General features: G+C 38.1%; 2 protein-coding genes and 1 long non-coding RNA gene across 6 annotated transcripts in view; 2 read left to right on the top strand and 1 right to left on the bottom strand.

Annotated features, from left to right (window-relative positions):
* Positions 1-8,131, top strand: part of LOC135211711 (uncharacterized) — a 21,123-nt gene extending 12,992 nt beyond the window's left edge. The window contains exon 2 of the long non-coding RNA XR_010313723.1: positions 7,584-8,131. This is a non-coding gene — a long non-coding RNA (uncharacterized LOC135211711). The remainder of the gene's footprint in view (positions 1-7,583) is intronic.
* A 28,068-nt stretch (positions 8,132-36,199) lies between these two features.
* Positions 36,200-51,945, top strand: LOC135211077 (uncharacterized). Of its 3 annotated transcripts, none has more exons than XM_064244135.1 (4): positions 36,200-36,267; positions 39,684-39,800; positions 47,373-47,447; positions 51,186-51,945. In XM_064244135.1, exons 1-4 carry the CDS (start codon positions 36,236-36,238, stop codon positions 51,475-51,477), a joined length of 516 nt encoding a protein of 171 aa, XP_064100205.1. In that variant the 5' UTR covers positions 36,200-36,235; the 3' UTR covers positions 51,478-51,945. The 3 variants fall into 3 exon arrangements, with proteins under 3 accessions (XP_064100205.1, XP_064100206.1, XP_064100207.1); XM_064244136.1 differs by lacking the exon at positions 36,200-36,267 and adding an exon at positions 38,492-39,331; XM_064244137.1 differs by lacking the exon at positions 36,200-36,267 and adding an exon at positions 38,494-39,556.
* Positions 51,946-63,086: 11,141 nt separating this feature from the next.
* LOC135211078 (hatching enzyme 1.2-like) overlaps positions 63,087-66,445 on the bottom strand; it is a 141,788-nt gene continuing 138,429 nt past the window's right edge. For both annotated transcript variants that reach the window (XM_064244138.1, XM_064244139.1), the window contains 2 exons: positions 65,614-65,713; positions 63,087-64,573 (listed from right to left, as the gene is read on the bottom strand). In XM_064244138.1, coding sequence (XP_064100208.1) covers positions 64,396-64,573; positions 65,614-65,713 — 278 coding nt within the window. In that variant the 3' untranslated portion in view covers positions 63,087-64,395. The remainder of the gene's footprint in view (positions 64,574-65,613; positions 65,714-66,445) is intronic.

Consider the following 66,445-nt stretch of genomic DNA (forward strand, 5'->3'; position numbering starts at 1 on the left):
ACCTTGGAGTGGTCTCCACTACAACCATTCACGGCCGCTTATGCTGCTCCCCCCGCTGGTCTACACTCCCCATGCTGTGTCGGTGACGCCGTCTGCCGCTTCTAGGGCCGGTCGCCGCCGTACCAAGGAGGGGTATGCCGCCGCCGCCTGTGTTTTCTTCGTGTTGCCTGCCCCAGACCTTCCGCTGTTCCAAGCAGCTCGCCCTGGACCGGCCGCCAGTACCAGGTTCCCGCTGGCTGCCGATGATTCTATGAGGCGATGGCTGGGCCTGCCGTACCTGTCGCTGATGTGGTTCCCGCTACTGGCTTGGCTGTCCCTTCTGTGTTTACCGCTGCCGCTGTTCCTGCCGCTCCTGAGCTGGTTGCTGTTCCTGTCGCTCCTGGTTCCTGCGCCTGTCCATGCTGGTCCTGCCCATGGTGTGTCTTCCCCAGTCCCAGGTCCTTCCGGACAGGTGCAGTCGGGCCGTGTTGCTTCGGCAATAGGCCCGACTCTGGCCTGGATGGAGGACCTGACGACTGTCCTGCGTGAGCTGACGTCACGCAGACGAAGAAGAGGAAGGTGTCATCTTCGTCTTCGTCTGTTGCTGCCTCTTCCCCTTCGACTTCTAAGGCCCATAAGCCGAAGAAGAAGAAGGCTGCCTCCCCCCCCAAGAAGTCTCCTTCGGGAACTTCTAAGGGCCCGTCCCACCTCGGTGGGACGGGGGGGTCCTTCTGCTGGTCCTCCTGCTCCTTCGGGAGCGGGGCCCGTCTCCCCTTCCGTAAGGAAGAGATAGATGGGGACCAGAGGAGTATCGGTTAGCTCTGGTACTTCCTCGCCTGGTGCTAGCGGCGATGCCGCTACGCCAGGTTCCGGCTCGGTCTCTCATTCGCGGGAGATCCCGAGTGTACGCTCTCCCTCGGGAGACCGTGCAGCCAAAGTTTCGGCGCCAGAGTTCGCTCGGCGCCAAGACCACGGCACGGAGCAGAAGGCTGGCGAGAAACCGCGCTCATGGTGACTCTCGCCAGGCCAGCGGCCGCTCTCGCAGCGACCAGCTGGTAACCGGGTTTTTGTTATATTCCCCCTAAGAAGACTCCTTCGGGAACTTCGAAGGGCTCGTCACACTCCGGTGTGACGGGGGGGTTCTTCTGCTGGTCCTCCTGTTCCTTCGGGAACGGGGCCCGTCTCCCCTTCTGAGAAGAAGAAGAAGACTGGGACCAAGGGTGTGCTGGCTACCGCTGGTACACCCTCGCCTGGTCTTGGCAGCTCTGCTGCTAAGCCAGGTACCGGCTCGGTTTCTCGTCCGCGAGAAGTTCCGAGTGTACGGTCTCCTTCGGGTGACCGTGCAGCCAAAGTTAAGACGCCTGAGTTCGCTCAGCGTCATGACCGAGGCACGGAGCAGAAGACTGTCGAGAGCCGCTCAGGTGACTCTCGCCAGGCCAGCGGCCGCTCTCGTAGCGACCAGCCGGTACCTCGGGTGGATGTGACGGTCTCTGACCGGCCACGGGTTGAGGCTGGGAAGAGGTCCCCCAGGTCCCCTCGACCGATGGTACCAGCCTCGGCTGGTACCAGCGGTTTGACGTGCCGCGAGGACGCTCACCGGTCTCACCGCGAAAGTGAGCTCTGCAGGTCACCTGACCGCCGCTCCCACAGGGACCGGGCGGATACGGTGACCAGCAGCAGCTCGTCTGACGCACGGGACCGGGGTCGACGTGCTCAGTCGAGCCGCTCGCCACAGGTGAGCGGCACGGCCAGGCCTGCAGATCGATCCCCACCGCGGGTTGGTGATCGGCTGCAGCCCCCCACGTACGCTGGTCCTGCCAGCAAGCGGGGGGGGAGCGTCAGGTCTGTCTCTCCACTACCTTCAACTTCCTCGGGCTACACCGGGAAGAGCGAGGTAGCTAGGAGTGATCGTGAGAGGTGCGCCGCTCACGATCCCTTCACGACGCCGCACGTGCCACGTATGGTCTTAGGACCAACCAGGACGTACGCGCAAGTGATTGGAGGCGACCGTCAGGGGGGGGTGGGGGGAGGGGGTAGCGTCAGTTCTGTCTCTCCGATACCTTCAACTTCCTCGGCATACGCCAGGAAGAGCGAGGTATATAGGAGTGATCGTGAGAGATGCGCCGCTCACGATCCCGTCACGACGCCACACGTGCCAGGTATGGTCTTAGGACCAACCAGGACGTACGCGCAAGTGATTGGAGGCAACCGTCAGGGATCTGTTGCTGGTCCTTCTTCTGAAGGAGGAGGGTCCTGGGAGCTGCTCTTGTTGGAGGGACTGGATGGTCCTACTCGTCAAGACGCTGTAACTTCCGAGATTCAGAGTAACTTTGCCCAGGTTATTGCACTGATTCGTCAGCACAACGACCTGGGGGAAGGATCGCCGCTCCACCAGCAGAGCCCATGTCTCTGCTCGAGTCGTTTTGGGGCCCGAGAGGGAACCCAAACCGACGGTGGGTTTGCCGCGATCGGAGCTTGCCGATTCTGTCTTGAACCAGAGTCTCTCGTCTCCGGACAAGAAGGCTCTCTCAGTTCTGGCTGGTCGATCAAGCTACTTCCACCTCCTCTACTGCGACAGCGGCGTTTCTACGTGTCTTCGGACACCGTATTTAAATACTCCCTTCGGTCCTCCTGAGAGGTTTCGACCTCGACGAGGACTGGAATGAGTCGGAGGACGGTATCGGCTCTCTCCTGTCAGGTGTCGATCAGCCCCACCCAGACGACGTTCACAGTGGCGGCAGACCCTTACCTACAGTGAGAGTTCGTAACCCTCCTCGGGGAAAACGTTTTCTCCTGACGATACGTTTTCCCAGACTCTGAGAGGCCATCGCCGCAAGGCGATGGCTGCTCCTACTCTTCTCCAACTGCTAGTTCCACTGGGAAGGCGAGCGAGTATCCAATTCCTCCCCCATTCTCTCCTTACGGCTACGAGGGAAAGGGGAGGGATCCTACAGAGATTTCTCTGTAGGATTCCACGTTGGGGACTGCGCTACCGGGGGGACCTTCGGGTCCTACCTGACGTAAGCCCCGGTCGTTGAGGAGGGATCCTGCCCCATTCTCGATTTCTACGGGAAGCGAGGACCACCAGCCGATATCGTTTGACGAATTCGGTGGGGGTTTCGCAGACTGCTTAGAATTCTACGGAATTTCTAGCGCATTCAGAGTGTTAGAGTTTCTTACGATCTCCAAACACTTAGGCGAGACCACGGTCCAAAGTGAGCGAGACGGGAATCCCCGATATGTTACACGATAATCGGGAACCTCGCCTATGCTCAATTCCTGGAATTTCTAGCATTAGGAAGAAGACTGCTGCTGAAAGAAGACTATCTCACAGTAGGCGACCAACCTGGAATAGAGAAGAACGGGCGGGAATATCCAGTTTGGCTTGAACTATCGTCTTAGTATTCTGTTCACCATTGAAGCTTTCCTTCGAGGAAGACTTCTTCACTCTCTTTGATAGAGACCGAAGGTGGTCGATCTCCAATCCTTATTTTGTTTTCTTGAAGGAAAGAATTTAGGATGGAGATCGTTGTTCAGAATCCTACAAATATACTACGTATATTAACCTCGCGACATGATTCTGCTAAGCAGTTGAATGGTCCGAGGGGTAGGCGCATATCCTGGTTATTCTACGGATTGCGACTTAGACGAAAAGTATTCTAATTGAACTGCAACTCGGGTTGCCTGCAACCTCCCAGGAGTTTCCAGTTTCAATTTTATATACTTATGGTGTTGTCACAACAACACCATTTAAGCTTTTATATTTACCGAAATTCGTTTCGCATAAATATAATTGCTCGAGCATATCTTTTTATGCTCGGTGGTTCTAGCCGAACGCATTCCTTCGTGGAAAGGATTACTTGGCAACTCAGGATGACGAGTCAGCGACAGCTACTGCGTATTGAATTGCCCGAGGCATTTCAGTACCAGCTGCCGCTTTGAGTTGGACGGTTGGTTATGTCTTTCTCACCTGCTTTGATTGAATACCAACCGTATCTCTGCCCAACAATCACGGACTTAAGTCTCTGATTAATGGGGATTCTCGCATACATGAATGACCCTCTACTGCTGTGACGCTAGTATTCATCGTCTTCGGTATTGCGAGAATTTTAAACAGAGATATCTATTCGACTCTCATCTTTCTGTTTACCGCACGGTAACAGAATTCTGTAATAGTCTCTTGCTGCATCGTATATCGATAATGCGAATGATTTTTGCGGAATCTGAGTTTGACCTCAAAATATCTTTTATTCGGAGGTGTGCAATTGTTCATTGTTCACCCCGGATTAGCAGATGTATTGAAAGACATCGCCTACTCCCACACCTGCCAGCTCTACTTCCAAACGTTCAGCCCATGAGAAGCAGTTCTTCAGGCGGCACTCCCCTGTGTTTCATTACTGAAGAACCGCCCCGCTTTCATTGCACACCGGACAGCAATGAAATGGCGGTTAGCGTTTTCAGTCATTTGTAAGCACAGGTTTAGAATCTTGAGATTCCTTCTCTCGATTCAGCTGGAAGACGTAGGTTGCATTCATTGCCTACCTTCGTCTTCAACGTCACATAGTGTTGTTTCTCCTTAAGCTGAGATTCAACGTCTATGAGATTTTCTTGCCATCAGGACCTCGGTCTTTTGAAGGCAATTGACTTTCGCCTTTTGAGTTTATGCATTAAGAGAATCATCGCCGCGCCGTCCGGCATCGGTGACTAACAAATATTTTATTTGTTTGGTCTCTCAGCATAACTCTTTAAAGGGCGAAGGTCACGTGACTTACCCGGATGCTTGGACAACTTGCCTCTACTGATTCCGAACCAGTCAGTCGGCAGCTGTCAGAGCGCCCGAGTCAGTTACGAACTATGCTGTGGACTTAGTTCGGTTGTTCCAGAGCAATCATTACTTCGTCTTAATAGCTTGTCAGTATGAGTACTGTACATAACCAAAGTCGAGAAGAGGGATAGGTCATATGACTATCCCCTTCTTTTCGTCTTAGGTAACTGCATGACTTCTCTTGAGAAGTCAAGCACAAAGGGATGGGGATTTGTGACGCTCGATTTCGTACCGATCTTCGTAGCGAAGACTCAGAACCCTTCGGTAACTGACGATTGGTTCGAGTCCTTCACAATACCCTCCCTAATGGACTTCACCGCCTCCGATACGAAGGCTATGCTGCTTTGTCCTGTGAAGGCGCGACGGAGCTGTCTGAAGAAACTCGACACCCAGGATGAGTGTGGACGCCTCTTCATCATTCTCTCGCGTTCCGCAAGAACTTCTCCGTGGCGCAGGTAATGAAGGCAGGCGCCTGGTCCAACCGGACCGCATGCACCTCCTTCTACCTTCGGGATATTGCCCACAGTTCCTTGGATCTTTTTCCTTGGGAACCGTGGTAGTTGCTCAACACGTTGTGTAGTTAACCCAGACCCTCGCAGGCTGAACAGCATCGAGTCCTGGTGTGACCGTAAGAATGGATGAGGAATGAGAGTGTGACTGGCTCCTCTTCCCATCTTTTTCTTCCCTCTACCTCTGGGTAGAGGGACACGGTCGTCACCCTGCTGGGTAAGGACGAGATGCAGGTGAGCTACTCAATAGAGCACCATCCTATCCCTTTCAGTAGGATAGGAGTAAATATCCACCACTTCCTCCACAAGGGGGAGGAAGTGGATGCCAAATTGAGACAAACCCATCATTTTATGATTGTCTCTTGCAAACAGGAAAAAGTTCTTGCTTGCTGGTACGAAGAGATACGCTTGCCTCTCTCTTAGTACTTGGCCCAGAGGTCTGACCATTGATCCTGCGGTGCACACCCGATCAATCGGACAGAGGTTTGGATCCCTCCCTTGCTCTTACGACCAGGGAGGCACTCCAGGGTTGGACGAACACCAGTCTGTTCACCAAAAAGACTCAGATTCCTCCCACCAAGAAGTGAGTCTTCCTATTGTTAAAGGACCGAGGGTTTGTATACGTATCGGAACAAATGACAATTTGTCGAAAATTGCATTTTTCCTAACTATACAAACCTGAGGTCCTTACATATAGTCCCACCTCATGCCACCCCTCACTCTGCAACTTTTTGCATGGGCCTAAAGCAAAAGTGATTCTTCACCTCTCGGGCGCGCGGGCGCGCGCACGATCGGACAAGCAGTTAACTAACCGTTCCCCCCCTTTCACCCTTGTTCGAAGCTTACGACCGTCCCAGCTGCCGCTAGTTACCTTCCTATTGTTAAAGGACCTCAGGTTTGTATAGTTAGGAAAAAATGCAATTTTCGACAAATTGTCATTTCTTACCCAATTTGCAGTACTAGTTATGGTACGTATTACTCGGAACTTGCCAAATCTTGATACCTGTATTATGTTTGCAGTTTTGAGGCCTAAGAGTAATGGAAGCTCCTTTAAATTTTAATCTATTTCTTCAGACTTCCATGATACTAATTAACTTCGTTAATTCTAAGCACTCATTCTGCGGTAAAGTAGACTATGGCAGTTGAAGTTTTCCTAAGTTATTTTACTTACTGACGAGAATTTAAAGTAATATTTATTCGGACGACAGTAATTAACCACCAAGGGCCAGTACTAAACGGCGAAATACATTGGACGCCCCAATCCCTAGTGGATGTCGCGGTTACGTTTCTTGCAGGGTAATTCTAAAGAATAGTTCCGCACGGACTGCAAGGAATGTAACCGCGGATACGACATCCGCTAGGGATTGGGGCATCCAATGTATTTCGCAGTTTTTAGTACTGGCCCCTGGGGGTTAATTACAGTCCGAATAAATATTACTTTAAATTCTCGTCAGTTAGTAAAATAACGTAGGAAAACTTCAACTGCCAGTCTACTTTACCGCGGAATGAGGGCTTAGAATTACCTTAACTTCCAACATTAACCCCATCTGTTGGTTTCATTTTTTTCTAAAACTCTAAGCACTTTATGATCTTTAACCCAGCTTTTATTCTGCATCTCCACATTTAAAAGTACCTTCTTAATTCTTAAAGGTCTCTGTTTGAGGCATACTAGACTAGTTTTTTCCCCTAGTCTTGTTTCGCTTGTTAGAATCCCTATTGCTAGAAAAAAAAATTCCCCATATTAAACTAAATACTTGAGAAATTTGCTTACTCCACTGGTCTTTGAATTAGTTCATTTCTCCATTGATGTAATTAAGTATCTACTACCAGTTTCAAAAAAATTTTCATTCCATAGTTTTACCTTCTTCGCTCATCTACTTAACTTAATCTGTGGTAACTATTGACCTTTTACATTTTTTTTCTCGAAACAATTTGGCATGCGAATAATTTGTGTAGGTCAGATGTAGTACTAGCAGTATCCACGAATGACTTAAGTATTTTTACTATTGTTTCCATTCCTTTTTGGAATGAAATAACGTTTACTCTAGTATTTAAAATTTAGTTTTAAATTAGTTCAATTGTTTATTTAAAACTTATTTCCAGTTACGTCGTCCATTATACGTTTAAAGGAGACTGACGTTGGGTTATCAAAGATTGATTGGAATATTTTTCATTACAGGAATTTGCTTGTTTAATAATTTATTTTCGTGTCAAGAGTTGTAAAGTTAGTGCACTTCAGAAATGCTGTAAGGCAGTATTTTTCATTGCAGGATGTTGATAATGGAGGGATTACCACTCACGATTGGTGTCGAGAAAACTGTTGTTGACCATTTCAAGTACTGATAGCCAAACTTGTGCTTACTGAAAGATCTGTTGAGTGAGGAATTACAAGAAGACTGTAGTTTTACAGGGGCGTTGGTAGAAGATGGCAAATAATAAAGGAAGGTGACAAATGCAAGAATTTTTCAATTGTGTTACAAGAAACACTTGAAAGTTCATTTTTAAGTGGCTTATGAATATTCACACATTTGACTTTTGCATCAGGACTTTTGGTATAATTTATCCTATAATGAATTAAGTTATGACTTGTCTAGACTATAGACTATTATTGTATAATTGCCTGACAGAGACAAATTGTGAATTTATTTGGAAGTTTTCTGCTAAAGGCTTATAAAGCAGCTGAAGCCTTTGATACATTTTTCAGGTAATTTTAATGCAGCATTGATGTTAAAAACGTGTGACTGGCGCAAGTTTAAACAGTACTACCAGTTGGAACAGCCGCATAGAGATAATTGAAAATATACAAATTCTAAAATCCCTTCTAATTTTCATATCCTAAATTAACATTGGTGAATATCTCTTATACGTAAGTAAATTTGGTTTTCAAAATTTATACTGAGGACCAAGTCATTGTCGACTATGCAGAAGTAATTTTTATGCTGCTATTTGCAACTTAAAAAACTAGTGTTACAAATAGAATTTAAAGTGATTTACTGCTGATTAATAAATTCATATTGAGCAATGACTTCAAATTCTCAAATTACAGTTTTGCACTATTCTCCAGATATTGGAAGATGGAGTATGAGAATTGTTCAAGCAAATGAGATTAAGAAGACTGAAATCTGGAGAAAAATGTGACCCTCAGAATTTTCTTTAAATAAATTCTATTAAAGAAAATTGCCAGAGGGAGCCAAGGTGATGATTAGCTGCTCGATTTATTTTTTATGGGATTCAATCAGACTAGTTATTCAAAGAAATGGTATAAAGGATGCTAAGAGAACTAAAATTGTACACCCAGTTACAAAAGCGGTGTCGCCCCGCCAGGCCTGGTTCGGTTAGATCATGCCCTTCTTGCCCTGAAAGTGACCCACTTTCAAATAACCAGTACATAGTTAGAATGGTTCGAAAGGGAGGAGGAGGGCAATTACGGTAATCACGGAAAGAAATGCAATATGGAATTAAATATATATGGAGAGAGAGAGAATCTTTTATACCTGTTTAGTTATTAATCTGACTGATATACTCGAGACCTTCTACTTTAAGAAACATGTTATCATATATCTCTTTTTGAAAATAATTATGAAATCTTATCACATCGTATTGGTTTTTAATCGTTTTCACATTTTCTAAATAAAAATGCCTTAAATTTTGTTGGAACTGACTATTCATATTAATATTATTCAGACGAAAATATCCTTTTAATAATCCTATAAGCATTCTCTCTCTCTCTCTCTCTCGTCGTCTCATCTACTCTCTCTCTCTCTCTCTCTCTCTCTCTCTCTCTCTCTTTCTATCCTCCGTCTTATATCGCCTGGATTGATTATTTGAATAATGGCAGATGTTTGATATATTGGATGTGGCCAAGGATCACAAAACCGTAAATGGCTATCTCCACCAACTTGTGCTAGGCTGTATCTGTTTTTGGCCTAGAATGACTGGGACTATTAATTACCTGTATTACCAATAATATATGAATCTGGCCACAAAGATGTTACACACCAGGTTTTGTAGCCATGGGTTGCATAAGTCATCAAAGCATCAATTTTGCAAGGATATTATTTTATCAATTAATCTATGCTAAGAACACATTACTGGATATGCTAATGTAGTACTAGAGGATTTGTATATATATGGCATAACTTAGTTGAGTTACCAATATTTGAGTGTGATTGGCAACTTGACTCCACCCCTCACAACCATCTAGGCTACTTATAGAAAGTATTTCAATTGCATTTCAATTTGCTGTATTTCTTACATCATAGAATATTTATTATATTATTTCCGAAACTCTTTGTGAAAATAAATTATGTGAAATGAAATGCAGAGAAATGTGTGCATCGGTGCATTAACATAATGATGGTGAGGTATAACGTATGCAGATGTTGCAAAACCGTATACTATTAACATATTATTTAGTGTGTCAAATTATTTGGTGATAGTCTTTAGACCTGGTCAGATTGGTCACGTCTTAGCTAACCATCACCCCACCGCCATCCCACCCCGCCCCCCCAACCCCACCCTCCGGCTCACGTTTGCTCACTTACTCCGCCTCTATTCATGGCTTCAGCTACTAATATCTAACACACCTTGTTGGTGTTCCCCCTCCAAGCTATTCAAGAAACCCACCACTTTCGATATCTCCTGTTCATTAGTCTTTTAAATAGCCATGTTTTTATTTTTTGTAAGAAAATAACTGTAAGCATTTGGAAAATATAATAGTGTACAAAATACTGTCATCTGGGTATTATTTTACCTTCCAAAAAACATCCATCAGAACAATCTCATAATAACCGTGAGACATTGAAATCCCAAACATGAGGAGGTGCGGGGATAAAAGGATATTTATAACAAGGTGGGGGTTGAAGGTGATGGGGGACAGGTGACATTGGGTGACATTAATTTAAATCTTGACGGGTTCGCTATCAACATTTATAGGTAATGATAGTGATACCTTTAATGATAGCTATTAATATCAACGATTCTAAGTCGCCATCACGACTGGCACATAGCTTTATAGGGTTGCTGAGATCATCTTTGTATATCTGGTTAATGTCTGTATCTATCATTTACCTTATGAATCCTGGTTTTCCCACGAGGTAACTTGCCACACACAGCCATGGACAAGCTGTGTAGCGCCAGTGGTCTTGACAGTCGTGTTTGCAGCCTTTGTGGAGGTTTATTTGGTAATTACGATTATCTAAACTTAGGTAAGTGTTAGTCGAGGTCATTGTGTTGATCTATACGTTTGGAAAAACTGTTTTAACATAATCTTGTGCACTATAATCTATGTATTATATACTTATCTATGGCAACGTTTATAGGGATGGCGGCAGCAAACAAAGGCAACTCTGTCGAGCATATCCCTCAAAGGCTGCAAACACGACTGTCAAAACCACTGGCGTTATATACAGCTCGTCCATGGCTGTGTGTGGCACGTTACCTCGTGGGAAAACCAGGATTCATAAGGTAAACGATAGTTACAGACATTAACCAGATATACAAAGATGATCTCAGTAACCCTATAAAGCTATGTGCCAGTCGTGATGGCGACTTAGAATCGTGGATATTAACTGCTATCATTAAAGGTATGACTATCATTAACTTATAAATGTTGATAAGCGAACCCGTCAAGACTTAAATTAAGGTCACCCAATGTCACCTGTCCCCCATCACCTTTAACTCACATCTTGTTATAAATATCTTTTTATTGCCGCACCTCCTCATGTTCGGTTTCAATGTCTTAGTTAATATGAGATTGTTCTAATGGATGTTTTCTGGAAGGTAAAATAATACTCGGATGACAGTATTTCATACGCCATATATTTTATAAATGTTTACAATTTTTCATTACAAAAAATAAAAAGTTATATAAAAGACTAATGAAGAGGAGATATCGAATGTGGTGGGTTTCTTGAATAGCTTGGAGGGGGAACACCAACAAGGTGTGTTAGATATTAGTAGCTGAAGCCACGAATACAGCAAGCGTGAGCCGGAGGGCAGGGAGGGGGTGGCGGTGGGGTGGGGGGAGGATGGTTAGCTAAGACGTGACGATCTGACCTGGCCAAAAGACTGTCCCAAAATAATTTGAGACTAAATATGCTAATAGTGTACAGTTTTGCAACACTTACATAATTTATACCCCACCATCATTATATTAATGCACCGATGCATACATTTCGCTGCATTTCATTTCACGTACTTTATTTTCACAGTCCAGTCAATCTAGGGCAAAAATAGATGCAGTCTAGCACAAGTTGGTAGAGTAGCCATTTACGGTTTGATGATCCTTGGCTACATCCAAATAACATGTCAAACATCTACCATTATATAAATAGTCAATCCAGGGATATAAGACGGAGGAGGACAGAATGAGAGAGAGAGAGAGAGAGAGAGCTACTTATAGGATAATTACAAAGGATATTTTCATCATAATAATATGAAGTAGTCAGTTCCAACCAATATTTACGGCATTTTTTAGTTGAAATGAAAAGTGATAACAATTAAAAACAATAACGATGTGATAAAATTTCATAATAATTATTCTCCAAAAATATATATGATACATGTTTTCTTAAAGTAGGAAGGTCTCAAGTATATCCGTCAGATTAAGAACTAAACAGAAATAAAAGCTCTCTCTCTCTCTCTCTCTCTCTCTCTCTCTCTCTCTCTCTCTCTCTCTTCACATATATTTAATTCAATATTGCATTTCTTTTTGATTACCGTAATTACCCTCCTCCTCCCTTTCGAACCTTAATAACTATGTACTGGTTGTTTGAACTGGGCAACTTTCAGGGCAAGAAGGGCATGATCTCACCGAGCCAGGCCTGGCGGGGCGACACCGCTTTTGTAACTGAGTGTACATGTCAAAATTCACTGGTGTATTGCAACCCCTGGAAGTAGGTGATTCTGAAATCTAGGCGGGCACCCATGAGTTTTCTAGCCAGCACTGTATGTATAGCAATATATTTCATATCTTGCTTTTATACTGTCCCTTCAATTGGTTTAACAGTATACACCACCATCGACAGGGTTTCGGCCATAGTTACGTTTATTTTAACACCTTTTTGAAATGACTGTACCGTCTGCCCCATTTCATTTCCATTTAAATAAAAAAAAAAGGCGAAACTTGGGAGACACTAAGACCTCGTGGAGGTCGCTATGTGGAACTTCTGAGGTATGGTAGTTTCTCTCTCTCTCTCTCTCTCTCTCTCTCTCTCTCCTCTCTCTCTTCTCTCTCCTCTCTCTCTCTCTCTCTCCTCTCTCTCTCTCTCTGTCGGCCGACCCAACACACAACCCGCGATTCATAATTACCCAAGGTCGCTAAATGGGATCCAAAATTATAAGACAATTTGTTACAACAAATTATCAACTAAATAAAGCGCCTCAGTGGCGTGTTTGGTATGGTGATGGCGTCTCACCTCGGTGGTCGCGGGTTCGATTCTCGGCCATTCCATTAAGGAGCGAGAGATGTGTATTTCTGGTGATGGAAGTTCATTCTCGACGTGGTTCGGAAGTCACGTACAAGCCGTTGGTCCCATTGCTGAATAACCACTGGTTCCTTGCAACGTAAAACCACCATACAAACAAAATGAGTCTTGATTTTGAAACTTTAATGTTTCTAAAAGTGATAAACTCAATGATGCATCAACATAAAAATTTTATTTCTAATAGGAAACTGAAATAAAACTGGGGATTGGACAAAAAATTGAAAAATCCTCCATCCCCTTTTCTCCAATATAATTAAACTTTAAACCCTCGTTCTAAATACACAATGAATCCCAAGAATTCTACGCGATCAAAAGGAAAAATATACCATTTACAGTCGTTCCCCCCTCCGTTTGTTTGTTTTTTTTTTTTTTTTTTTTTTAACCAGATTCATCTGAGAAAGAATCCCCCCTAAATTGCAAATCTAAATTCTTCTGGAATAAAAGTCACATATGAAAGACAACACTTTGAAATTCATGTTCAGTAAGTAAAAGACAAGCATGCTAACCCATTTCAGCAGCAAACACGCACACTAGGAAAAAGTCATGCCGATGCAAGTGCCCAACTCTACCTCTTCTCCCTTATGATATATATATATAGTGTGTGTGTGTGTGAGAGAGACGCTCTCTTGTAAGTAAAGTTAATAGTCCCACCTATGAGATCTGGTCGAAACCAGATCGGAAGTTTGTCTACTTCCGCCCCCATGCACAAACACGCGCGATCTCCATATGCACGAGCGAGCAGAGTTTACATTCTTCGGCGATCGCGCCATCTCCAAAAATGATGAGTCCCTTGATCATGAAACCAAAATAATTTTAGTCTCCGTGAGAACCAATGATATTGACCGCAAAAATGTTCCAACCAAATCTCTTTCCTGATCTCCCAAACAGATTCTGCTGTCCTTTCCACAGTGCATCAAAAATCTCCAAATACTGACTCCACATTCTTAACGATGTTCATGTTTTAATTAAATTACCAATTTCAGGTATATTAGGGCTGTGACAAATTAGATATAAAATTTGTACAATATCGGTATGGTCTTGGCCCGATTCTCGGGCATTCCATTGAGGTGAGTGATGTGTATTTCTGGTGATAGAGGTTCACTCTCGACGTGGTTTGGAAGTCTCGTAAACCCGTTGGTCCCGTCGCTGAATAGCCACTGGTTCCATGCAACGTAAAAACATCACGCAAACAATAGCTGAATAGAGAAACCTCGTAGTTAGGACATCGTGTTTTGCAAGCTTTCCCTTAAAATTGTCATTGGCAAAGGTAAGTCCAATCATGGTTTCTAGGCTTGAGCATGGAGCATCCATGGTCGTAATACTAATAGAACAGTTGTTTGGTTAGAACAGCTGTTTGGTCTCCCGGTGCTGTAAGGCAAATTTTGCAGTAATGTTGCCCTTTTCACTATGCGAGAAGTAAGCAATATCCCTTAGATATTTTGTGGTTGTCCCATAAAGTCGTCTTTTTTATCAATGCGATAGATTGTTTGTGGTTAATTTTCTATCTGTCTTCTATAATGTATTGTCTTCGCACCAACCGCTATCGGTATTTTGGTCCAACTTTATGACAAGGAAATTATCAGGAATAACTGTAGGCGAATAAAAACCTGAATTGCACCCCAGATGGTGGTCAAAACTGCCCGAGCTCTTAAAGCATTACATTTTAGACAATACTGAAAGGGGTCTGTCGAGTCCATACGACCCCTAGTTGCACCCAGCTTTTGTTCTATACCCACTGAGTTTCTTCTGTCTTGCGGTCCATCCGATCTATTACTTTTTAGCGCAACTATGGGGTTTTGTCCATACTTTCTCATTAGATCTTTGTACTTCATCTCGTATATTTTATGGATCATTATAATCTATCTTGCTGTCCAACCACCAACTCCCGCTCTAGAATGGTTGGAATTGCCCTCGGTGTTTTCAGCCTGAACTTCCCGATTCATTCATTCACAAACTTTAGCCACAGTTTTTGCCCTTTTACTCGATGCGGCAACCATTCCCTATTATGAATGAAATGTTATGTAAAATCTACTTCGTGTTGTTAAAAAACACAAGTGAATTGTAGGTCACAAGTGAAAAGTGAATAGCAATTGATAATTGCAGTTTTGTGATTCTCATCTGGTTTGCACCTTATATTTCTTTATATTTTAGCCTAATTATTCAAACTGACAGATGTAAGTAGACTGTTGAGTGGTCGTCAGTTCAGTTGGTACTGTCGGCGTCTTTTATATCCTCACTGTAATTGATACTTGACTAGGAAATATATTGCCCTAGAAATTATAATGGATAATGGAGCTTTGTCTTCATTTGTTTCAAAGTAAGAAAGGCTGAATGCCATTCTTGTCAGAAACTGTTATGGAAACTATTATGGAAGCTCTTCTTGCCATCTGAAGTGCACAAATTAGAACAAATTTTCTTGTCCAATCCTTTACAATGCATTCTACTCAGCACTGGCTCCCTTTTCAGGAAGTTCTTGTAGATTACGTTGATCAACGAATTGTGGAAGGGATTTGAAAGTTCCTTTCATTTTTTTGCCTGGTGCAATGGACTTCTAAGACCATTCGCCTGAGTTGGCTTGAATACGATTTCTTGCATAATGCTGAGTGTCTTTGTCTGGGCTGTGTTCAAGGGACAGTTATTTCTATAAAACGAAAAGACCTTAATTTCGGAGCCATGTATCCTATTTCTAGGAATTCCTCGTAGACCTGATAAATGGGAACATTTAGTACCTCCTCTCCAGTCCCTAATTTTGAGATGGAAAAATGTGCACATTCTTAACAAGGAGTTGTTTAGGAGTGATACAGCAGCATTTGACTGGAGTTTCATCTAATGGGCATTCCTCGTAAGAAATGAAAGTTTTTCCTTTTTCTGCTCTCTCTACCAACTTGCAGTGTCAGTTTCATTCGTCTGTAAGGCACCGTTTTTGTTCTCTCTTAGCTGTTTCCCCAGAGTTCTTTGGAACCATTTCGTTATAAAAGTTGACCCTTTAGCACTTTTTGTTTTTTTGTCTTTTTGTCTTCATTGTCTTTTGGGAGCATGACAACAGTTGTGCACATTTCTTCGAAAGCCTTGAAGTAAAGCATGCTCGAAAGCTAACGCTTGGGTGAATGGGTAGTATTTTTAATTTTTTTTTTTTTTTTTTTTTTTTTTTTTTTTTTTTTTTTTTTTTTTTTTTTTTTTTTTTTTTTTTTACAAGTTTGTGTTCCTTTCAAAACATAAAAACTTTCCAGTTAATGCCACCAGCAGAACTTGACAGCTTAGTTCAGGCTACGGTACAGTATTCGTGTGGAAGTTTTGTTTGGGGTCGTCGCATTGAATGAACAAGACTGTTACCTGATAAACTTGACATAGTTTCTTCGTTCCACTGATGAAAGAGGATTAGCATTATGAACTATTGATGAATGTGGTTTAATTTTTTAGCTGACAATGCATCAGTACTATCAGATCTCTGCTGTCATATTCTAAGTGTCCTTATCCCATGGACCCTTCTTGCAATGTCACCTGACCTCTCGTACCAAGATTGCCAGTTTTTTGTCTGAAGTCTTAACAACACATTCAGTGCCCTTGGCTCATAGACATGTCTAATTTTCATTGAGTAGGCCGAGTCCTTCACGTGAACTGTCATGTTAGTGTAGTCGTCGGTGGTCGGTAATAAAGTCACAGAAAAAAAAAAAAAAAAAAAGTCACAATTTGGCTAGGAAAAAATTTTCACTTTCTTGGGAATCACTGTCTTTATGATATTTACAATTTCTTGTGTTTCTACGGTAATACCTAACGGGCTTGTGCTGACACGCCGCAAAGGTGGATAATACCGGGTTAAAACCCTAGGGGGTCACTATTATAGGGAAGATTAGTGTGCCTTTTTTTCCCTGTGAGTTTTTACCTGTGATTTTTTTTTCCGGGATTCGTAATCGTCAAACATCTGATCCACAAGACTAGAAAGCGGAACATATTCGGTTTACAATTTGATCAACCAAAGGATTTTTAGAATGAAAATCTTTTTCATAATTTTATATAATTCTTAACATTAAAAATCCAATGCAATTGTCGTTTGGCACTAGATACCCCACCTTCAAATCCAGCAGAAAGCTTTAGTTGAATTGAAGATATAGAAGAGCTTATATCCAAATGATATGAAATTTATCTACATGTTTGCCTTGGGCCATGTTTTGAACTTTACTATGGATAACTCAGAGCTTGATAATTAGATTAGATAAATTTTTCACGTCCTGATTTTACAAAAATCTTTTCTTCGTGAAATGTTTAGGGTGTTAGAATTGCTAGTTTTAGAACGAGGCAAACAAACTCTCGCATTCATTAACAAAAGAAGAATTCCGATATTTAGAAATTCAATGAATTCTAACCATTTTTGCCAAAATCTTATGTGAATTATTAATTTTCAGTGCAATTTTAATATGGTGGTCAAAGGCAGATTACTCGCCCTAGCTTTTTGTTTTCTTTTTTTTTTTTTTTTTTTTTACAATTGCCACACGTACTGCTGATGATTATTTTGCTCGGATTTGATCCATTCTAATGGTATTAATATCCTCTATTTGATCCATTTACGTGCCATTGGAATGTTTTAGCTGAGAAAGTATTAGAAATATTTATTGTTTATTTACAGTTCTCTTATATACTGATGACATTATTTTAGTTCGTGTTACCTTTACAACTTATATAGAGCTGAGAAATGAATGGATATATCAATTTCTTTCTCTCTAAAAGTAAGAACCCTTCCTTTTAACGAATTCCAGATTAAGAACATTGAGCAAGACAAGAAGATTTATATAAGCCTAATTCCCCAAAGTACAGCCTTCACGGCACACGTTACCTTAGATCTGTGCAAAGAAAGTAAGTACCGTCACATATATATATAATTTATATATATATAAATATATATATATATATATAAATAGATAATATATGTATATATATAGTAGATATATATATATATATTATATATATATATATCTATATATATATATATATATATATATATAATTATTATACATTATACATATATACATATATATTTATATATATATATATATTCATATATACATAATACATGATATATATACATATACATAATATATATATACATATATATATATTATATACAGTACATATATATATATACAGTATACATACATACATATATAACATATATACATATATATATATAAATATATAAATTATATATATAAATAGATATATAAAAATATAGATATAAATCTATAAGTATATATATATGTATATAATACCTATATATATATATATATATATATATATATATATACACTCCCTACACATACACACACGTTCGAGAATAGTATATTTTACTCATTACAGAATTGGTGCATTAGTTTCGCGTAAATTTATTTGGCACCCCCAAATATCTTAGCCCTACCTAGGCCACCCCCCCACTGATGGAATACCAGCTACGCCACTTATTACAATGCTTATTCTATTTTAGTTCACTAAGTTCATGTGGCAAGGAAGGACATTGATGTAAATTTCCTGTTTCTGAGCCAATTTACAAAGACTGACCATTAGTTCCTCTATTCGTGTTCATATAAAATATTTTGACATCTCGGTGGAAAAGTCCGAAGCACAATTGCAATTAAATGTACGACAAGAGTTATTAATTTTGCTAATATCCGCCAGCATAGATCATGGCACAACAGGCGCAGGTGAACCACCTTATTCCCGTAATATCCACAGGTTAATTGAGAAAAACCGTAGAAGATACGAGCCTAAACTGGTTCATTCAGATGAATTTACAAAATTGACAGTTGCGCAAGATATTGTTCCAATATTATGCAATCCGGGGAAGTCATGGCACCGTGATCAAGCACGATTTCTCCAGAATTGCAATTACATTCGTCTATGCTGGTTTGTTTGCGCAGACAATGAGCGAACTTCTTGAACAGTTCTGTCGGAATTCAGGATATGAAGAGAGATTAAAGGCCGTGAAAAGGTAAAATAACAAAAGCACTTCCACAAAGTATAATGTTATGGAATATTTTCTATTCTTGCGATGATATGGTCATGACAGAGTAGAATTTTATGCTAGGAAGAAATAATATGCGAGCGTTTCACAGGAAACCGTTACGAGGAAGTTGGTCAATGATTGGAAGACTGAAACTTCCTGTTCCTAGAGGAAGTTTCATCTTAAAACTACAAATATGTAAAACACACACACTATATATATATATATATATATATATATATATATATATATATATATATATATATATATATATATATATATATACTGTTTCAACCATCACATTGATTACTTTTCATTTTAAGTGTTGTTTTGTGATTTAACAAAAGCAAGAAAGATAAGAAAAAAAACGGTACCGGAATGTCACCGCCGTGTCGAGGTGCTACGAACCGCGACAAACGCGCGCTGGCCTTCAGCATGTATTAAAATCACCAGAAACTAATCATCCAGAACTATCGATTTAAACTTGTTTTACTTGTTCTACCAAACAACGTTTATAGAATCTTTGTAGGTAAACCTGTCAGAACACACATACACACACACACACACACACACACACACACACACCAGGCTATAGTTAAGGTGTATCACGTAATAAGTGGTTAGTTTTAAAAAAATAACAATAGTCACTGTTACGTTCATCTGTAAATTCTGAATCAAGGAGGTTCCTCGTTGGACGAGAGGTATATGTGCTCGCCTACCAATTCGGTAGTCCCGAGTTCAATTCCTCGTTCTACCAACGTTGAATCAGAGGAATTTATTTCTGGTGATTAAAAACTAATTTCTCGAATAATGTGGTTCGGATCCCACAGTAAGCTGTAGGTCCCCTTGCTAGGTAACCAATTGGTTCCTAGCCACGTAAAAATATCTAATCCTTTGGGCCAGCCCTAGGGGAGCTGTTAATCAGCTCAGTGGTCTGGTTAAACTAAGGTATACTTAACTGAATCGAGGATCAGCCGTGTGCGCAGAACACTTCCTACAGCTGCATACTGAACTTATCAGCAGTACGATAAGCGCACTGTTCCTCTTCCGTAGGACTCTGGAAGGCAAAAACAATAGGCAGAACTATGGGGATTCAGTCAATGATGATTTCTCAGTTCTGTAGAGGACGTCTGTCCCTAGGGAGATCAGAAGGAAAAAGCTATGCCAGTAACATGTGTTGACTCAGTTGGAGGGTGAGGTAATCATCTCTGTAAAGTTTTTTGTGGTGGTTGGGTGTCAAAGCATAGGTCAATCCCCTTGAGACGGTAGGATTCAAAGTTAGTCGAAATGAAAAAAAAAGATAAATAAAAAACCAAGTACTTTTTATCTTACCAGGAAGTAAATGGCTATAATCCAGCTAAGGACTAGAAAAGTTATATTTCTTCTCATGTTGTTTAAAGCAGTTTACCAACGAGTCTTCTGTGTAGGTGTGTGTACTCACGCACGCTCGTATTACGTAATCAGGCTGTACCTTTTTTCCTTACAATTGCTGATTCTTTAGGTAGTTGAGGGCTAAACAACTCATTGGGCTTAACAACTCATTTCTTACCACTAAACAGACCATTAATCCTTTTGAGCTATTTCCACTAAAATGAGGACCTAAACAAATAGAAGTCACTAGTTAGTAATCTGCTTGATTTTTTTAAAACCGTGTTATGAAAAGGATCAGTAAAGTTTTACCATTTGTCTGTTATACATACTCTAAAGGGTTGAGCTTCGTTTTGTCAATAGCTAATTTACAGGATCCCGCAGACTTTCATTCTCAGGGGGATTATCCCGACTGGACATGAGACTTTTGCTTAGTAATAAATGATAAAACTGAAATCTAAATTGGAAGTCTCCCACCCCACCTCCCTGGAAGGGGAGAGTGCCGTCAGTGCGCTTTCTGTAGTGCACTGTAGGCATTACTTAGGTTTTTTGCAGCTTCCCTCTGGCCCAAATGCAACCCCTGTCATTCCTTTTACTGTTCCTCCGTTCATATTATTTTTCTTCCATTTTATTTCCTCACATGTTTATTCTCAGTTTCCCTTTCAACACTGAATGACCTCATGGGTCCCAGTGCTTGACCTTTGGTCTAAATTTGATCATTAATTCCATTTAATAAGCCTCCATTCTGTGGTATTTGATATCATAATCCACTAAAAGTAGAGTCTCATTATGTTAACAAACTGAAAGGTAGAGAATCGGAAACTTACATTTTTTTGATAAGCAAGGAGTGATGATAAGGGAATTTGAGTTTTATTCGGCGACTAAAGACACCGATGATGTCGGAAAACCGCAAAATCAGCTGATGATTCTAAGAATGTAAACAAAGCCAAAATGCAAGCGGCACATGATCGCTCTTCATATATTGTAATACGATAATATGACACTGATACGTGTAATATGATTAGATAAAGTAAAACACAGTTTTGTTGAAATAATTATCATTATTCTCAATACAACTATTATTCGACTTTGCAGATCAATATGGTGTAACAACCTACATAACTGGGAAGTAGTCAGTCTCTCTCTCTCTCTCTCTCTCTCTCTCTCTCTCTCTCTCTCTCTCTCTGAATTTCATCGCATCGCCCGCTATACTTAAGATGATGCTCCATCCTCCTATAAGAAAATTCTAGTTTTTAGAATTCCGGATGAAGAATTGCCAATCTGTAGTACCGACATGAACAACCGAATCGAGAAACAGCTGATTGCGATGCCATTTACCGTAACTATCAAGTAGACTAGTTGTTAAAAGTGCCGTTTCTCAATGGTGGCTTCCATAAGTAAAACTAAAAGGCATTTTTATTCATCCTCCATAAAATAAAGCTGCAGGTTATAGCTGAGGCTGAATAAGGCGAATAAAAAGGGCAGTCTGTAAAACGTTTTAGAATAGGCGAAAAGTGATGTCGGGAACTGGCGAAATCGCACGTACTACTTTTATAATAAATAAAGTGATGCTCACGTTTTAAACAAAACTTTGTTAATTTACTAGAAGAAGTATCTTCGAATTCGGTTTCATTTAGCAACTATTGGCAATGAAAGCGCCTTAGCGGCGTGGTTGGTATGGTATTAGCGTCCCACCTTGGTGGTCGCGGGTTCGATTCTCGGCCATTCCATTGAGGAGTGAGAGATGTGTATTTCTGGTGATAGAAGTTCACTCTCGACGTGGTTCGGAAGTCACGTAAAGCCGTTGGTCCCGTTGCTGAATAACCACTGGTTCCAGGCAACGTAAAAACACCATACAAACAAACAAAAACAACTAATGGCAATGAGGCTTTCGGTAGTACCAACACCATCGGTGGTCTTGGTAGTTTTCGATCAGTCGAGATTTTGGGAATGTTGACACTATCAAATGCAAATGGCGCACGGTGGCAATGTTTATATTCTATGATACAGTAACAGTATGATAATAATACATGCAAAATACTGTAATTGGATCCAGCAAACAAAACAACCTTTATTTGAATCATCATTATTATAAAACATAGTTGTCCTGTTTCTTTACAAATGAGCACTTTTCTCCAGAAGATATTTCGGTTTTTAGAATTACGGATAAGAGATCGTAAACATGTATAGCAATTTTGCTGTGTTTACATTAATATTAATATTTTGAAATGAGCAGATCATTGTCATAAGCGTTTTAAGGGTGCATATACTTAAGAGTAACAGTTTATCGAGGGTAATGTAGGATGACTATGGGTGTTTTGGGAGAATCCAGGTAAATAAAAATTCGCAGGTAAAAAAATCGCAATAAAAAAATGTCAGAAAAAAAAGTAACAGGAATAAAAGTCACTATTCTTAACTAGATAGTGACCTCCAAGGATTTTAACCCGGTACGTATCCACCTTTGCTGCGTGTTCAATACGAGCCCGTTGGGGATGACCGTAAAAATATAAACAAAAAACTGTAAATATCCTAAAGATAATGACCCAAGAAAAGTGAATTTTTCCTTGTGGCTTCATATTACGACCACCGTTTTGGGATGATGGTTTGGGGTGTATTTTTGTTTGAGATTTTATTAAATTGTCTTAGTATGATGATTTAAGGTATATATTTTGAATTATCAAATTATTCAGTGAACTGTTAAAGTAGGCAGTTATGAGCGTTTTAGTTTAAGGGGTGCTGAGTATAAATATACTTTATAGCAAAAACGCGCATTCACGTATGTATACAACATCTCGGAGATTCTTGTACTATAACGGTGTAGGCTCGGACGCTTTTATCCGTTATACGTTATATCGGCGAGCTGTTGCTGTTTTTTTTTTTTTTTTTTTTTTTTTTTTTTTTTTTTTTTGTAAAGCTGAGAACGCTTGTGGAAGTGACTGTTGGGGATGCAAGAAAAGCAATGAAGAGGATGAAGAACAGAAAATACAAGGAATGATGGAGTTACAAGTGGGATCCTTCAGTGCAGTGGCGATAGTGTGATTGAGTGCCTGACCATGGATTTTATGATATATCGGGATGAAGGGAAAGTTTGAGAAGAATGGATGGAAGCATTAGTAGTTCCATTCTGTAAAGGTTAAGGTGATGCACGACTGTGAAATCTATAGACAATATTTCTTAGTAAACCAAGGATCTTAATCGAGAAAGCAAGAAGAACTGACAAAGGGAAAACAGTTTGAGTTTAGACAGGGAAGATGGTGCATGGATCAGTTGTTTGATGCGAAACAGTTTTGTGAGTTTTTGGCATACATGGACCCAGATAAAAGCCTACATTACCTGATTTGGTTTACATGAAAATGGTCCTAGGACATGGGTGTGTTTTCTCTGTGATTGTTCAATATTTATTATTCGTCGAGTGATGCAATATGTCAAGAGAAAAGATGGCAGGGTTGATGTTTGCTGATGTAATGGTACTGATCAGAAATAGTGAAGAGGAACTGCAGTTACTAGTAAAATTAATTTGAATGTGTTTGCAAAGGGAGGGGATTGAAAGTAATTGCGAGCTCTTGTGCACATTCACTTTCAGTTCTCTCTTGCAAAAACATTTAAATTCAATTTACTAGTTTCTGCAGTTTCCCATGATGGTCAAAGGAAACCAGAAAAATGGAGCATTGAATGTTGATATGGATGACGTAGACTGCGAGTGGCTGGTATGTTAATGTTTGGGAATAAATGCAACAGGCAATGGCAGGATGAGAGAAGAGGATAGCCATAGGATAGGTTAAGAAAGGAGGGTAGGAGGATGAGTCCAAAATCTAGAAACTTGGGTGGGGATGTATAAGGGTGTAGTTGAGCGAACTCTCTTTTATTGAAGTGAAGTGATGGTGTTGAATGGAAACGAGAGAAAAGGAGCTTTACCTGATGAGATGAAGTGTAAACGTTACATAAACAGGAATGATAGGGTGTGATATGTGGAGATACCCAGAAGTAGTAAAATTGTAGCTAAGACGAACGTGGAGAGGAAGACTTAGAAAGGATTTGATTAAATGGTATGGAAAACGTATTAGAATAAAAGATGGCCTTTCAGAAGCTCGGAGTTCTTGCACGATAGGGGTGAATGACGCAGTGTGTGTAGTGGGGTTCGATACATTGCTGATGAGCATTTTCTGCGCGAATGTGAAGTGGTTGATGTTGAGGGAGTTTTCTTGTACTGGGGATTTCTCCGCGATTCAGCAGTTAAAGGATGACTGTGGCAGTAATTTTTTTTTTCTCTCTCTCTCTTTTTGGTTCCACTCTGTTAGCTGAAACGGCTTAGTTCCATGTATCCATATCACACACACACACACACAGATATATATATATATATAGATATATATATATATATATATATATATATATATAGATATATATATATATATATATATAGATGCCTGATTAGGGCAGTTAAGTATTGTTGAGTCAGGTCAGGTCATAGGTGGGTGTCTGCCAAAATAACCAAATGCCGTTAGAGACATTGTGCTCTTTGTACTTCTGTGGGCCAGTTAACTCGAAAGATGGCACTTCAGTAAATACCTTTATAATCAATTACCATTTGTTATTCTATATAATGGAATATGCCGTAACGTCTTCGCGGTACTCTAAGAGATATTGAGAATAGGGGAGAGGATTATTCGTGCCTCGTAAAACCATAATTATTGCCGTCATGTGATTCATGTAAGAATGTAAACATCCGAGAAGACGCAAAAGAAAAAAAAAAAAAAAAAAAGAGCATAGAAGTCCTATCACGTCTTGGAAACGGCAAACACTAACTGCCTGTTTTGTTCTGAAAATGATAATTGTTTCAGAATAACATTATGTATATTCGTTTTCATTATATCGTTTGTCCGTCGATATGCTTTTGTTTATAAACAATTGAAGGGCAGCTGATGTCGAGCTCCCTTTTCACGACTTTTCAAGAGAGAGAGAGAGAGAGAGAGAGAAGAAAATCGCGGTTAATACGGACTTTATACCGCTTTCCTCCTGACCACAACCCCCAACAATGGCCGAAACTCAACCCCAACCATTTAATACGTGAGGTCTCGTTAATCTCCTGCCAACAATGAGAACCAATCTTTGCGAGAAATTTGGTTCGTGTCTAATCCATTATGGATCGCCCGTCTTCTGTGCCCTTGGAGAATTTTGCCGAGTTGTTGACAACGAATCGAACAAACGAACGAACCCCCAGTCAGCCAAACGACACAGTTTCCAGGCTACACATAATCACAATAGCTATTGTTAAACGCAGTCGGGAGTCTGCGTTTTTCAAACAGGAGATCGCCGGTGGATTTGTATCAAGTGGGTGTGTCAGTCTTCCAGTACCTGAGTTTGATGCTCAAAACATCTGTCAAATTCTCTTAAGTTTATTATTGACTGTTTATTATTGACGATAACACTTTTCAAAAAGAGGAATGGAAAATCGTCTTTGGATAATTATACAACTTATGACAAGTGAGGAGAGGCACTTTTGATGTCTTAGTGGGAAATGCTGACAGCAGCAATAAGTTTACCTCAATAAATGGAAACTGACTTGAATTCCTTCGTGTGCCAAATTAATTTTTTTTATGGAGTTCTTCACGTTTCAAGAACCAGAGTTACTGATGTAAAGCAAAGATCATAAGCCGGGCTTGTGTGCTGTGCATAGGTATAATGCTGAAATGTAACGCTAAGGACATTTAAATTATTTATCGCTGTCAACTTATAGCTTTAGTGTTTTAAAATTGCTTATGATCTAGCAACTAGTATCCATCTTACAATCTATAGTAACCACCAACGGTAGAGCAATGCCTTCCCGTCTTTACACTAATACGTATGATGTTTGAGAAAGCGAGATACTCAATCCAAAAATTCGCCATGGTGCTCGACCGTTCTCTAAAGAACCAGGACTCGACGTTCCTTCTGAAGAATGAGGAGTCCGATGTCCCGAAGGTGAACCCGGCTACTCAGAAGAAAATCAACGCTCTGTATAAGGAGTACCTTCAGGTGAAAAGGGAAAACTTGCCAATACAGAGACTCAAGAAGTTACTGAGCAAAGCCCAGGCTCCTGCTCATGAATTAGGTGCTTCTCGAAGGGAAGTGGGTCATCGTGCTTTCCATCAGCCCCGGGATGACAGTACTGGCGCTCCTAGAAAGAACGGAGGCCTCAGAGGCAAAGCAAATGCATATCGAAAGGCGCTGGAAGCAAGGATCGCCCCCTACAGGCAACTGAAGAGCATTCCGGAGGAGGTGACTGACACACCCACTGATGAAACTTGTCCTCAAGACGCTGAGCTTTACCCTCGGGCAGCTTCATCTGCAGAGGTACATTTGGGCACTGAGGGAAATACGTCGAAGATACTTACACCTGTTACACCTGAGAAATATCGTTCACCTCCAGAGAAACTGGATGGTACAATACACCTGGAAGAGAGAACATTGACCTATGAAGAAATGGACGAATGGGAAAAAGCTGAGTATGACTGGAAGTACAACTTTGACCCCAAGAAAATCAAGTAAGTGGTTAAAGTGAATTAAATCTAAATGAGGCAAAAAGGTACTTCCAATGAAACTTTTTCAGGAACAACATAATGATAAGAATGTTAAAGGGACTTTAATGTCTGAGAGTGACAATATTCTTTTGTCATCAGGAAATCAAAACTGAACACAGAAATGAATTGCTTATTTTGCAAATATTTCTGTTAATGAAAGATGCGATTGGTTTTCTTTCAAATACACCTTATTACCTCTGTGATTCCTCAATTTATTTATAATGACACACACACGCACAAACACACATACATCATACGCATATAAACACACATATATAATGTATGTATGTATTACTTTCGCAAAGTTCAAGATCACACGCCTTAAAAATGTGCCGAAAGTGTAAGGTTAACGGATGTTTGTTTTTTAAGCATTAGTTTATATCCTTCTAAGCAATCTGCTTGAGCCTGTTGAATGAGATCTTTGAAACGATAAACTAAACTATTATAATAAAAGGGAAAATTGTTTATAACCAGCCGAGTTAATTATGCGAAATTTGCACAGTTTTTCGCTTTATTTTTGTTTCCAGAGGGATGCATACCTCGGCATATGCCAAAGAAACGCTTTTATTATTTATAAATATCAAAGACATTGACTTTAAAGCAACGATGCAAGAAATGTAATGCCATTATATCGCATTATTGCGCCAGTATGACACGGAAATTGCATCGGCTTCCAGAGTTGTATAAAACAATTACCAACACGTAAGGACGTGTTGGTCATTTTCTTAAACGTAATGACATAGTCCTTCACAAAATCACTGAGAACCACCAATAATTTTTTTTATGTAGTTGTGGATACATCTCCAGTCTTGAATCATCCAATCATCCCGGTTCTATTTCAAAAGTAAATCAACTTCTCCTTTGTTACTGAACATTATCAATAATTTTCTTTAAAGTTTTTCTTTTGTTTAGACAGACAAAAACTCAGAAGGGTGAATGCCCAACTTCCGTCCGACTTAACAGGATGAGATGACCAGCCGGAAAAAAGCGCGCTGGCAATGGAAAAAAAATCTTAATTTTGCAATGCCCGTTTTCTTAATTACGTTGAAGCAACTATGTACAGTTTTCACCAATTCCAAGGCATTTATACACACTGTAGCGATATTTTTTACCAGAGTAATATCAGCACTACGTGTGAAGTCTACAGGATGACTCGACAGATCTACACACACAGACACATGGCGATTTGCCCTTGCGTTCTGCGGAAGAAGTGTTGTGTAACAGAAGATTAATGACCAGAAAATGAGGCAGTCGAAATCGTCGATAAGCATTTATGAATAATAGAGTTTGGCATGTTGTTTATTGATAAGAAAGATGCATAGAACCAGGAATGAAATGTGTTTAAATAAGTCCCTGTAGAAAGTTGATATTTTGGCCCGGCCGACTTGCGAGCTGTTTCATATTTCTACATCCGAGTGTGGGAAGAGGTAAAAACCATGAGCATTCATTTTCTTTTTTGTCCACTGTATCGGCAGTAGAAGCAATTTTTTTTTTTCAGATGATACATTTGTGGTTTTCCTCATGAGGAAGGGCGTGTTTCATATCGTTATAGGAAATTTGGACCACAAGGTAGTGTTCTATGTGGGAATAACTTATTGATTAACGAAACCAATAACAAGTACTTGTACAAAAGAAGTTTTGCGGAGAACATGAGATTTTAGTACTTTATACTTCCTGTATACACGTTATACTCTGTTTGTCCGGTATTTTGCAAAAATTAAAGCCATTAGGTTCAAACCACTTCCCTAGACGACAAAGCCTGTTTTTCTGAGACAGGTAGCCATACATTGATTCCTTACTGGCGGAAATAGGACCTGAAAGAAGTCTCATCAAATCCTGAGGGAAACATCTAAGCTTTTGATTTCCCAAGCAAGTGACCCTAGGAATCGAGGTAGAACGTAGTATAGACACTTAGATGAGCACGGTGACCACAGATCACCTTGAAGGGTCAGTGTTAATTTCACATAATTATAAACAGTTATTTCTGTAGCAATTTTCGAGAGACAATAATTGATTTTGGAGTCACTCTCACTTCTGTTAATCAACAACTGGAGCAGGTATTTTTAGAAGGGAAACTGTATGAGTCTGCGCCCTAAAGCAGGAGAGTTTATATAGCCGAAAAGAAACCCCAAATAAGGGTGATATATATATTTTTAAGTGCAATGTTGACTTCGTTTCCCATAAAATAGTGATATAAAGCAGAATGATACGAACAAAAAAAAAAACCTGAAACGAGAAAGGAAGAAAATATTCTTTAACGGGAACAATTCAATGTGCGTATGAAGATAAATTCTGAAGGATAAATTGTTGTATGCCTTGTAAATATTAAGGAAAAATAAAGTGCATTCATTCGGGAATTATATAGTAAGCATTATTTTCACGAAACGTATTATAAATAAAAAGATTACCATCATAGTTGCTCTCATCTGTTCATCGACCAGTGAAGAAATGACGCCTTTAGTTACGTACATATTAACGGGGTTCCATGCGATGAACTACGAGGTAGCAAAGAATATTAATTTTGGAAAGCGAAATTATTTCGTACGTCATCAAAATGACAACCGAATTCATTCATGATGTCGGATGATATTAATTCTTCTGATTGACGACTATTCTGTTAAGAACAGCAAATGGACCAAGGCCATTAATGTTTTCACTTCAGTTCGTTGACTCTGAGGAACTAATTGGACAGCCTAAGATTTGTCATTATCTTCTTATAGCTCGCTGGAGATTCTTCAGCCAAGGGATCTATTTCCCTTCGTCATCTGCTCAACTGTTCCATTTGGCGGCAGCTGCGCCAAATGGCTCGCCTGTCATTTTTTTTTTTAATCAGAAATTTCAACTCTGCTGACGTCATGCTATTCTTACTTTCGCTTTCTTCTCGTTCTGTCAGAATTCGGTTTAATTTTCATCTATTCATGGGTTTACCGATATTTAAGTTTGTCGTTATAAATAACTGTATAGTGTATAAGTGTGCTGTATGCATGAATATATGTATGTATGTATGTATGTATGTATGTATGTATGTATGTATGTATGATTCTCCGAAAAATTTGTAGGTATTAATCTTTTATAATTGTGTAATCACTAGTCGATCCGAAAATATTTCTTGGGGGCGCCGCCATTTTTCAAATATGTATATGTGTGTTATATATATATATATATATATATTAATATGTGTATATATATATGATATATATATATATATATATATTATATATACAAAATATACATATTACGTGTCTATATATATATATAATATATATATATATATATATAAATATAATATAATATATAAAGTAGAAATTATGAAGTAGGCTGCAATCGCCTGTTCTATAAGGAAATACCGAATCCATTACTATTACCAATAAGATTAGCATTGCTGTTATTATTATATCTTGTCTCAAAATTTTATTATCTTTATAATAATACCTTTCTTATTTTTTCCCATTTTTGTAGCTCTTATTTATGTTATTACCATAATGTAAATCTTCGATATTATTATTTTGTTGTCATTACTTTCCATTGGGGCACGTGCCCACCTGTACGCGCCCCCCTCCCCCCCCCCCCCCCCCCCCCCCCCCCCCCCCCCCCCCCCCCCCTCCCCCCCCCCCCCCCCCCCGATCCACTAGTGAGCGTAATAGATGATTTGCATAACTTGACTGACTTAATGTCTAGGTCACAGTCTAATTTTCAGCAGATTGAAATAAAATTGAAAATTTCATGTTTTGAACTACATTCTAAAAGCATAATAACATAATCAGTAAATCCAAATTCCATCAATTACTGCTATTTTTGCTTTGCCTTCTTAGACTTTTGCTTTGCTGATACTTCATTCGGGTTGTGTGGAGTATTTGTAGTAACCTCAAATTAAGCAAACTCTTTTTCCAGGTTTTTATTTGACATTTTGCGGTAATTCAGAAACAGATGATAATGATCAGCAAAAATTTCAATCTAGGCGACGCCCTAAATTTAGGTACTTCTCTGTATGTCTCTAATTAAATCACTGAAAGTACTCCGAACAGGTCATTGGACACTCAATCAATCTAAACCTTGAAAAATCTCAAAAGAGGTTCGCTAACATTTGATTAATTTTTTTGCAGAAACAAATACAGCAAAATAATTGAGGATACCCACGTTCATATGTAATCAGTCGAGACTGTTAAAGTCAAATATTTGGCCAAAGGAATAAACTGAAAAGTGTATATCAGGGGAATAAGAGCTAAGAAGCAACTGAGGAATCATTGGGTTTTGATTGCAAATACTTGTTGAAATGTAGCCTGTTGTGATTTTAAGTATTATGGGTATTTTGAATTTGACATACCCACGAGTCTTATTCGACAGCATAAGTTGCTACTCGTTTTGGCCCTAGCATAATAATTTATCACAAAAGAATTATATCTTTTCACACAAGATATAACTTATTAGTTGTCCTCTAATATAATTAATAACTAAGAATCCTTCTTCTTTCAATATCTGAGAATTACTAGCATATTTCATGTAGTTACGCTGCCGAGCTTCTCAAAATATATCGATTATTATGACGTCAGTCTCATGCGCTCTGTCTATTTTGGTGAACACTCACTCCAACTGTTTCATTTACATAAGTCCGATTTTTGTGGGAACGACGTTTCCTTCAAGTTTTCTGTTGTGTCGCTTATGTAATCTAATATATGTATATGGTGTCACACAAAGCATTTCCAATATTCATTATACCAAACTCTGGTAGACGTGTTATCCTAAGTTCTTTATGCAAAATTCATTCAATTTACAATGATCTATTAAAACAGAAGGGTGAAATACAAGCCTCTATTTTAGGGAACGCTTGCATAACAGGAATCATACATTACATAATAAGGTCAGTTTCTTCTTCTACAAAATGCTGATATAGTAAGAATCTTATCTAATTATATAACATGAGATTTCCATTATACAGGTTTTCGCTAAAATAGAGGCTTGTACGGCAATTCACCATTCTGCTTAATAGATCATCGTAAAATGAATTATTTTGCATAAAAACCTTGTGATTTCCTTTCCACCGGAGTTTGGTATAATGAATATTGGAAATGATTTGTGTGGCACATTGTATGCTAGATAACACAAGCTATTCAGTTGAAAGTTTAAAGGCAAATTCATTACCTCAAAAAAAGACTTGCATAGACGGTTACGTATCAAAATGGGACTTATATGAAAGGAACAGTTGGCGTTGCTTAGTGTTCAGCAAAATAAACATGGAGCGTGAGACTGGTATTCGTATGATCTATGGATTTTTAGGAGCTCGGTAACATATAGTCAGTACATACACTAGTGATCATTAAATATTTAAAGGAAAATAATTTTCCGGCTTACTAATTACGTACGAGGACAACTGCCAAGGAAGAAAATAGAAAACTGGAAAAACGAAATGACTGAAGCAACGACGTTTCTGCTCTTGAGGCTGTTCCGTTTGAGTGTCAAAAAACTATAGAAAATTGCTGAAGTTTTTCTGCATTGAAAAGTGCTGAAGTTTTAAGAAACATCAACAGAATCGCAAGAAAAACATTTCATCAGCCTTGATATCTTTAATCATAGTAGATGTCATTGAAATCTGACTGAAAAAATAGGACACAGTAACCAAGATTTTTTTTTTTTTGTAGATCGTGCTAAAACAATACCAATTTAGTGGAAGACCTTCGTTTCACCGGTAGGGCGAATTGAAGAATGGAGCTGGGAGCCTTGACTTCGTTAGCAACGGTAGTATTTTGGGATGCAGCTATTTCTACTTTTCTCATTTTTTGCAGACTTTTCTCCTTTAGTTCGCCTTTAGTGCTATTCGTTCCTCATTTGCTGTATTCCTCAGTGAATTACTATTACCTTTATCTTTCATTCATCTATGTAAATTCTATCCGTATTTGATCATTTTTTTTTATTTTATTTGCCTCTGAAGTCACTCCACTAGAGGAGTGACTCTATAGGAATATTGAAATAATATTCATGCCCATATATATGTGTGTGCATGATATATATAAATAATATATACTATATATATATATATATATATATATATATATATATATGCAGATATATATATATCATACAATATATTATATATATATATTATATATATATATATAGGTATATATATTATGTATATATATATATATATATATATATATATATATATATATATATATATATATATATGATTTAATTAATATATATATATATATATATATATATTATATATATATAATATATATATATATATATATAACCCAAACATAAAAATATATACGCGTATCTTAATACCATCCTCTGTCGTTTTGCAGACTTCATCCTTAAGTGCCACAGCACAGTGAAATCTTTCCATAACTCACAGGAAACGAAAAACGAGTTTACATGTATCAGTGTTGCCTTAGTTGTTTATTGCCCTCTAACCCTCAAGCGCAGGGTATAGTATTTTTTTTATCTATTTGGGAAGCTAGTCTTTCAAAGTTACTTTAGTGGATAGATCCTGAATAGTCAGTATTTACCTAGGTGAAGTTCAATACGATCCAAGGAAAACAGAAAAAGAAGATAGAGAATATAAAAGAAAAATGCAAAAACGTTACCAAACATTTTTCAGAGAAAATAAAAGAAAAATGCAAAAAAACGTTGCCGAACATTTTTTCAGATAAAATAAAAGAAAAATGAAAAAAAACGTTACCGAACTTTTTTTTCAAATAAAATAAAAGAAAAATGCAAAGAACGTTACCGAAGCTTTGTTTCAGGGTAAATTAAAGAAAAATGCAAAAACGCTACCAAAATTTTTTTCAGAGAAAATAAAAGAAAAATGCTAAAACGTTACCAATTTTTTTTTCAGCGAAAATAAAAGAAAAATGCAAAGAACGTTACCGAAACTTTTTTTTCAGAGTAAATAAAAGAAAAATGAAAAAACGTTACTGAACTTTTTTTTCATAGTAAATTAAAGAAAAATGCAAAAACGTTACCGAAACTTTTTTTTAGAGTAAATAAAAGCAAAATGCAAAAACGTTACCGAACTTTTTTTCAGAGAAAATAAAAGAAAAATGCAAAAACGTTACCAATTTTTTTTTTCAGAGAAAATAAAAGAAAAATGCAAAAAACGTTACCGAACGTTCCTTCTCTTTCTTCTTGAAAGAAGGTTCTGGTTCACGTCATTGATTCAAGTTGCGCACGGATGATCATTACTTCCACGTTTAGTCTTTTTTTTTTTTCTGTTCACAAACTCGTAAGAAATAAAATCCCTTGACATTTCTCGCTACAATGAAACCTAATGGGGACCATACATACGTAGATACGTTTCGTGCTACAGAGTCATTCAGCAACGTGAAGACAGCTTTGCCATTGCCACAACGAATGAATGGAATTATAAAACGAATGGCCCTTCTCTCTTTCATTTCCATATACATATATATATATATAGTATATATATATATATATATATATATATATATATATATATATATATATATATAATATGTGTGTGTGTGTGTGAGGTTTTAGTCCACAGGGGGAAAGAAGAGCTGATAAATTCCTTTCAGCTTCAACAGTTTCGGCCTCTACTGGCCCTTATCGAGAGCTGTTTATTAATTCAATAAACTGCTCTCGATAAGGGCCAGTGTAGGCCGAAGCTGTTGAGCTAAAAAGAATTTCAGCTTTACTTTTCCCCCGTGGACAACCTCATATATATATATATATATATATATATATATATATATATATATATATATATATATATATATATATATATATATTAACCCATTTCTTCTAACAGAGTACGTCTCCTAAGACATGTACACTTCAATTGCTGATTCAGTTTGAAACCCTTATGCAGAAAACGCCGACACTACTAACTGCTTAGTACACTTATGCAGAGAGCACATGTGAGATATGGTGCTGAAAATATTATTAGATGACTGACCAGGTTATGTAAGGTACGTCTGGACTAGGGAAAAGTTACAGAGAATTGGGCAAGAAGAATAATTATTGTGAAAAGAATATGAGTTTTTTGGATTACAGGCAGAAAACATTACTAGGCATACGCAGGGTGATATATCGTAGGCTGTAGTTTGTAAAGGGTTGATAATAAAAAAAAAAAAAAAAGCAGCGAGGGTCTGGGCAAGGACAGGCTTTGCGGATCAAATGGTTATTATGGAACAGTTTTGTATTAATTTTGCGAGTGAGAGTAAAAGGCCTTTTCTAGCGCAGTGGTTCTTAACCTCTTTATTACCACGCCCCCTCTAAGAGTTGGTTCTTCCCTCCACGAACCGCCACCCTTTCCCCCTCCCCCCTTACATCTAAGCGTAAAGGAAAGAAAAAAAGAAAGCGAAGGGGTTTCGAGGGATAGGGAGGGAGGTGAAACTAGCGTTATGAGGCGATACGTTTCCATTTTTTCATAAACCTCTGAATATTAGTTCCTCACTCTTGTTCAGAGAATAACGAATATAATCTGAGAATTTTCCATTTTTCCCTAGGCCTCGCGCCTTCCCTGGAAATTGCTGACGGCCCCCTAACGGGGGCGTAACCCCCAGGTTAAGAAGCACAGAAGCACTGTTCTAGCGTATATGATCCTAAAAAGGGCTTGTAACAGAAACTGGCAGAGTGTAACATGGTAAGTGCTGATGATATAAGATTAAGAATGTAATTAGTTGAGTGATGAATAAATAATAATCTTTATGATGAAAGCGAAGGATGTGTTAGGAAATGTGGTTAGGAGTAGGCCGATTTGATATCAAATTGCCCCTGAGACTTTCTCTTCAGTCTCTACAGCTGTTTAAAGTGTTTGTGAATGGAGCTGATATGAAGAGTCAGAGAAATGATGAGGCACACTCAGCAAAGAAGGCAGAAAGGTGTATGCAAAAGACCTGGAAGAGGCCGAGGGTGTTTGGGAAACTGTTGTTGATTGTTGAGCAAACTCTCTTTTAAGGGAGTAAAGTAGTACAGTGGATGTTCAATGCGAATGTTGAAGCTGCAGGATTGAATTGCTAGTGTAGTTGTGTTAGCTTATTGAGGTGGAAAATTTTGTTTGCGTGGATAAGGATTATCGTTAATTTCTCAATATTTTCTATAACTTACTCCTTGGAAATACGTAATTTTAGAAATTTTTCATGTAATGAAAACCACGATGTTGAATTTCTATAAAAAGCAAACTAAGTAAAAGGCAACGAGTTACTGACGCTCAGATTTCAACACCTGTGTTATACATTACAGCTGTCGCACCTCGGGTGTCAGCTGTATGATAACTTCAAAACGCTTCTACAAAAGCACATAGGCCTTGTATGAAATAAGATACCTGGAATTGAGTTTTGTGCGGAAGTAAAGAGAAGAGTGAATAATTCACGATCCAAAAGAAGTCTTTCTGCGGAAACGGATATATATAGAAAATTCGTCTTTGTGTTGCTGAAAATTTTTTATACACCGTAAGCGAGAAAAAAAATGGTATGAAACCCCCTTGCTGTCGAAATCAGTTGTAGATTAAATAGCACAGGAGGCAGTTATAATTTGATACAGTTGAAATGTGCATCAACCAAATATCTTCCTCATTAAGGTGCGAAGATCAACAGTGATAGGAGAAAGTAATGAGGTTTATTGGAGATATAGTGTGCTTATGATTTGAGGAAGAGTATCTACTGAAGACCGTGCTTTTACAGTGAATTTGAACTGAATATGTACAATTTATTACATGAAGTTACGCTGAATATGTATACAAGTGGAATACTATGCGACGGTAACGTAAATAAGATTTCTTGAAAATGGCTCGCATCTTACATTACCGCTGAATTTGCAGTGCCTTTACCGAAGTTAGCAGAGCCATTAATAGACTTTCATGACTGACAATGCGGTGGAGTGTTCAGCAGTGAGGCCGGTTCCATGCTTGCACTCCCGTCAGGAGTACCACATACAGTGTGTATTGCGTGGCACACAGTAGATAGTATTAAACGTGATTGCAGAGACCCTTCGGCTCCAGCTGAACTGCCTTCTACTTTTCACACGTTCCTCTCTGTCTCTTCTTACCTGGCTGTCCAAGCTCTTTAACTTCACTGTTTCCCAGTTGTTAATTCTAATATAAAAACAAATCCCTCGGGCAATATAATAAGGAGCTAGACGTGTAACTTTACAATAAAAGCTGCTCCAACTAAGATCCTTCGCAATCTTAAAAAGTCTAAGTTGCTATCCTCTCCTTGCATCATCTGCTTCCCAGTGTTCACTCTCTCTTTTACCACACGTATCTCAAAGTGTATGCTGGCCTTCTTCATAAACCATTTATCAGGCATTTACATTCTCTCATCTCAAAGCGTATGCTGGCCTTCTTGGTAGAGCATTTCTCATGCACTGACATTCTCTCATCTCAAAGCGTATGCTGGCCTTCTTGGTAGAGCATTTCTCATGCACTGACATTTCTTCGCTCATCATCTCAAAGTGGTGCTGGCCCTTTCTTGGTAAAGCTTTCTCATGCACTGACATTCTCTTATCTCCAAAGTGGTTTATGCTGGGCCTTCTTGGTAGAGCATTTCTCATGCACTGACATTCTCTCATCTCAAAGCGTATGCTGGCCTTCTTGGTAGAGCATTTCTCATGCACTGACATTCTCTCATCTCAAAGTGTATGCTGGCCTTCTTGGTAGAGCATTTCTCATGCACTGACATTCTCTTATCTCAAAGTGTATGCTGGCCTTCTTGGTAGAGCATTTCTCATGCACTGACATTCTCTTATCTCAAATGGGTTATGCTGGCTTTCCTTGGTTAGAGCATTTCTTAAATTGCACTTGACATCTCTTATCTCCAAAGCTTTATTGGCTGGCCTATTGGTAAAGCATTTCCTCATCGCTTGACATTTCTCTCATCTCAAAAGCTTATTGCTGGCCTACTTAGTAAAGCATTTCTCATGCGCGACATTTCTCTCAATCTCAAAGCTTATGGCTGGCCCTACTTAGTAAAGATTTTCTCCATGCGCGGACATTTCTCTCCATTCTCAAAGCTTGCTGGCCTTCCTTGTTAGAGCATTTCTCATTGCATTAACTTCTCTTCATCTCAAAAGCTTATGCTGGCCTTTTGTTAGAACAATTTCTCATGGCATATTAACATTCTCTTCATCTCAAAAGCTTAGCTGGCCTCCTTGGTTAGAGCCATTGTCTTCGGCATTAAAAACATTTCTCATCATCTCAAGCCGTATGCTGGCCTTCTTGTTATTTAGCATTTCTCATGCATTAACATTCTCTCATCTCAAAGCGTATGCTGGCCTTCTTGTTAGAGCATTTCTCATGCATTAACATTCTCTCATCTCAAAGCTTATGCTGGCCTTCTTGTTAGAGCATTTCTCATGCATTAACATTCTCTCATCTCAAAGCTTATGCTGGCCTTTCTTGGTTAGAGCCATTTCTTCATGCATTAACATTCTCTCATCTCAAAGCGTATGCTGGCCTTCTTGGTAGAGCATTTCTCATGCACTGACATTCTCTCATCTCAAAGCGTATGCTGGCCTTCTTGGTAGAGCATTTCTTAGGCATTAACATTCTCTCATCTCAAAGCGTATGCTGGCCTACTTCGTAGAGAGTTTCTCAGGCATTGACATTCTCTCCTCTAGCCAACTTCCAACCGTAGCGTATTAATCCTTTTTCGGTATCTGGTCATTCTTTTCACATTTGAATCGATGATCTTCCTTTCCCTTCAGTTTCCCTATCGATTACTTTCATTAATTGGATTTAAGACCCTTGCTTATGTGGTTTTACTTCCCTAAAAGAAGTTTGATGCAATATTAATTGAAATTTGTTTGAGTTCAAACGGAGAGGTAAAGTTGAAATGTAAATTCGAAATATTTTCTATGAAGCATCATAGAGCTTGACTTCTGCTTACATACTTTTACCATTCTGTCTGTCCGCCTGTCTGTTCCTCTCTTTCTCTTTCTCCTACCCACCATCTCCCTCTCAATATCTCTATCACACACACATTCACATACAAAACACGCGCCTACGCACACCCATATAGTCTTTCTCGGAGAGAGCCAGGCAGAAAAATGTTGCCTCTGACTTCAGTGCTTCTGTTTCCACCCATCTGACCTTAAGCGTTGCCAGAAATGAGTTATGATCGGTACCTAGAAGTACAGTACGTATGCATACACAACCCCGAGTGAGGTTTAAGAACAGGAAGTCAAGAGATACGATGACAGGCATGAGAGCGGAGGCATAATGTTCCATTTATCAAGTGCATCGTAGGCCTCTTTTTTTACGTGGTGCGGAAAGATGAAGCAGGGGAGAAAGGCTTGTCCACGATAATAAAAATGTAGAAGAGGAAGACGGACGAAGGGAACAGAAAGTAAACGTCGAGTTAGGAATAAGACAAGCGATAGCAAAAAACGTAGCGGTGGGAGAGCTCCGGTGGGTGAGGCAACTCCGGTCGTTGGGTCACTTATGCGTCCGTTGGTTAGTTTCTCCTCCTGCTCTCGCAACACACCTGTAAGACTGGCAGAGCAGCAGTGATAACCCAGTCTCTGGTGGTGTTGCTGCTCGCAGCCTACTCAAGACAACTGCTGCACTCTTCCAAACCGAGACTTGACCCTGCATTGTGTCTTGTACTGCATTACGAGTGTAACGACCTTCACATGACAAGAATGAGGTTCGCCAAGCAGCGGTAGATTTGGGCTTAGAAAGACACTCATTCTTTGGATGAGGTGGCGGGAACACAAGAACAAAGCATGGTTTTAGAGAGGAAGTTATTGTCGACATGAACTGTAAAAGGCGAAAACAGGACAGCATGGCTTCTCGGGTGTCGGGTTAATCAAGACTAACGTAATCTGGAGAAAACACTGAAAATTCGACAACCTGGTTATGGGATGTACACGTAAGTGTAGGTGTTGGGTAAAAGAAAGAATAACAAACTCTGGAACTTATTTAGTGCTTGGAGGACTGTCATTCGAAGACTTTTTTTTTCACTGTTACACTTCAACAGCGCTAACTTCTCTTTTTAGGTTCACAAAGACTTTGTTTCGGAAAATATCATACGTGATGTTGTACCTTCCACCGCCGGTGTTCAAATTCCTTCTTTGGAGTTCACGGACTCTCAAGTACGTCCACGCCTCTGACAAGTAAGTGGAGCGCAGTGAAAGTGTTCTGACCTATTACTTAAGGTGGCCAGGTTACTGTCTGTCTACCTTATCTAGCAGCAAATTTCTTATTTAGCTTATCTCGCCGAGGAGGAATCAATAGTAGCCAGGTTTATCTATTAACATATGTGTAAAGTTTATTTAACATATATTGTCGAGCAAAACAAATTGTAGACGCTACTACGTTTTGACTTAAGCGTTTTAAAATTCCCGGTTAACTGCTTCTTACTTTTCCCATCTCGTGTAGGTGACAGTCACATTCCTTCCAGTTTTTCATGTATCAATCATTTTCTTATTTTTCATATTACGCCGAAGAAAAAAACAGGAAACTTTAGTGAAATTATATATATATATATATATATATATATATATATATATATATATATATATATATATATATGTATATATACAACTGTAGGCGCTGCTACGTTTTGTCCTAAGCTTTTTAGAATTCCTAAGATATTATTTTCCTAGTTAAGGCTTCTGATTCTGTTTTCATTTCATCCTGTGTAACTTACATATTCCTTTGAGTTTTTCATAGACATAAGCCTAAACATAAGCATAAACATAATTCTTAAGATATTCATGTTTTACATCACGCTTCGGAGCCCTCAATTATACTTCGTCCTTTCACTCATTTAATCGTCATGTATAGGTAAAGAAACAAAGCAGTTGCTGCTTGCGCAAGTTATTCGACGAAATGCCGAATACGAGCTGAGCTGACGCGACTCAAGTGTTTATTACATCTTTATTTTCTTTTGATGTGTTTGTGTATGTTATTTGTCGATAATATTTTGTACGTTATTATGGTTTCGTTTCGTCGTTCTCTTATGCGTTCATGGTAAACCTTATGATAATCGCATAAGAGAACAAAGAAGTATTAAATGAACCCAATCATTTCTAGTTCTCAGGTACACATAGAACTCGAGAGCACTGGCAGGGGAATATACTCAGAAAATGAGTAGAAAATAAGAATTACAAAGCACCTGAAGGAAGGAAGGAAGGTTTCCCACTGAGTCTTATGAGAAACTATAAAATGCAGCTGCTCAAGCAGTCATGAAAGAGTATTGCAGTGTTGATTACAGGTTAAAGGAATGTTGGATTTCGTGAGATTTCTGTAAATGGTGGCACCGTCCTTATGATAACACAGGAGCCTAACAGTGATATACTTGTAATAGATTTAGATGAAGAATCAGAAGTAACAAACATATTACAATTACACTATCTGTGACTTGCGCCGTCTAGTACTGGGTGGGATGTTGGGGATGTATCGTCTGTCTGTTGTCACGACTGAAGTCAAAAGATGAAAGATGATCTTTCTAAAGTTAGCGGTTTAGTGACATTCTTTATAAACTAATGAGGAATATGCCCAAAACCGTTGGCAGTTACTAACGTTTTGCTTGAGTGCGTAGAAATTGAGTGTAGGAAACATAATGAGATTATTTTCAAGAAGATCCCATGGTTAGTTTTTAAGATATGGCGGCCCGCTATTTTCAGGGAAGGTCTCGGTACTCCCTTTCGGTACTCTTCTACAATATGGCAATATGCCACCTGGCTACTCGTCCTGTTGCAACCTCGATCACGCAGTACCCCGCTCTCCCGACTCTTCTCAAGTCTTTGGTATTAATAATAATTCTGATAGTTATGATACGTCACTGGATATCGATTCATTCAAGAAACCTATAAACAGTAATAAAAACGAAAAGCTGGGGCTCCTGGTGGAGTCAAGGAGGACGGACAGAGGGACCCAAAAACACACCGGCAGAAATGAAGTGAAATTGAACCGAAGATATTGAAACTAAAGTTACAGGTGCTATTTGAGAGAGAGAGAGAGAGAGAGAGAGAGAGAGAGAGAGAGAGACCCTTTACAATTTCCCACGTAGGAAACAAATACCCTTGGTAGAATGAAAGCTGTTACTTGGGATAACAGCAGTTAAGCTGTCCAAAAGAGATTGCAATACACCTTCGTCGTCATGTAAGGAAATGCCACAATTTTTGCATTAATGGGTGTGCTGACAGTGTAGTTAAAACAGGAGGATTAGGTGTATATGTCGAAACTTCTGGATTGTCTACATCAAAAAAAATTTTTTGGGTGGTAACACATGTTCACTTTCAGTCATTTCAACAGGTGTTTGCTAATCTGAACTATATCGGAAGGTGCGGTAGAACAGGACATTCAACATCAAAGGTTGTTTATTCACACACACATATAATATATATATATATATATATATATATATATATATATATATATATATATACGTACATGTAACCTAGTTTAATGTATGCTTGAAAGAAGACAGCTTTTGACTACATTATGGTCAATGGCAATGCATTTCGGAAGAATTTGGCCCATATTTCTTTCAGTCATGTACATATCTTGCAGGGTATGTATATGTATATTTAGTATATATATATATATATATATATATATATATATATATATATACACACACACATATATATATATATATGTGTGTATATATATATATATATATATATATATATATATATATAGATAGTATATATATACATATACATATGAACACCCTGCAAGATATGTACATGACTGAAAGAAATATGGGCCAAATTTTCCGAAATGCATTGGCATTGACCATAATGTAGTCAAAGGCTGTCTTCTTTCAAGCATACATTAAACTAGGTTATACTTAGGAGTGCTCAATTACGAGAATACGTGCAAGTGTCGACGTACTGATGGTGAGCTTTCTGTGCAGGTGTTTGAAGCAGCTGGTGCCGCAGAAGTGTTATTCACACGGTTCCATCCCTGATGTAAAGGGACTAAGATAAACTGCGATATATTTAATAAAGATTATTTAATTAAATATACTTTTGAGCTCCGAAAGGACGCGAAAGGAACCAGTGAAGTGCTAATAAGTTTCCTGAACAGGCTTGGGTTCACTTTCTCGTGAATAATCCACAAATTATATATAATAATTTATATATATATATATATATATATATATATATATATACATATATATATATATATATATATATATATAATATATATATACACACACAAACCGGTTTCATCATATGAAGTTATCTTCAAATATCCTATAGAGGAGCCTTCGGCGCAGCACATTAGGATCGTACGTAAAGTAAAGCCTTTTCTCCAGTAACCCTGTGCTTTGTGCGTCTTCATGGGCATCAAATGATATAAAAGCCATTTTCGTATCTGAGATTAATGTTGCCTCAAGTGTAATCAAAAGTCTTCCACAAACCTTTGAAAGTTTGGTCACCTATTCTAAACATTTTGTAAAGATTACTTTGTATGTGTAAACTTCATACTTATATGGTTACTATTTAACGTCGTCTTTTCTGGTCCAGTTTTCTGTACAATGTTTCAAACCATGTTCTTATACATAATAATTTTTCTAAATAATCCTTCTGTCACTTCCTAATTTTGTTTCCTTTGACTTTTGGTTTTGCTGAAAATATCTTGCAAAGCTCCTTGTACAGTTTCATCACTTGGCTTACACAGTGAATGTATTTAATACCCAATCATTTCATACGCCAAATATTTCAAATAATGAATTCATTGTTGAGTAGCTAACTATTTTATCACAAGTCTGGCTCTTATATATATATATATATATAATATATATATATATATATATATATATATATATATACCATGAATACTTATCACATCACCGTGATTCATATAAATCATTCGAGCTACAAATGTCCTTTAATATCTAATTCGCTCTACCTCGGAATTGATATATTTTCATATATGTACCGAAGGGGAATTTTTAGTCGATAATAATTTCGTCCCCCCATGGGATCGAATCACCGTCATAAATTCCCTTGGTTCCATTCGTTTCTTTTCACGCATCCGCATGTAAATGATAATGGAACTGCACCCACTCATGACAAATGATTCCTCGCTTTTTGTGTAAATCCTACAATAGCAGATTCACATCACCGGTGCATCTGATGTCTAGGCCAGTCCCTAACGACGCTCCTGAATGGCTGTTGATAAGCCAATCACGGGGCAGGAAACTCTCAGTCTCTCTCAAGAATTCACATAGGCAGGATGTATGCTCCACCTCTCCTGAAGGATACGTCTTTCAAAAACATCCCTCAGGAGAGTTGGAACATATATCCTGCCTATATGAACTCTCGAGAGAGATTGGGAGTTTCCAGCACTGTCATTGGCCTATCAACAGCCAATCAGGAGCGTCGTATGGTACTGGCCTAGACATCAAATGCACGGCTGATGTAAATCTACTATAGTCCTATATAGTCAAAAGTAAAATGTTTGTTTTTTCACGTTAAATTCCTATAGGAAATAATACAGACTGCACAATTAAAGGCCCTCCTTCACAGCTTAACTGAAGTAAACGTATCTGAGTTAGATGAGATGTCAGGACTTTGTAGTATCATTGCTATAGGTGAGAACTGGCTGATGTTATTCATAGGATTCTACGAGATATTTTGAGGGTCCACATGTAGAAGGTAGAATGTGGGAGGAGAGGACAGAATATTAGAAACATTTGCATTTCACGTTGTGAAGTATTAAGCCATACAAAAGTTGTTTTCCATTTAAAGACTTTTCCCCGTCATTATTGTAAAAATAAGAGAATCTCGGTAGCTCTCATAGGAATGTCTGTTTAGCAGTTCATGATTCGTGTCATCCATTTATTACGAACGAAGCGAAGCCTTACTGGAAACCGGGTCATTTCTGACGGCCCGGCCCTAACGCTATTCAAATGCTAATATCTCCAAAAGTATTGAAGATAAAGGAAAATTCCTTTCGGCAGATTAAACCTTACATCTTTAAATTTCCCCCCAAATAAGATCTATTTTTAAAATTGCATAAAATCACATTAGCCCCTAACGCTATTCAAATGCTAATATCTCCAAAAGTATTGAAGATATAAGACAAATCTTTTCGGCGGATAAAACCTTACATCTTTCAATTTTATCCCATATAAGATTCATTTAAGACTATTTGAAATGCTATTACGATAATGATTATGTAGCAGAGAGTTCAAAGATACCTATACTCTGTTTTTTTTTTATCTGTCCATCCGCCTATGGTGTTTGCGCATGGCAACACTGCGTCCCGGGCTTTATATAACATCCTATTTCGAATATTAACGGTATAATTCGCATACAGTAAATTATTAAAACACTTTTCAGTTGCAAATGTACACCCAGATATCCTTTTATTTACCTAAAATGTGGACATACCGTAACTATTTAAGCACGGGACGCAGTGTTGCCATGCGCGACCACCACAGGCGGATGGACAGATGGAAAAAACAGTATAGTTAACTCTTTGATGGTTTAACTTGAAGCTTCGCGAGATATCGTCTTTAGGGCGTCCTATTGGTATATATATCTGTTATGCATTCAGGGCAGTCTGTCCTATATTTTCATGAGAATTATCTTAATTTCCATGAACAATTTACCAAAAGACACATTGACATACGACCTCGTGGTTAACGCATTAGCGTGGCAGAAGAGTTCCTTATGAATGTTATTAGTTTTGTATAATTAAGTCTAGAAGTTGACGTAATCTATTGCACATCTGTGGAAACAATCTAGAAACTTACAGGACGCAATATCCTCGTTAAAAGATCATCCTTTATGACGATGATAATAACTTTATTATTAGCTTAAGCTGTATGGTTTTATTAGGCGTCCTGAGGCTAAAGATGTCACATAGTCTTTGGGCTATTTTGTATGTGGAACTTATGATCTGGGAAATGGAGAACCCCAATGGGTTACACGACAGTATTATTTACGTATTATCATATTCATGTCAAATTGGAACACCTGTTGGCTTCGACCGGTGTCACTCTTGAGTACACCATTCGCTTGATCATTTCTTGGACTGGTTTTCTGCCCAGAGTCCCTTTTACATAGGATAAATCTTATTGAATCACTTGATAATACGCAACCTATTTTCTATGCCACACGTTAGCAGGGAGAAGTAGGGCTACTGATAAGGTTATCTTTCCCATCCTTATGATTATCGAGAGAAAATAATTTGTTTTACAGCCATGTTTGATATTACACTCAGAATTTGGACGACTGGGTCACAGACTTGTCCCCCATAAGGGGATATTGCCGTCAGTGCACCTCAACCGGGGCACTGAGGGCATTACTTAATGTTCTTTGCAGGGGCCCTTTTCGGCCCCTAGCTGCAACCTCTTTCATTCCTTTTACTGTACTTCTGTTCGTATTCTCTTTCTTCATTCGGTATCAACTCTCTCCTAACGAATGTTTCCTAATTCAGCTGCGAGTTTTTCTTCCTTTTAAACCTTTCAAACCATTCAACTCTTAATTTCCCTTTCAGCGTTGAATGACCACATCGGTCCCAGTGCTTGGCCTTTGACCCAAATTCTATATTCCATTCCATTCCACAGGCTAGTCTAGGAAGACACGTTATGGTCTCATCTTTTTGGTCAGTTCGAGAACATCACGGGAAGCTATTTTACGCCAGAAGTATCCGGTAAATTTTTCCACTCATTTTGACAAATACCGGCATTTTGAGAGGTTGCAATATTGTTATCATATAAGAATATCAGTGCTGCTTGTTTCTCGCCTTTCAGAAAATATTATTCCTTTCGTTGTTCATCTATGCTATGGTAATGGGTTAAGTGAAACAATTTCATTGTGGTAAATATTACTGAGCTAATAATGTTCTGCGAGGTATAAGTCAATGGCAAATATAAGATCATGGAAAGAGTGGTTACAAAATTACTCATTTAGCTTATAATCAACGGTGGAAGGAATTTTTACAATTGCTCAGAAATAGACAGATATCTCACACACACACAGACAAATTACGCTAGAGAGTGATCATATTTTACGTATATATGTATATATATTATACACACATGTATTTATATATATATATATATATATATATATATATTTTATATATATATACTACATACATATATATACACACACACACACACACATATATATTTATATATATATATATAATATATATGTATATATATATATATATATATATATATATATATATATACAACGTGATAACTCTTTCTTGCGTAATTTCTATTAAGAAAGTTCCGTTCATTGACACACAGACACACACACACACACACACACACACACATATATACATATATATATATATATATATATATATATATATATATATATATATAATAAGACGCTGGACAAACTGCTTAAGACTCTCCATGGAAATTTTGTGAACTATTCGTAAGCTTTTCTGAATTTGATGTCTGTGCATGCGCTCCTTAACAAGAGATTTTTCTTGAATATTTTTGCTATGAATGAAAGAAAGAAAAGAGGAAAACAGAAACACAAACTTCACTTACTTCGTATTTTTGTTTTTGTTTTTGCTCCTATTAATCTTGCTGTTAATACAGTAGAGGTCTGATTCCTAATTGCCTATTAGCCTCGAAATAATTGAGTGGCCAGTTATTCATCTGTATCTGTGTGTCTGTCTTCATATTGAAGTGTATCATTTTTAAAGTTAGTAACGAAATACTTGACATTCACAGGACTCCTTCTTTTCAGATTTCGTGTGCTTTTGATGTCGATCCTGATCTTCATGTGCATCTTACTCTTGTCGGTCCAGCGCGTTCCTGAGAAGTAAGGAAACAAATCAAGCTCGGAAACAATTCACGAGCATTTCTAGGGAGGGGTGCTTTTGTATCGTAATTCCTAAGAGTCTTTCGATGGCGTAATCTCTCTCTCTCTCTCTCTCTCTCTCTCTCTGTCTTTTCGTAAGTATGCAGTGTCATACAAGGACAAAGATACGTATCTTTCAATATAAATTCACGAGCATTTCTTGGGAAGAGTGCTCTTATATCATAATTCCTAAGAGTCTTTCGATGGCGTAATTCTCTCTCTCTCTCTCTCTCTCTTCTCTCTCTCTCTCTCTCTCTGTCTTTTCGTAAGTATACAGTGTCATACAAGGACAAAGGTACGTATCTTCCAATATAAATTCCCATACTTGTTTACCCTTCACGCAGGGTAAAGGAAGTGAGTCCCTCTGCCCACCTTCCCCTTTACAAAGTCTAATTTTAGACTTCGGAGTTGAAATTTAGAATTGACACATTTCATGACAAAGGTATGGAATTGTCTATTACATTCAAGTAGGATGTTTGGGACCATGTTTCATTCGCACATCGTACGTAAGCTTTAAAGCGCCTCAGTGGCGTGGTCGGTATGGTGCTGGCGTGCCACCTCGGTGGCCGCGAGTTCGTTTCTCGGACATTCCACTTAGGAGGCGAGGATGTGTATTTCTGGTGATAGAAGTTCACTCTCGACGTGGTTCGGAAGTCACGTAAAGCCGTTGGTCCCGTTGCTGAATAACCACTGGTTCCATGCAACGTAAAAAACACCATACAAACAAACAATACGTAAGCTTTAACAGTTTTGTTTCGAAATATATTGATGAAATAAATTGACCGTGTTTTGAAAAAAAAGTAGTATACTAGTTTTTCAGTGAAAATTCTCTTGAATCAGAGATTCCTAGTGCCTACAATATTTCTCTACAGTTCACGTGTTCCTGAAACATTTTGATACAATTTCCATCTGAGAGTAATATTGTATTCGCCGTGTATGATGCGGTATTTTAGAAATTATTCAAATACTTAACATTTTAATTTAGATGAAGAAACCAACTGTGCTGTTATAAACCCTGGACAATTTCCTTCCACGGGTACTAGTAGAAAAATGGCAGTCTTCGGCACTTTTTCCTTCAGGCGAACTATGCATCTAGCAACCCACTTGATTTCTCATCGTACTGCTCTTGTCTTTCAAGCACTTGGAAGCTGCAAAGGGCTTCTTAGTCTCCAGTCAGCCTGCTGTCCTGTTGGACCCGACCTATGGAAATCTCGGAGAGGATTGTTTTTTTTTTTTTTTTTTTTTTTTTTACCAGCGAAAGTATTTGTGAATGAAAGGTTTCAGCTCTAGCTACTGTTCGTGAGTGGTAAAGGGTTGAAGATTGCACAGCATTTTCTCCTTAAAATCACGTTATTTACACCACCACCCATTTATAAATGGTTGCAAAGTTTCCTTTGGTGTCAGTTGTGTTCATCATCTGTGCTATTGTCTGGGTATTGTTCTTACCGAGTGAGAGCTGTCAGATATCCTTTAAAAGCCCTTTGGAAATCCAGCTTCCTCGCTGTCTTGTTACTGTATAGCCCTGAGACGGCTGTTCTGCAAATTTTCCATTCCTGCTTACTGCCAAATAGCCTCTTCCGCCAGACTTGGCAATTCTCTTTGATTTCTTATTTGCGGGGAGAGAGAGAAAGGATAAGCGCGACCATTGATTCATCAGGAAACGTGGAGCCTCCCCTGAAGCTTTCTGCACTTCGTATGAATGTATCAGAAACGTAATGCACAAACAAGTAAAGATTATTTATTTGTAGAGACAGGTGAAATGGAATCGGGAAAATAATCTTAAGCCACTTTCTTATACTGAATGTTAGACTTAAATTACGAGATCCCCTCTTTTACACGGGTAAAGATTCCAGTGTTCTTGTGCTCTTGTTAAGAGAGAGAGAGGAGGGGGGGGGGGGTGAACAGACAGACAGAGGAATTATTATAAAGAATAAACAGGTCTCGTAACAGAAAAGCCATCAGCGCAAAGAAAGAGATTGAGATGATAGTAAAATTGGCCACATAACTCATGGAATTGACCTTTCACATTATGTGCTCAGGCAACAAGAATCAGTTGATCTCCTGTATCTGCCATCACCATTTTTCTAATGAGTAATTTTGGTTACCTTCTCTCAAAGACTCCGTAGGGTAGTGCCGTCAGTGTACCTCACCGGTTACACTGTAGACATTACTGAAGGTTCCTTGCAGTGTCCCTTCGGCCCCAAGCTGAAACCCCTTTTATTCCTTTAGCCGTACCTCCATTTACATCATCTTTCTTCCATCTTGCTCTCCACCCTTTCCTAACAATGATTTCACAGTGCAACTGCGAGGTTTTCCTCCTGTCATACCTTTCAAACCTACCTACTCTCAATTTACTTTCCAGCTCTGAATGAACTCATAGACTTACCTAATAATCTCTCATTCTCTCACGGAAAAACTGATATACGTAGATTTGTATTGCAAAACCATGCAGAAATAATACACGTCTAGAGATGACGGCTGTAATGAGCTGAGAGCTGGTTGACTCTTCCCTATCCGATTTCAATTGTGCCAATGATTTTGTCACAGCAAATAAAATTCGGGCCATCGCTACCAGAAAAATTAAGTCTTTTGGGCGTCACACTTTTTGATTAAGATAGATTTTATTTTTCCAACATCGATTTTGAGGCTGGTCCTTGGTCTTGATGTTAGCAAGAACATTAAAAGGCATCACTTGAGGAGTATGTGTTCACACCTGATGCTCCAGGTTAGCTTGAAAACGCAATAGTTGTCCTTCCTCACTGTCGCCTTTGTGAATGTATCAGAGTCCGAGGGGTGTCTTGTTCAGATTTTGCAATTTTTCCTTTAACCTGTTACGCGAGATTCCAGAGTCCGCCATATTCATTAACTATAATCTCTCAATCAGGAAGAGTGTATTTATGATATAACGGAGCCCATCTTCGAATGCCACAGTTATTTTCACTCAGAATGAATGAAATATTCAATAGGAAATAAAGTACAATATGACTTTTAAACATTCTGCATTTCCTCCTAGGTGCTGACCTGAAGTTACATGTAAACATATTAAATTTGGATTGAAAGAAATGTCAGATGAAGTAACACGTTTCCCTTTGTTTAGATCACGTCTCACTGTGTACACGGTCTCAACTCATATAATGCTGATGAGACCACATCTGCCATTGGCATTCGGTCTGAATTTGTTTTCTTCAGTTCAGAACTCATTAGGGCTTTATCCAGCTTGCATTAATTACTACTTGAGTTATATACTTTACTCTCTCTCAAGATTATTAGGTAAATCTTAGAAAAATCGTAAACGAAAAAGTGGCGAGATTATGCAGCTCGCATCATTATTCTCTAATCTCTTGTTTATCTTTCCTTCCCTCGTTGATTATTCAAGATACAACAATTTCTTTCTAAAACATTTGCTCTCTGTCAAGGGAGAGTAAAGGAAATACAATATGATTCCTACTATCTGTAATGAAACCTGTATCAAATTATTTAACAACTTGATCATTTTATTAGTCACATTCCATGAACAGTTTCCTATATTTTAAAATCAGTCTCAAGATTCTTAAACGACTTTTGAAAGTTCATACACGAAAAATAAGCAAGATGGTGCAGCTCGAATCACAATTCCCTAACCAATTTTCTTCCCTTCCTTCACTGCTTATCCAAGCTCCATCCAATTATCTCTAACGCTGTTGTTCCCTTTCCCTGCAGAATTCTCGGCATTCGGTCCCCCGAACGAGTCCTAGAAGTTTTCGAGGAGAGCCAGAATGCTTTGAACGACACCGCCGTGTCACCCGCAGTCCAGAACGGCTCGCACCTTCTTCAGAAGAGGCACATTCCGCACAAGTTCTGGGCGAGAGCCAGACCCCACAACAAATTCCGCAAGAAGAAGCGACTCCAAAGACTCAAGCAAGAGAACTTAGACGCTAACGAAAAGTTGTCTCATAAGGCCAACGCCATCAACGTTCGACATGACGTCATCAAATCGGGGAACATACGCTAACATCGAATTTCATGTACTTTGTGTGCCGAAATCGGGACGCTCCTTAGTGTTACGTAGCCACCTTGAATATCATAACTCATAGCACCACGAATGTTTACCGAGTCGTAATGACGTCGTTTAAAGAAAGTCGATAATTATAAAAAAAAAAAAAATATGTTCACCTTCGTTAAAGAGTTATTTTTGTAGCGGGACTGATATGCTTCCTAACACTTAGTTGTCTGTGATAGTGTGACAGGTAAAACTGCGAACGTAATCATGTACTGAAAGAGCAATGCATATAGTAGTGAAAGACGTGATTAAGAAATGCGGTAAAGATGTTTTAATGGTATGCATATAACACCAAAGTCTTTATAAAATCTACTATGCATGTTTGCCGGTGCATGTACGTAAATATATAATACTATACACTATATATCATGTAAATAAAGTAGTTATAATCGTAATAAAACTTCAGACGTATTTCCAGAACGTGTATTTATTCGTTTTTCTTGCACAAGAACCACTTAATCTTTCCTTTTTAAAAGTAGTCATTTACGATTCTTTTCAATTCACTTACGTATTTCCTAAAGAGAGTACAAAAGTAGTCGTACATACATACATACACACACACACACACATATATATATATATATATATATATATATATATATATATATATATATATCTATATATATATATATATTATATATATATAAACAAATTCTGTTAATGAACGTTTCTTCCTCAGACATGTTAATTGCTAACTCTTTTCGTCTTGGTTCATCTTTTGGCTCGAGTGCCTGTATGAGGTACACTTTGTAAACGTATAATCGCAAGTTCTTGTGTAGGATTTTGTGCACTGTCGAACGTGGTAGCTGTAAGCTCCTGGCAGCAGTATGGATGGACTTCGTGGGAAACTATCAAAGGCTTGTCTTACACGATCGATATTTTCCTCAAATGTTCTTGGTCGCCCACTCCTCCCTGTAACCAACACTGCCTCCATAAATGTCTTGTGCCATGCACGAATTGACGGACATCATGGTGGATTTCTTCCATACATAGTTCTGTAGTTTCGCTGTCTGCATATCCGATTTTGTTTCAATAAACCATGACACACGTTGGGCCTTTTCTTGAGAATTAGCCACTTTTTAGGGGTTCATTTAGCAGGGTACCTAAAATAGACGAATGCAATGTGATTAAAAAGTTTGATAACTGCTGAGTACATAAAATAAAGCTGATTAAGATATCTCATCAATGGCTTTTGTATATTTTTTAAATTGTAAAAGCACTTTATGGATACCCTCTATATATATATATAATATATATATATATATATATATATATATATATATATATATATGTATATATAATATATTTATATATTATATATATTTTATAATTTTTATATATTATATTATAATAACTTATACTATATATAATATTTATATAAAAATAATATATATTAATACACACACATATACATACAGGAAAGAAAGCTCCTCAATAAATCTTGCAAAGGAGAGGATACATTGTCAAGGAAAGCTCAGTAAATTTCCAATACTCAAATGTTATTAGTTGATGAGGTTTGCGGCACTTAATAACTTATGTTAATTACATTTTGCATAGCTTAAGGGATTTGTCTGTATTTTTGCTGGCTGGATCAACTAAGAGGCAGCTTCAGTTGCCCTACACCGAATTTCAACCATAAGCTTTGCTTTTAAACTTAGGCTGTGTCATATCCGTGTACCATGACTGTCAATAGTCTTGGGTATAAGTACATTTCCTTTTCTTGATCGCGTAGGTGTATCGTGTAGTGCAATGAAAGAACAATAGTTTTTGATAAATAATTAGACAAACTCGTTTGACTTCTCTAGTAAGTGGGATTTATCAAGAGGGAGCCGCCAGGCCACCCTTTGGAGGCGACCCCTTCTCATAGCAGGGTCCTGCCAGGCTATAGGAAGCATCCTCGGAGGAGACCCTCATCGTGGGGACTTGGACTAATGCATCCTCAACAAGGTATCCCTTGAGGAGGATCTCTAGCACTTTCCCCATGGAAATCTTCCTAGAGGGAGGCGGGGCACCTCTGACAGTGAATCCCTAAACTGGAGCCGCCTTCCAGGAAGGAAGCAGGGCTCCTGCTTCTTCTTCTCCTCAACTGAATCCTTAGTCTCGATCGCTTTTGTCAATGAGCCTTTTTGGAGTGTTTTTATTTTTCCGTATAAAAGAAAACCATTGAGATGGCTTCTTCTGTCCGCCTTCAGATCTTAAAAGCTACTGAGGCTAGAGGGCTGCAAATTGTTATGTTGATCATCCCCTCTCCAATCATTAAACATGCCAAATTGCAACCCTCTAGCCTCAGTAGTTTTGGTTTTATTTAAGGTTAAAGTTAACCATGATCGTGTGTCTGGCACCGCAACAACACAGGCCACCTCGGCCGGCTGAGAGTTTCATACAGCATTATACGCTGTCCTCCCTTCATCTATTCCACTGTGTTCTCAAGCCTTTCCCTCCTCTGGGTTCATGATCTGTCATGCAACACATCAGTCACTATCCCCTTTTCGGCGATACAACTGCGCTAAGGCTTTTCATAGTAAATGGCTCGAATTCATTTGATTGAGGGTTCTTTACGCATGAGTATAGTAAGGTGAGTCTATTAAAACATTAATCCAAAATGAAATGAAAGAGTTGTTAGAAAATTAATTTTATTCGTCTCCTTTTTTTCCCCCCTTTTCGTTCTTGGAAATCTGAGATTTGACGATATGTTTAGTCTTTATCATATTAATGCAAGGAGATCTCTAGCATTTGACAACCCTATTACTTTGATAGTTTCCTGTAAGGAAAGTAGTTCCTCGCTGGACGAGTCGATTACATGCTTGACCTCGGATCTCAGGGTCAGAGTTCGATTCCCTGCTCTGCCAGCAAGGAATCAGAGGAATTTATTTCTGGTGACAGAAATTCATTTCTCGTGTGGTGCGGATCCCACAATAAGCTGCTGTAGGTCCCGTTACTATAAGTAACCAGTTGGTTCCTCGCCACATAAAAGTATCTGATCCTTCGGGCCAACCTTAGGAGAGCTGTTAATCAGCTCAGTTGTCTGGTAAAACTAAGATATACTTAACATTGTAGAGAAGTGTCAAATCTAGTGAGCGCATCTGCAGTTTGATTGAAAAAACTTATAAAATCAAAGACTATAAAACTGCGTTCATATGTACTCTAGTTCTTCTTTGTCAGTCTGGACTAAAAAATTCTAAATTAGTAAATTGTGTTATTTTATTTCAGTCTCGTAATGTTTAATTCAAGTAGGCGCTACGCCGGATTATTTTTTAAACCTAATGATTTTCATTATTTTTATTGTGAATATAGTCTTATTATTATTTGTCTCTTGCCAACCTCTCAGTAACTCAACAATTGATGACCCCTTTGAAAAATAGATTGAAGAACCCTTTGAATTCAAAATACTGAAAGGCATAACAAAAGTAGACAGTTACCTATTTACATTAAACGAAAACCAGACAAGGAATAATGGATGGAAACTAGAACTGAAGAGATACAACACATCCCATTGTGGGAACTTCTTTACATACATGATACGTGACGCGTGAAATAAACTGCCACCAGAAGTTGTAAACAGCAACAGAGTGGAAGAGTTTAAAAGAAAGCTAGACAAAATCATTAGGACATTGTGAATGCACAGTAAAACCTGCTCTTACAGATAAGTGAGTACGCGATTTCTCCTCGAATGGACTAACAAGTCTTTGAGACATCCTAATCCTTGTAACTTGTAAATTTGCCAAACTTTTGGTTGCTAGTTGATTTGCTGAACTGTATCCGCAACTCTGAAATGAAACATCTCAGGAAAATCATTGGATAATGTTTTGTCGTCATTATTTTGGGTCTGCTTTAGCAGAAAAATCGAGCGGTATTAATAATCTATTGTCCCACACTCAAGGAACTCAAGGTTAAAGGGATGGTAAGGAAATGACTTAATTATTATCATAAAAAATCAGAACACAATCAGGAAAGGGAATACCTCGTTAAATGACTTATCACAAAATTTATTTAACATTTCAGTAATTTAATTTTATATAAAGTTACATTTATACAAGAGTATGAATACCCCTAACCAAAAAAATACACAAGGAGATTAAAACCTAAGTCAGAAAATACAAAGTAAAGTTATTTTACAATTAGGCCATTTATATATTTTCAGTAGCTTTAATCCCCATTAACACAAGGAGGTTCCGAAGTGACCGAGTGCATTCTAATGTGAAGAGGAGGAGCTATGCATGCGGCTTTCCATTTCAACAAGTCAAATGAATGGTCACCCTATGTTTGGTGGCCAGGTGTTGGTAGGGACATTGAAAATTGGGTTAAGAAGTGTATGAATTGTGCATTGCAACAGAATAACCCAAAACCAACAAGAATGCACCCATGGGAATTACCCAGATACCCGTTGCAACGTGTACATAAAGATTTTGCAGGTCCATTTTTAGGATATTCATATCTGCTATTAGTCGATGCATATAGTAAGTGGCCAGAAGTTATACCAATGCAAACAACTTCATCGGTAGCAACTATAAGATCACTCATGCAAATCTTTGCAATGCATGGTTTGCCAGAAAGAATAGTGACAGCCAATGGCCCACAGTTTACTTCACAGGAGTTTAAGGAATTTCTGAATGTAAATGATATACAACATACTAAGTTCTAGCAATTGACTTTGATCGGACAATACCTTGGTGGTCTGCATGTATTTCTGATAGAACTCTATTCCTTAATGCATTTGGAATCACTACTCTTGATCATCTCAAAATACATTCTTGTGTTACACTCAATTCGTTCCAAATTTCTTTGTATGGTTTACAATTGGCATCTTCTGCACAAATATCTCTGCCAGTTATTAGACTGCACTACTTTTGAGAGTACTGGGTCTTTCTTTGTACCTTTGTGCGGTTTCCTTAGCTGTAAAAGGTAAATTATATGCAGAAATCAAAAGAATACTTTCCGCATGTTGTTCTGGTGCTTTGTCTACATGCAATCGCGACAAAGCATCTGCATTACCCATCTTGGATGTTGGTCTATATTCTATGTTGTAATCATATGCCGCTAATATGATTGCCCAACGTTGTAGTCTTGCAGCTACTAACGTCGGTAAACTTGCCTTTGGACCTAAAATCATCAATAATGGTTTTAGGTCTGTTACAAATGTGAACCTTTTCCTGCCATACAGATACATATGGAACTTTTTTACTCCATACACTAGTGATAATGCTTCCTTTTCTATTTGTGAGTAATTTCTCTCCACTTGTTCAATACTCTAGAGGCAATAGCTATTGGTTTTTCTGTACCATCTGGCATTACATGTGCTAGTACTGCACCTAATCCTATGTTTGAGAAATCACAAACCAAATTTACTGGCAAATCCATTTGATAATATACTAGGAACGTGGGTGATGTCACTTCTACTTTGATTCTTTCAAAAGAATTTTGACATTCCTTTGTCCAATTCCATTTTACATCTTTGTTCAGCAAATTGTATATTGAGTGAGCAATTGTTGCTAAGTTTTGAATGAAACTTACATAGAATGTTACTAAACCTAAAAATGATTGCAATTCCTTGACATTTCCTGGTAACTTTGCTGACTGCACTGCCTTTGCCTTATCTTGAGTCTTATGAATACCCTTACCATTTACAATAAAGCCTAAATACTCTACCGAGTCAACTTCTAAAATACATTTACTCTGGTTGACCTTGATATTGTGTTCCTTTAGTTTCTTTAGAACTGCACGTAACCTTCCTCTATGCTCTTTTTTGTTTTTGCCAGCGACTAATATGTCATCAATGAAAATGAGTACTCCTGACATACCTGCAAATATTTTGTCCATTGTTTGCTGCCATATTGCTGGACTGCTAGCAACACCATAGGGAAGTCTTTTTGGACGATACAGCCCTAAATGTGTGTTTACACTACATAGCTTTTGGGAATTCTCATCCATGGAAAGTTGTTGAAATGCTTGTCTAAGATCTATCTTAGAAAATACTGAGCATCCTGACAAAGTTGCGAACATATCTTTAGGATTTGACAATGGATGTTGTGCTACTTGCAATTTTGGATTTAATGTCACCTTGTAATCTCCACATAACCTAACTTGACCGTTGTCCTTAACAATTGGAACTGATGGTGTAGACCAATCTAAATAATCTACCTTTTCCCATGAGCCTTCACTTTCTAACCTTCTAATTTCTGTTTCCACAGCTGTTTTCCATGCATATGGAACTGGCCTTGGAGCAGAAAATCTAGGAGTAGCATTCTCCTTTAAAACTAAGACTGCTTGTGCATTCTTTACCGTTCCTACTCTGTCTTCAAATACTTCTTTGTAATCTGATAGAAGATTAGTTAATGAAATTTCTACTGCTGGTTCTTAGTTTTGTACCTGTAACCCTTGGAATACTAGGCCAATCTAATTTTATGCATCTTAACCAATTTAATACTAATAATGTCTGTCCTTGACCCTTGAATACTGTCAATGGTAACTTACCGATTATCTCTTGATCTTTGTACTAAACTTTCACTTGTGATGAACCAACTACTTCTATGTTTGTACCACTATAACTTTTGAGCACTTAGTCTGAGGTCTTATCACTAGGTTAAGTATCGTTTATGCTACTCTTTCAGAAATTATAGTCACATCTGCAGCTGTGTCTCTATTTGCATGGGTGTGAGATTCCCTTTGATTTCTATTTGAGCCATAAGACGTTTTTGTGCATCTTTGTTCACAGAATGAATGTGAAATGCAAATCGTTCTACTTCTGTGGTCTTATGTCCACTTTTTCATTTGAGCTAGAGCCATCATTTGAATTTACGGTTCTATTGATCTGTTTTGTGGTCTTTTGCTTAGTAAATTTACACGGACCTGTTAAATGACCACGCTTCCTGCAGTTATTGCACATCTGACCTGACGCTGGGCACTTATCCCAATCATTGCTATAATGATCTTGTTTACCACATCTATAGCACGATTTCGTTTGAGGTTTTTGTGTCCCTATGTGACTTTGACCTTTCTGTGAGTATGCATTAGGTTTACCCTTGTTATACTTGGATATACCAGGGCTAGGCTTACTCTTTTCATTTGTTTGCCCTTTCTTTGCATGTTGGTAACTCCTTTTATAGGCTACATGATTTACCTGGCTACTGTTGTTATTATGAGTCTTACCTACAATGACCTTGGACTGGTAATTAGCTGTTTCTATTGCTCTTGCTATTTCCTGAACTTTTTGCAAGTTTAGCTACTTTTCTTGCAGCAACTTCTTCCTAAGCTCTTGCGAGTTACTCCTTACTATAATTCGCTCTATTAACCTGTCTTCTAGATCTTCAAATTCACAAGTTGAAGCTAATTTCTTTAACCTAGTTACAAAAGAATCTATTGTAACACCTGATTCCTGTGATACTTCTATGAACTGATAACGTTCAAAGTATTTATTTGCTTGAGGAGCAAAATAATTTGTGAGCCCTTCATTAGCATCCTGCAATGAATCACCTGTTGACCATTTCAAGCCCTGCGATGGATAGGTTTTCTTAAATATCTTTTTAAATATCAACTGTATCTTCCTGAAAATTTGGTACAACATGTTTTACACCTTCCGCTAATATATGGCAATATAATTAAGTACCCTGAATTAATAAATAAGGCACTTTACTTAAAAAATTTTCAATTTCCTCAGTATTAGTTGTAAATATACGAACACCTGTCGTTGGCTTAGCCAAAGAGTTATGAAAGAAGCCCCGCCCACTCCTCTCTTTCTTACTCTGTCTGATACTTATGAATGGAATAGTGTACTACCATATGTTTTTTTACGTCTTAAAATGTACACGAACTACCATTTATTACTGATTACTTTTCATAAAGCCATTTGTATGTTTTTATTTATCATGTACCTTTCATATCTATTTCCATGAGAATGGTGAGGTTACTGGTAGTGGCAACTTTAGATTCTTATTGGAGATATAAATATGGAAGGAAAAAACTTATCATAGTTTATTTAAAAGTAAGATCACTATATACATTATTTTATTATATAGATCCAATAAAGTACAATATATACAGAAATTTTACAGATTTTGAAGTAAATTTTTCCAGTAACCATGAAAACAGCATAGACATACAAAATAAAAAAAAAACTGGTGGATAAATATATCAAAACTTATTAATTACAGGACTATATATACACACGTAAAGGATATTTCAGCTCACTCCCCATCACTGTCTAAAAACAGATCGTCCTCGTCATCACTGGCGACGTTGACAACGATTGGATCTGTGCAATCCCGGACGTTGTCAGTAAGCCAGTATTCGTTCTCGAACGCTTGACTTCGTTGGACAGCTTCTTCCCACACCTGTTTAGAGACAGAAAGCCTTGCTTCCTCCAGTCTGGCCTTTAGGTCTGCCCTGGTGAAATGCCGTAACGATGAACGTACATTTAGCTTCATATGCGCCCATACCTGCTCGATGGCATCGAGTTCAGGATGGCCTGGTGGAAGCCGGTAGAGACAATATAAAACACACCTGAACAGCTTGTAACTACTGCCCCTCTAATTTTCAGCGAGTATATTTTCCAGTATATATATACTCTAAATAAACCAAGAGGTCATAATAATCTCCCAAAATAATGAAACACAAATAACCTTTATTGCATAAACTAATTTGGATACATAAAACAATAATCCATAAAGTAATTTAAAAATGTACAACGCTATACGTCATCATCGTAGTACGGTACACTTTCATTCATATTTTGTTAAAAGGGAGAGAAAGAAGTGGGCGGGCCATCTTTCCTAACGGTGTCCGAAAGTCTCAGTCAAATGCAAAGAAAATTGGAAATGTTCAAGAGTAAAGTGCCATTATTAATAATTTTAGATACTTAGTTATATTGTCATACATTAGCGGAAGGTCTAAAACATGTTGGGCCAAAATTTCAAGAAGATACAGTTGATATTTAAAAAGATATTTAAGAAAACCTATGCATCGCAGGCCTTGAAATGGTCAGTAGGTAATTGAGAGTCTTCGTTTTCGGGTAGACTTCGTCCGACTAGGGTCGTCGTCTTCCGCTTCTTGGCTAGATTAGGCGTAGGTTATAGGCTCCATTTGGCTGCTACGAGTTCGTCACCTGCGTCGCCAATATTTTGTTGTCATTATTTTGGGTCTGCTTTAGTTATATGACCCATACGACAATTCTTCACCCTTACCTGCAGGTAGAGGGAAAGATGGTGTTTTAGTAATGGAGATAATATTCCATTTCTCGTCGCCAATGTTTTGTCGTCATTATTTTGGCTCTGCTTTAGTTATATGACCCATATGACAATTCTTCACTCTTGCCTGTAGGAAGAGGGAAAGATGGTGTTTTAGTATTGAAAATAATATTCCATTTCTCGTCGCCGAGGTCCCGGGATGAAGGGCGATAATAAAGCAATATCTTCTTGCTTGCTTGTGTTTATTGGCTAAATTACATTGAAGAAGGCGGGTAGTTGAATATACAAAATATAAAAAGCGTATATAATAGAATCATAACAAACATATGAGCATCGGAGCTCTATACACAATAAGGAATCATATCCTGCATACATGATGTAGAATTTATAAGATCGAAGCCTGTGTGTCAGACTCGATACTAACACAATAATAATTGGTTATACTTATAACATTTACGCATTATGCAACACAGTGTCTGCGGATCTAAGTTAGCCCTCGCTCGTTACACAACGTCTTGCACACATGACAGATAACCAATTGGAACCTTGATTTATATGAATCAATAAGTTTTCATTTATATTTAAGATGAATAAAATTAGATGGAAATGTAATTAACTCACATATACGGCTTTTTCGCCGGAATTCGTTGTCCTCTGCCTAGACATCTTGTGCTTTGTAATTTCTGACCCTAGATATTGAAAATCATAAGAACTGTAGATTTGTAGTCCTGTCTAAACAGCTGAAAAACGTTTTTTTATTATTCTAAATAACTTACCATATAATACTTGAAGTCAAATGTCTATACACACACACTGTACATTAATACAATGGTCCATCCTGAATAATTCATAGAAAACGGTACCCCTCTTATTGCTATTCAAACTTTTCTTTTAGCCTATACTTAGTTATTTTCTTGCCAATGATCTTGTGATTATGAATATAAAATAAAAATATGAAAACCGGAGCAAATGTGATTGTCCTGACATAAGGAATGTTTTATTCATCTGCATATGCAATTTTGCGCCATAAGTTATTTTCTTATGCTTCCACACTAGCTCAGTTTAATACTTTCAGGAAATTAAATGAATCTTGAGAACGAAATACAAATTACGATATTAATGATAAAAAAAAAAGTACAACTGGAGGGATCAATTAAAAACTTGTATATATATATATATATATATATATATATATATATATATATATATATATATATATATATATATATATGTATATGTGTGTGTATTTATTTATACAATATTATAATATATATATATATATATATATATATATATATATATATATATATATATATCCAAACAATATAAAAACTAATAATTTTAACTAGGTCGCTTTGTCGGGTTTCCTAGATCTTTGCAATGACCTATCCTCACCATTATACTGAATACTGTTTTATCAGCCTATTAGAAAGGAACACCCCCTTCTTTAACCAGGCCCAGTAACTGCAGGGTTCTAAACCAGTGTACTGCAATTTTCTTGCATTCCACCTTCATTCAATTTAAACCCCTTTGAGTGCAAGTAAGGCGTTAGTATTGTTAGGTTTATGCTGGCCAATCTAATTGTCAAATTCTTATTCGCGAATGATTTGTTGTAAGAAAAGTATTTTTTCAGAATCGACGCCTCAGTGAAATTAAGGATTACCGTCAAAATCTTTATACTTATGAAGAGCTTTTGTACAGTATTGATGAAGAAAGTAACCTTTGTCACTTGTGAAATCTATGGAAATAACATTAATTTTTCTTTCTTTCTTTCTGTTTACTTTTCTTACTACTTTCGTAAAACGTATAGATATGTGACATTCAAAATGCATAATTCATAGCTGTATTTTGTAAGAGGACATTGCTTTATTGCAAATGATATTGGTAGCATTTAACGTTGAGTAATTGTGATGTTCGTCAATATTAGGCTTTTGCAAATCGGTGTAAAATTTTGGAGAATGAAGCTTATTTAGGTAGATTGAAAGGTATACACCAAAGGTTCGTATAGAATTCGAAATTCATGTATTTGGTTCATTACATCACATTCACTATCTATGGGCATGTCCAGAAACAAACGAAACGAGAAATTTAATAGTTGCAAGTATAGACCTATGATTGTAACTCTTGAATATATCATTATCCTGACCTGCTCGTGTTAATGGAAAGGTGTATACAATGAAACAAATTGCATGAAGTTTAACATTTACTATTTGGTCCGGGAAAGCACACAAGTCTAGTAGGCTCTGAGCCCATACATCCTTATGCCAACAATGATATATAAATAATAACAAAGGAGACAAAAAGACCAGCTGGATAGGAAACCAGTTTTCTATGGTGGAAACCAAAGAATGCGATTGGGGAAGTGAATAGTTTTGGGCTTCCAGGACAGTGATGACAAATGAGGTGATGACTGCTCCTGCTCCTCCGGAATGAAGTGAAAGAAATAAGTAGTACCATCGGTGAGAGAAATTCGCGAATGTTGAGTAAAGAGTACTTGTTGGTGTCCTCTTACCTTGAAACGAGTTACTCGTTTTAGACGAAATTCCGTTTTGTGCATTCTCCAGTCTATGCTCCCGCTGTCGAGTATGTCATTATTTTAGTTAGCACTGGCAGATTTTGTATGCCTATCTAGCAGTGTAACTTTATCTAAATTTAAATGTAATCAAAATAGGGTCGGCTGGACAAATATCGCTTAAAAATCGGCATGAGAATCTTGAATAACTATTTGCTAAATTTTTCCAATGAATAAAACACTTTGCAAAGTTACTGACGCAAAAGGAGTAAATATAAAAAAGGTTCATAATATCAGTTTTTCCTCTTCGACATTAAAACTGACTTTCCTTGCTTTCTATTTCTTTAGTACATTGCAGCGATCTGTGTCAGGTTCTTTATCACTCGTCGTCTTTGACAAAGCTGAATGAAAACCGACTTCCTTCTGATTGTCCAATATCACCTGAACATTAAAAATGTCTTATTCATCCAGTTGTGCAGACATTTCAGTTCTGTTTTAGAAATCTTTCGGCATATGTTCTCAAAACCTTCTTCATAGATTTCGTAGAGGTGTTGTAAGGAATCACTTTCCTGTGCTCCTGAAAGAGAATAGTAGAGGCAACCAGAGGTGTGCCCTGGAATTCTGTTTGTCTTTGTGTTTACAAAGTTTTTTTTTTTTTATTACTTTTAGTCTTTAATACTCTGATTCGAGGTCAAATCCTTACAATTTCGGATAAGGCCGAAGGCGGAAATGAACTTGGAGAAACTGGATTTAAAAAGCCACTTTGATTTTGATCTTAGCTCCAGAGTACAGTGGAGATATCAAGATTATGAGAGAGAGAGAGAAAGAGAGAGAGAGAGAGAGAGAGAGAGAGAGAGAGAGAGGGAAGAATTTAGAAGTAGTTTACCTTGCATTGCTACCTGCGGTGCAGCTCCGAGAAGGGAAAGAAACCGAGACGAAGGAACAAATAAATTAGAAAGAAAGAAAAGTGAGGAACAGACAAAAGGAGCACCATGTCGATGAGAACGACTGCGTCGATTATGATGATGATAATGATGATGGTAACGATGATGATACTGAATACGATGATAACAACAAAAGACGTTGACATCACAGTCAATGCATTCATACAACTGATCTCTTGTTCACAGTAAATACGAAACAGAGAATCCGCAAGATATTGGAGAAGAGGATGAGGTCTTATAACCCCAATATTCGACAGATGGTCGTGTATTTATCCCTCTGGTAAGGATTCCTGTCATCTAGACAGTCGTAGAGGTGGTTCACCTTCAGGCAGTCCGTCTTGCTGAGCATCACTCTCTGGCCAATTTTGACCCCCTTCACTTTCGGCACAATCGTCGGTTTGTCGCGAGAGTAACTGTGGAGGTCAATCAATACGAACATATCAATAACATTTTTGCAACATACAAAACAATACACACACATTTAGGCAATGGAGAATAAATATTGTCAGTTTTTTACGGTGAAAGCTTGTATTCATTCTAGTATATGAAGAACTTGTATTCATTCTAGTATATTAAAAGCTCATATATATATATATATATATTATATATCTATCTATATATATATATATATATATATATATATAGTATGTGTGTATATATATATATATATATATATATATATATATATACACACACACACACATATATATATATATATATATATATATGTATGTATGTATGTATACATATATAACATGTAGAATCTACTGGTCACTTTTTCACCAGATACATATGAATGGCCACATTGCCTTCTTAACTTCTTGAATTGTTTGCTCTTTTTTTTTGCTGGTGGGGGGGGATACGCTTATCATTAGAAAGCCTGAAGATCCAAGTTCAAAGAAATTTGATGAAGAAATTGTGATGTCCTGTCCTGGGAAACGAACCCAGATCCAATAATCACAAAGAGGTCACTTTGCCGACCTGACCACGTGACCTCTTCGTGATTATTGGAACTGGGTTCGTATCCCAGGACAAGACACCATAATTTCCTCTTCAAACTTCTTTGAACTTGTAGTGACAAGCGTATCCAAAAATGAGCAAAGAATTCAAGAAGGTAAGGGGGCATTGTGGCCATTACAATTTCATATATATATATATATATATATATATATATATATATATATATATATATATATATATATATATATATATATATATTTATTTATTTATTTATTTATTTATTATTTATACATACATAATTATGTGTTTGTATGTGCGTATGTGGGGGTGTACGTATGTACATGAAAGAAAAACAAAGGCAAGTTTCTTTTTAGTTCAGTTACTCTATGGGCAACGGTTAATGTAAACGAAAAATTTATATCACAAATACAGAAGAAGCTTGAAAAGCTCTCTCATTTTAATTTCAAAATGTTACAGCAATGCTGATACGCACCTGAAAAAGTGGCTTCCGTAATGCATTACAGAATCGTAATCATAGTCGAAAGTGAACGTTGTATTAATGTCGCTTTGCTTGTTGAAATTGTGGAGGTAATCTGAAATAAACAAAAACTTCGATGAACACATTATATGGCGAACCGTTTTTATGCACTTCTTGAACGGAAAGTAATAGTCTCATAACTATATTAATCTTGATCATTTTCTGTAAATATTATGTCTAGGTAATATACTCATTAATTTGTATGAATCTACTTTGTTTTGATTGCGAACCAAAGTTAACTCATATACCATCTCTATTGATATAGTAACTATAAGGTTTAGTAACTTGATTAGATCACAGGCCTGGCCTTCTTTGACAGGGCTCTTCGAAATGCTTTAAAAGATTGACCTTATATATAAAATCGTGGGAACTTTTATGACCCGTTCGTAACCGCCACAGGGCCAGTTCGAGGCTACAATCAAGTGGAAGGTATTGTATATTGTAGTTTTCAATTTTAGGTGACAAGTACAGTAATTTCCTGTCAGATTGATTTATTTCCGGTCAATATGTGAAAGAGATCAAAGACCCATAGTATTATATAGGACAGAGGTTTTCAACCTGGGGGTGGCGACTCTCAGAGGGGTCACCAGCCACTTATTTGGCGGTCGCAAGAACGTTCTTAAGTCAGGGTATGTTTCAGGTTTTTTCAACCGCCGTTACACGAAGCAACACCTGATCATCAGGTCTATAATTTAACTGATTTAACAGAAATAGTTATAATAATAGCTATTTAATGCAAGTAGCAAATTTATTGCAGGGCAGTGCTATTTTTGTACTAGGACATCAC

This window comes from Macrobrachium nipponense, chromosome 4 (assembly GCF_015104395.2).
Source record: "Macrobrachium nipponense isolate FS-2020 chromosome 4, ASM1510439v2, whole genome shotgun sequence".
Taxonomy (NCBI): domain Eukaryota; kingdom Metazoa; phylum Arthropoda; class Malacostraca; order Decapoda; family Palaemonidae; genus Macrobrachium; species Macrobrachium nipponense.

Coding starts and splice junctions, on each gene's coding strand:
- LOC135211077 (XM_064244135.1), top strand. CDS start 36,236: ATGTGCATCAACCAAATATCTTCCTCATTAAG. Junction 36,268..39,683: donor CAAATATCTTCCTCATTAAG/GTGCGAAGATCA, acceptor TTCTCTTTTTAG/GTTCACAAAGACTTTGTTTC. Junction 47,448..51,185: donor GTCCAGCGCGTTCCTGAGAA/GTAAGGAAACAA, acceptor CTTTCCCTGCAG/AATTCTCGGCATTCGGTCCC.